Consider the following 72,089-nt stretch of genomic DNA (forward strand, 5'->3'; position numbering starts at 1 on the left):
GATTATCATTATGGATTTGGATATGTCTCACTTGGGATGGCTTAGCCGGTCAGGCCAAGACCAGACTCCGTGTAAAATCACGGTGGCATTATGGGTTATGGCACTTAGCACTAAAGAATATTAACCTAAAGGAATGGAAAGACTTAACTGGAACCATGTGAACCTTATTTGGTGTTTTCCTTCTAATCCTGTGAAGTACTTATCGATGTTATAACTGCCTTCTATTTGTTCATTGTTCATCCTATTAAGAATTGTGTTTGCCTTACATACTAGTACTATTCAACAGTATTAACGTCCCTTTTGCCGGGGGCGCTACATCTTTGAATGGATGTAGGTGGTTCTGTTGCTGATAGTGCCGATCGCAGATAGTGGTGCTCTCTTTCTCTCTTCACAACTGTCTTGGTGAGCCCCCATTTCTCCCAGGGGTTTTGTAGTTCTTCTTTTGTATAAATTTCCATATTTTGAGGTATAGCTAGGGCCTTGTTGCCGACATTGTTATATGTGGGTCATGTATGGGTGCCGGGGTGGTCATAGGATCACATTGTATTTTGAAACTTTTCTCCACTAGACTGTCAACTGTATGTACTTTTGAAAACTTAACTATGGCATGTTGTATTTAAGTAATAATCTAACTAGCAATGTTTATGCATTTATATAACAACTCTCTCTCCCATGTTTAATAATTAGTGATGCATTACTTCTTCGGATAGAATGAGTCGGGTAAGGAAGGCTAGATAGGCTTGCTCGACCGGGTTCGCTGGGTTGCGTGCCTGTCGCGCTCCTCGAGGATTGGGGTGTGACAATCATGGTCCCGATAGTGGGGATTCCTGGTCGTGCCAATGACAGCCAAAAAATATTTAAACATCAAATGTTGTTATAGGTGTATAACAGTCATTCACTATAAAAGCCAAAAAATATCGGAACAAACGAGGTTGTTATAGAGAGGGTTGACTGTAATGCACATAAGTTACAGTAATAGACAAGGCAGGATGTACCTAAGTAACAATAACAGACAAATTCGGTGGCACATAAGCAACAACAACAAATAAGGAAAACTATACACGGGTAACGTTAATAATCAAGGTATAACACATATATGTGTATATGAGGAAAAGATAAACACAATACAATACTTGTCTCTCATCCTCACCTGTATAGAAACACCCCTCATTCCATGAACTCGCATCTTCACCTGCACAGAAACACTCGTTGTATCAATATCATATCATATTGCACGGAAACTTCTGTAGTGCCAATATCACTTTTCCACACAACACAAAAATATTCGTCGTGCAATAATACTCATCCTTATAGCATGGGAATATGCGTCATGCAATATCACTCATATTCTCACCAAGCATATGTATATCAGTACCACGCAAGGTAGGTGTACAAATACAATCAAGAGGAATAAGTAAGCATAATACAACTTGTAATAGACGACCGTAACTATCGCACAAATAGGCAAGCCAACATTTCAAGAGCCGCTTTATCCAAATATCACTACATAGTCTACACATAATCTTTAACATGATTAAGAACACTCAAGGAGCACGAAAATGACAGGTATAGATATGTGTTCGTAATATAATACATGACTACGATCAAATCAAGTATATCAAGAGTCTCAATATTAGTCCATCATGCTCATTTAAGATGTCATACGTTTAAACATGCTTTCTAGCATGAATAATTATACTCATTTAGTTTTAGAAGCAAATGAAATATAAGTTAAGAAGATCACAAGGTTCAACAAGGTACAAACAAGCATATAATCTACCCCTAGCATGGATTACCCTGGCACAAGCATATACGCTCGTTATCTTGAATATGTATCATCCCCACATGTAGCAAACAATATCATTTATTAGGAAAAATTCCCTCAAACCAAAGCTAGGTAAGACACTTACCTTATTACAAAATAAGTTCAACAACCCAATACCGCTTTCCTCAGAATACTCCTTAAAACGATTAAAACCTAGTTAAATATCATCTAAGGAAGTCAAATAATGTTAAAGAAAACATCTCCAATCAATAAAGGTTCAATCTTTAAGGAAATTATAAAATTCAGCACGTGCCCACATGGTCTAAATCCGAAATTAAGATCAAATTCCGATTACCCATTCTTCTCCGAGTTCAAATATATACTTAGTTTTAACACTCAACCTCAAATTGAGGTCTAAATTTCCAAAATTAGCTCTATTAAGTTCAAACCCAAAAAAATAATTTTTCCAATTTAAAATCCTACATTTAGGGGTTAAAATCTATAAGGACTCATAATATATAATCAAAATAAAGTTAAAAGTACTAACCTTAGAAGTTGGAAAGAATATCCTCACAAAAATCGCCTCCTTACGAAGTCTAGGTCTCAAAAAATGAAAAAGAACAAACTAATTTCAAAACCCTTCTTAACCCAGTTGCAAATGTCGCAAATGCGAGCAAAATCATCGCAAATGCGACCTAGTGATCGCAAATGCAAACTCTCAGTCGCAAATACGACTCTACCTTTGCAATTGCGATGCGAACCCCCCATCCTCGCAAATGCAAGGTTTTATTCGAAAATGTGAACCTCATGTTTGCAAATTGGTCACCGCAAATGTGGTAACATTAGCACCAATAATGGATAATTCTTCTGAAATTATCTGAAACTATCCTGAAACTCATCGGAGCCCTCCCGGAGCCCCATCCAGTTATCCTATCAAGTCTATATACCTAACACGAACTTTGTCGACGGCTCATAACACTAAAATAATATCAAAAAAAGGAATCAAGTATCAAACCAAGAATTTTAAAAGTTTTAAAGTTCAAATTTCTAACTTCCGACTAGAAGCGCCGAAATAACCTCGGGTCACCTGAGACCCAAACCAAACATATGTACAGGTCCAAAATAATCATAGAAAGCTAACAGGTCCATCAAATCACCAATTCGGGATTGTTTACTCAAAAGTCAAATATTGGTCAACTCCAACAACTTAAAGCTTCCAATGAGAATTCTTCTTCCAAAAATCTCAGAAATCAAATCCAACCACACATGCAAGTTATAAAACATCAAATGAACTTACTTGAAGTCTCATATTGCAAAACACAATGCTAGAACTTAAAATGAACAATCGGGTTGTTACATGAATATAGCACCTTATTCATATCATCTATGGTGTCGAATCTACAAAACTAAAAACCTATTATTATGATAATAGAATTTACATATAGCTGAGAAATTCCATTGAGAGGCGATAAACCTCTCTATAGAACCAATTGAAGGGGTGTTTCCTACTATATAAAGAATAATTACTTTTCTCCATTTTTCGTTCCATGCCTCTACATTCTCATTAATCGGTATAATCATTTTGACTCACTCCTAAATGATAGGAGCCCCAAAGTTCAAACTCATACCCCTTGAAGTCATCCTATTTTTCCCAAACTAATTTTGCCTATGCATTACTATCAGTATTAGTGTTTTGAGTATTTACCTTTTGATTATCTTCTATCACATCACTCCATGGTTCATGCTTCTCCTTCTCAACCTAGTTTGCATTCTCTAATGTACTTAAAATTGCAGCTGAAGCTAAATTCTACAATCATGTGTTCCCCTTTGTCGTACTCCCATGTTGCTTCTGCTTGTTCCATTTCGGAGTTAGATTACTACTATTTGTCCTAGCCGGAATCCCTAATGGTGATTCGCAGCAATTGGAGAAAAATTGTTGTCAATTAGAGCTAATTCACTTGTCCCTGCATTTTCTATCTCCACCACTTTCTGATATTCCTTTGAAATTACCTCTGGAGTTGAGTTATGCCCACTTCCCCTAGCTGAAGCCCCCGACGGTGATTTAGAAACTATAGGAACTAAATTACATTCTTCGTCACCCATATCTCTGTTACCAGTACCTACTAGAGTTCTTCGTCAGTCTTCCTCTACCCACAGCGGCCACAGTGAAGGATAGCAAGTTCACCTATCTTACCTCGAGAGCAAATAGGAAAACATGTTTAACAAAAGAAACTAATTTACTTATTAAAAAATATGACTGGGCTCCTCAATACTATAATGAATGCTCTCAAATATGGCATGTATGTAGTAACAAGGGGAAGTAATCATTTTTCTCATTGTTCTCCACTATGACCAATTCCTTAGCTCTTGGCAGGAATATAGCATTCTCTTGAAAATCTAGATTATATGTTTTGAATTCTCGATTGAAACCCTCCTTTATGAAAAAAGTTATATTTGTTTATAGTGATGGTGTTCGAAATAACTTGGGCGTACCTTGATTAATTTCACCAGGTACCAGTACCGGGTGACAATAGTTGTGTTTACAAAGGTAAGGTCTTTTTTCCGATGAACTTGTGACCAATCAAAGAAATTTTGTGTGTGTTTTCATCCACGTGCTTTCCTTTATACCTTACACAAGAATATAATGAGGATCCAATAGAAACTAAAATGGAAGTGCCAATAGAGCATTATTAAATCACTATCTCCCAATGGCTTAATATGTTTGTGTTTCAAGAAACAGAGCAAGATAGATGTACCAAATACTTAAGAATTTAAATCTTCTTCTTCCTTAAGTATACTAATGTTTCATTTTCCCCTAATATAGGTTTGAGTTACATTTGAAATAATATAATTAAATTGTAATTTCTCTAAGGGTGTAACCACGTCCAAAAATGGTAGTGGAACATGTTCATCCTTAACTAGAGATTTGGGATTTTAGCCTTGAGAATATAACCTCCTTGGCTAAAGAATATAACCACCTTGGCTAAAGAGCACTTTATCTCGTAAAGTAAAATTTCTTAATGCAAATTTGGATTACTGGTGCCCAAAATCAAGAGGGAAACCAAAAAAAAAAAAAGGAAATTAAAACGGAAGTATGCACAATTTAATCAAACTAATGGGAGCTTTCTGTAAATTCTCAAAACAATCCTAAATTTCTTATCTTCTCCATTTCCGCAGAAGCAAACATGGCTTCTTCTTCCGCAGCTCTGTGTTTTCTTCTACCAAATCCCATTAAACTTTCACTATCATTTCCAAAGATTTTTTCTTGGTCTTCAAAACCTACATTCCCAGCAATTGCAAGCTTTTATTCAGCAATTCCTCGTTTAGGTTACAGCAACTTCAAGAAACTCAATGCCCTTCACTGCAGCAATCTTCCAACTGCTTCCACAAATAACACTCAGTACGAGGTAACTTTGGTGTTCATTAAGTACATGTATACTCTAGTCACCCATTTGAGAAATTCATCAGCAGACTATGTTGCTGTACTTGGTCCAAAGAACATGTCCAACTTTCCATTGATTTATCAAATACGGATGTAAATATTTTAACTAGTACAGAAACACATCCTAAGTCTAATTGTTAATGTGTATCTTTATCAGGAAAGAATAAGGGCTGGCAGAAGAATATCAACATCACACACCACACAACAAGAAATGAACAGAAAATGAAGTTTAGGTGCAAACCCTAGAAAATGCATTATCACATTCATATGTGAAAGTTATGTTGATACTTTTACTGAGTTGATTGGCTTTATAATTTACATGCTAAGCTGTAAAATACAGGATTTATCCAACAGTATACGAGTAACTATGATTATGTTATTCGCATTTGGTAGTAAACTCGTAGAGGCTGTTTGGTTGGTGAAATAAGCATATTTATTTTGCCGCATACATTTTAGGACTACAAACAAACAAACAAACACAACGCACTAAAATTCCACCAGTGGGGTCTGGGGAGGGTAGAGTGTATGCAGACCTTACCCCTACCCAGAGGGGCAGAGAGGTTGTTTCCGGGAGACCTTCGGCTCAGAGACAATCGATCTGTGACAACAAAACCTGAAAAATAATACCAACAACGTGAGAGACAGCAAATAAATGGAAAAGCAGTAACACAAATAATATGCAAAAATATGAAACACAACATAAATCACTAGCAGTGCTAGACAAGACACTATCATACTCATCGGTACAAAGAGGGAAACCGGGACAAAGAGGAAAACTGCTCGACTACCTTTTAACCTACAACCCTAATGCTCGAACTCTATACCTTCCTATCAAGAGTCATGTCCTCGGAAACCTGGAGTTGCGCCATGTCCTGTCTGATCACTTTGCCCCAATACTTCTTAGGCTGCCCTCTACCTCTTCTCGTACCTGCCAAAGCCAACCGCTCACACCGCCTAACCGGGGCATCTAGGCTTCTCCTCTGCATGTGTCCAAATCATCTAAGCCGCGCTTCCCGCATCTTGTCATCCACCGGAGCCACGCCCACCCTCTCCCGCATATCTTCATTCCTAATCTTATCCAACCTAGTGCGCCGACACATCCATCTCAACATCCTCATTTCTGCTACTTTCATCTTGTGGATATGTGAATTCTTGACTGGCCAACACTCAGCCCTATACAACCGATCTGACTACCGCTCTATAGAACTTACCTTTGAGTTTCGGTGGCACATTCTTATCACACAGGACTCCAGACGCTAACCTCCATTTCATTCACCCCACTCCATACGGTGCGTAATTACTACATTGTTTGGTTACTTGTTTTCTTCTCCGCATAAGACTCTATGTATTGTTTTATGCAGGGTAGAATGTGGACTAAGAATAAGGGTATTGGTAATACATGTATTAAAATAAAGGAGGACAGAAATTCCCTTTCACTTTTCAGATTTGTTTTTCATTTTCTTTGAAAATATCCAATAAGAAATGATCTCCATATTATAGTCCACATATTACTTATCCTTGTATTCGGACCAAACGACCCCTTAAGTTAGTATCAGCTCCCTCTGAACTTCAGAATAAATTAGCTTCTCTTTACCAACCCAATTGTGAAACTTATTGCAGTTTTCTGATGGCTCTTCTGAGGTGGAATTGAGATTAGAACTTGGCCAGGGAGATGTAACTCCTAAGGAGATATATGTAGATGCAAATGAAAGTTCTTTAGCAATTAGAGTAGAGCAATCTGGAATTATTCGAACTCTCATGGAAACCAGCACTCTGTATGAGAAGATAAAGCCTGCAGAGACAATATGGTAAAACACAAACAAAATCTTACTACACATGTTATATCCTTGCGCAAACATTTGCTGAAATAAATTGTTTCGTGCCAGGTACATAGACGATGATCAATTAGTAATTAGCTTGAAGAAGCAAAACTCTGAGTTGAAATGGCCTGACATTGTGGAGTCTTGGGAGTCCCTAAGTGCTGGAATTACACAACTCCTTAGAGGAACTTCAATATACTTAGTTGGGAAATCGACTGAAATCAACCAGCGGATTGCTCGAGAACTGGCTGTTGGACTAGGGTATGCATGTTCCTCACTTTAATGAGTAAAAGCTAATGCTACATACTGCGAGGGAGCCAGGGGGTGCAGGCGCTGGCATCTACTGCCTGTATAGTGGTTTTCTTTAATTGTCAATTTTTTGACTTAACAAAAGAGTTGGATTAGTTGCATTTCCTTCTTCCACATTCACGATCATCCTTTTAAGCTAAATTATATCATTTCCACATTCAACATCATCTTCTAAAAACTTTGTTCAACTCTTATGGTGGTTAGGTACACCCTTCTTAGTACTACGGAGCTGCTAGAAGCATATGCCAAGCAACCAATTGATTCATGTGAGTTACATCCGTTTTTTTCTCTTCGCAAAAGGAGATAACTATCAATAAGTAATAAGTTTCAAGGAAAAACAATAGGAAAAAAAAAAAGTGTTTACAAGGAAGATCAGAACTATCCTGATTGCACAGGGATAAACCAAATAACTAGGGAAGAGAGATAAAGCAAACATGTAAATCTAGGGAAACATTTAATTTGCTTTGTATCATGAAGATGCCATACACACAACACTCGTTTCTCATGCATTCAAAGGCATAATATCCCCTTGCCTCCCTTCAGCCAAAGATCCTTTTTCCTCTTTATTCAATTGTTTCCTAACCCATTCCAGGGGTAAATGAGGAGGGGTCTGATGCTGTAGCAGAAGCAAACCTATTGTTGACAAAACAATAGGACCAAACCTATTGTTGTATGTGAAAGTAGACAAAACAAAAGAAAGAAAAATCAAAAAGAGATGAAAATATGATGTAAGCGCTTACATCGACATTCTTGTGAGGTAAGCGCTTACCTCGGCATTCTTATGATGTAAGCGCTTACCTCGGCAGGGCATTCAAATGCCTATAAATAGGGGTCTACATTTTCATTTGTAGATCATCCCAAAACTTCTTCTTTCTCTCTTCAATTAATAAAGAGTTATTCTTTGTGTGACCGTGGAGTAGGCAAAAATTGTCGAACCACGTAAATCTTGTCTTGTCTTGTCTTGTGCAATTTATTGTTTCTCTCCTAAATATCCTTTTCCTTTTATTATCTTGACACGTCTCCTCAACAACTGGTATTAGAGCTGCAGACAGTGTAATTCTGGTAGAAAAGTACAGTATTGGTGCAGGTACTATTGATCATCGTTACTATTCACAAGCACTATTCACATAAATTGTTTTTGTGAAAAATGGCATCGGAAGAAGGGAAGGTTAAGATTTAAAAGTTCAATGGCAAAGATTTTGGATTCTGGAAAATGCAAATAGAGAATTATTTGTACCAGAAAAATTTACACTTACCTCTGACCGAGGTGAAACCGGAGACTATGGCCAAAGCAGATTGGGATCTATTAGATCGCCAAGCTCTTGGTGTAATTCGTTTGACGCTAACACGAAATGTGGCGTTTAACATCATTAACAAGAAGACCACTGCAGGCCTGATGAAGGCGTTATCAAATATGTACGAGAAGTCATCTGCTTCAAATAAAGTCTATTTGATGCGTCGATTGTTCAACTTAAAGATGACAAAAGGTGGATTAGTCACGGAGCATATCAATGAGTTTAATATAATATTAACTCAGTTGAGTTCTGTTAATATAACAATTGATGACGAAATCAGGGCGTTGATTCTACTATCATCTCTATCGGAGAGTTGGTCTGCAACAGTAACTGCAGTTAGCAGTTCATCAGGAAGTACCAAACTCAAATTGAGTGATATTAGAGACTTGGTTCTAAGCAAAGATATTCGCCGAAGAGAATCAAGTGATTCCCCAGGATCTGCTTTTAATACCGAAAGCAGGGGAGAATCAACCAAAGAGGACAGAGTTACGGTCGTGGCAGATCAAAGTCAAGGAGAAGAGGACAATCCAAAAATCGCAAGGACATTACTTATTGGAATTGCGATAAAAAGGGTCACTACAGTAGTCAATGTAGAGAACCAAAGAAGAAGAAGGAAGAAAATTCAGCAAATGTAATTGCTGAACAAGTCGGTGATGCACTAATTTGTTATGCAGACAGTCCAGTCGAATCTTGGATTTTGGACTCAGGTGCATCCTTTCACTCTACATCATGCAAAGAATTATTGCATAATTATATTGCTGGAAAATTTGGGAAAGTTTATCTAGCAGACGGCGAACCTCTCGACATTGCCGGAAAAGGTGAAGTTCATATAAAGACTTCACAAGGCACGCTATGGAAATTGCAAAATGTACGACATGTTCCTGGCCTCAAGAAAAATCTAATATCTATGGGTCAGATTGACGATGAAGGATATACAACAGCATTCGACAACGGATCGTGGAAGATAACCAAAGGGAATTTGGTTGTGGCACGAGGCTTCAAAAGGGGAACACTGTATGCAACTGCAATAGAAAGAGATACTATAGCAACAGTTGATCATGGTCGTGATACAACATTGTGGCACCGGAGGCTCGGGCATATGAGTGAGAAGGGAATGAAGCTTTTGGCATCCAAAAAGAAGTTGTCAAACCTAAAACATGTTGAATTAGGTTTGTGCGAAGATTGCATTTACGGGAAACAAAAGAGAGTTAGTTTCTCAAAGGTGGGAAGGACACCAAAGAAAGAGAAGCTGGAACTAGTGCATACAGATGTGTGGGGACCAGCTCCTGTAACTTCTCTAGGAGGCTCACGCTATTATGTCACCTTCATTGATGATTCCATAAGAAAGGTATGGGTTTATTTTCTGAAAAATAAATCTGATGTGTTTGTTACCTTTAAAAGATGGAAAGCTGAAGTTGAAAATCAGACAAGTCTAAAGTTAAAATGTTTGAAGTCTGACAATGGAGGAGAGTATGATAGCCAAGAGTTCAAAGCATTTTGCTCGGAGAATGGGATCAGAATGATCAAGACAGTTCCTGGAACACCGGAACAAAATGGTGTTGCTGAGAGGATGAACAGAACCCTGAATGAACGAGCCAGAAGTATGAGAATACATTCTGGATTGCCAAAGTATTTTTGGGTTGAGGCTGTTAACACGGCAGCTTACCTCATAAATAGGGGACCCTCTGTACCGCTGAATTTTGAAATTCCTAAGGAGGTATGGACAAGAAAGGAGGTAACTCTCTCACATCTGAAAATTTTTGGTTGTGTTGCTTATGTGCATGTAAACTCTAATGATAGAGATAAGCTTGATCCTAAAGCAAAGAAATGTTTCTTTATTGGCTATGGTGATGATAATTTTGGTTATCGGTTTTGGGATGATCAGAATAGAAAGATCCTAAGACACAGGAATGTCACATTTAATGAAAATGTGATGTACAAGGACAAGCTTGAAGTAGAACCAACCAACACCAGCAAACAGACAATGTCTGAAACAGTTGAGTTAGAAGAAATCTCAGAAAATGAAGTGGCTAGAGGGATTACAACTGATTCTGAAATTGAAGATGAAGAACCAGAAGCCGAATTTGAAGAAGAACTAGAAGCCGAACCTGAATCAGAACCAGAACCGGAACCAGAGATAGAATCAAATGCAGAACCAAATCTGGAATCAGGACCTGAATCAAATTCGGATTCTGTTACTCATGAACCTACATTGAGGAGATCTAAAAGAGTCACGAATGCTCCAGATAGGTTAACTCTCTCTCTTCACTATTTACTTCTTACTGATGCTGGAGAACCAGAGCATTTTGTTGAAGCAATGCAGGTGATAGACTCTGATAAGTGGAAGCTAGCCATGAAAGAAGAGATGAATTCTCTTCAAAAGAATAAAACATGGATACTTACGGAGTTACCAAAAGGAAAGAAGGCATTGCAGAACAAGTGGGTGTACAGAGTCAAGGAAGAGCATGATGGTAAGAAGAGATACAAAGCACGATTAGTAGTAAAAGGCTTTCAGCAGAAGGAAGGAATTGACTACACCGAGATCTTCTCTCCTGTAGTCAAATTAACTACTATCAGGTTGGTGTTAAGTATCGTAGCTGCAGAAAATTTGCATTTGGAGCAGCTAGATGTTAAAACTGCTTTCTTGCAAGTGACCTTAAAGAAGACATCTATATGAAGCAACCTGAAGGTTTTCAAGTTTCTGGTAAAGAAAACCTTGTGTGTAAGTTGAAGAAGAGTTTGTATGGTTTGAAACAAGCTCCCCGACAATGGTACAAGAAATTTGATGGATTCATGCATAAAAATGGTTTCACACGATGTGAGATGGACCATTGCTGTTATATCAAAAATCTTGATGAATCCTATATCATTTTATTGTTGTACGTTGATGATATGCTAATTGCAGGATCTAGCATAAATGAGATCAACTTGGTTAAGCAACAACTGGCGGAGGAGTTTGAAATGAAAGACTTAGGACCAGCTAAGCAAATGCTTGGGATGAGGATTAGCAGAAACAGGTCGGAAGGAACCTTAAAGTTGTCTCAAGAAAAGTACATACAAAAGGTACTAAGCAGGTTCAGTCTTCATGATGCAAAGACCAGAAGCACTCCACTTGGAAGCCATCTAAATCTATCAAAGGACCAATCACCTAAGACAGATGAAGAAAGGAAGTACATGTCCAAAGTTTCGTATGCTTCAGCAGTAGGAAGTTTGATGTATGCTATGGTTTGCACTAGACCTTACATAGCCCATGCAGTTGGAGTTGTCAGTAGATACATGTCAGATCCAGGAAAGGAGCATTGGGAAGGTGTAAAATGGATATTGTGATATCTCAAAGGCACCTCAGGTATGGCACTTTGTTTTAAAAAGAGCAATATTATCTTACAAGGTTTTGCTGATGCAAATTTAGGCGGCGATCTGGATAGTCGAAAAAGTACCACGGGCTACGTGTTCACCTTGGGTGGTACTGCTGTTAGTTGGATGTCCAGACTTCAGAAAAGTGTTGCTCTATCACCACTGAAGCAGAGTACATGGCAATCTCAGAAGCTGGAAAAGAGATGATTTGGCTCAAGAATTTTCTTAAAGAGCTAGGTAAAGAGCAGGACAATTGTGAGCTTTTCAGCGATAGCCAGAGTGCAATTCATCTTGCCAAGAATCCAGTGTTTCATGCAAGATCGAAGCATATCCAGTTGAGGTATCATCATATCCGAGAGTTGATAAATGAAGGAACTCTTTCCCTACAGAAGATACCAGGATCAAAGAACCCGTCAGACATGTTGACTAAAGTTGTCGGTGTTGACAAACTGAGGCTGTGCACTGCCTCAGTTAGCCTTCAAGACTGATAGCGTGAAGGCGCCACCAGAGAATAGCAAATCTTTCTTTATTTTCTTTCTTGATGTAACATAGGTTTGAGGGGGAGATTGATAGGACCAAACCTATTGTTGTATGTGAAAGTAGACAAAACAAAAGAAAGAAAAATCAAAAAGAGATGAAAATATGATGTAAGCGCTTACATCGACATTCTTGTGATGTAAGCGCTTACCTCGGCATTCTTATGATGTAAGCGCTTACCTCGGCATTCTTATGATGTAAGCGCTTACATCGGCATTCTTATGATGTAAGCGCTTACCTCGGCAGGGCATTCAAATGCCTATAAATAGGGGTCTACATTTTCATTTGTAGATCATCCCAAAACTTCTTCTTTCTCTCTTCAATTAATAAAGAGTTATTCTTTGTGTGACCGTGGAGTAAGCAAAAATTGCCGAACCACGTAAATCTTGTCTTGTCTTGTCTTGTGCAATTTATTGTTTCTCTCCTAAATATCCTTTTCCTTTTATTATCTGGACACGTCTCCTCTTATGGTGGTTAGGTACACCCTTCTTAGTACTACGGAGCTGCTAGAAGCATATGCCAAGCAACCAATTGATTCATGTGAGTTACATCCGTTTTTTTCTCTTCGCAAAAGGAGATAACTATCAATAAGTAATAAGTTTCAAGGAAAAACAATAGGAAAAAAAAAAGTGTTTACAAGGAAGATCAGAACTATCCTGATTGCAGAGGGATAAACCAAATAACTAGGGAAGAGAGATAAAGCAAACATGCAAATCTAGGGAAACATTTAATTTGCTTTGTATCATGAAGATGCCATACACACAACACTCGTTTCTCATGCATTCAAAGGCATAATATCCCCTTGCCTCCCTTCAGCCAAAGATCATTTTTCCTCTTTATTCAATTGTTTCCTAACCCATTCCAGGGGTAAATGAGGAGGGGTCTGATGCTGTAGCAGAAGCAGAAAGTGTTATACTAGAGAGCCTCAGTAGGTATTCACTTTGTCTTGTATGCCTTACTCGTTTCCCTTGGTATTGATAAGTAGAAATATATTATATTTGATTCTTGTTTTAGCCATGCCCGTGCTGTTATTGCAACCTTGGGAGGGAAGAGAGGTGCCGCTGGAAGAGCAAACCAATGGAGGCATCTTTTTGCTGGATTCACAATCTGGCTTTCCCTATCTGAAGCCACAGGTTAGGAAACTTAACTCTCTCTCTCTCCCCTTCATTTGGATGTATTGTATGTTTTACAAGCCACTCTATTGTTATATATTGCTATTTTCTGTCTATCCATGAGTTTCCATTCCCTTTATTTAGATAGTCTAGGAGTGACACAATACATATTTTTTAAAACGACATTTATTTTCTGGGGTTGTGGGGGGGGGGGGAGCAGGAATTGAGAACTTATTTGTACATCGTAAAATGTGGCTTTTCTACGATTGCTGAAAGTTGTTACTTGGTTTCATAGTATGTTGGCGTATTTGACACGCAAAACTATATCATTTTGTTGGTCACAAATCATATTGAATCATGGACTTGTTTGTTTAAGCTGTGTCCCCTAACAAGCTATGTGGAAAGTAACTCTTTCTTTGACTGCAATATGAATTATAAGTGTCTACTTCTCTCTCTTTAAATGATATATGGAGTGAATGCTGCTTCGAATCTAATCCAGTGAAATGATGAACTAAGATTAAAGTTTATCTCGCTATGAGTTTTCTTAGTTGACAAGCCAAGATCGGTATGCACATGTTCAACTTACTTTAGAGACATAAGTCGTCATGAGTGTTCCCTGTAGACTACAAATGAAGGGAGAAAAATAACAAAAACTAGTCTACCTCTAGAAATCTTTTCTTAAAACAGAATTAAGTTGCATATTTTTTTATCTGACTCCCTTTCGAGTCTTGCGATTGCTAAAAACATCTGTCTACTGTAGAAACTATACAACTCCTGAGCGAGATACGAACTTGACAAGAAAATAGAAACTGAGATATAAATAAGTTTCTCCTATGTGCACCTGCCAACCCCTTGGCAACCAAGTGCAGATAATTGATCACTTGTGTACAAATTACCAAGTGCACCTCTAAATTATAATGGGAAATGTGTTCTGTTTCTTAAGCTGGTCTTTCATCTAAGATAAGTCTTGTTATGTATTTTAAGCTGATATCAACTGCAGATGAAGAATCTGCAAAAGAGGAAGCAAAAAGGAACATGCAAGATAGTGGTCGAGGTTACTCTAATGCTGAAGTGGTAGTAAAGCTCGGAGGTTGGGACCCTAACTATTCAAAGTCAGTAGCTCAGGCTGTGCTTAGTGCACTCAAGCGCTTAATTTTGGCAGATAAAGACCTTCCAGGTACACTGCATTTCATAACCATGCTTCCTACACCTAGTTGTTATGAACTTTGAATTTATTGTGGATAGGCTTATTCTCTTTCAAAAAGGCAGAAAAAGAAGAAAGAAAAAACTACTAACATAGATGGTAAAGGAGCTTGCGCAAGTGTAATGAGTTAAACATGCGCTTAGCGTTATTGTCAGTATGTTGAGTAACCTTTTTTGATATTTCCTTCCGTGACACTGTTCATAAGCTTGTATATATATATATACAGCTAATATGAGAATCATACGCTAATGTTCTAGCATTACAAAGAAAGAGCCCCTTTGCCTTGACATGAATTGGAAGTTTGTACAAGCTTGTCATGTGATTTGTCAATTTGTTTTCTTCTATTCTGAAGGAAAAAAGAGTTTATACATCAGGTTGGGCTGCAGAGGTGATTGGCCAGACATCAAACCACCGGGTTGGGACCCGTCAAGCAGCCCTGATGTATCTTCTCCCTCCTCATAGCAGAGTATTAGTGTATGCATTTAATTGTGACTATCTCCCTCACCTTTTCCCCTTGTATTTTTTTGTATCAATATATGATGTAGTAGGAAACTTTGTCCTTGAGGGGCATCAACTTGGTTGTTGTTACATTCTTTATATGAACTGTAAGAAAGGTTTTGGCTTCGTTCGGACAAGACCGATTCATTGTTCAGAAATTTTGCCCTGAAAAAAAATTGTGGTTCAGACGAAGGTCATTCATTTGAAACATATTCGTTCAACCTACGTGATCCCCACTATTAGTATTCATTCATTTTGAAAATTGGCCCGAAAATACGCGTCACATCAATGTATGTTCAAGAGTTTTTTAAAGAGGGGAGTGAAGTACAAGAACGTTATACTGCAAGTAAAACAAGAGTCCTAGGCAACTCAGGTCGCACATCGCAAATCACGAAGGACCAATTGCACCTTAAGCTTAAAAGTGATTATAATACAATGCCTTTATGTATGTAACTTTTGTTCTCTTCAAGGCTAGGGAACAACAACAACAACAACGACGACCCAGTATAATCCCACAAGTGGGGTCTGGGGAGGGTAATATGTACGCAGACCTTACCCTACCTCGAAGGGTAGAGAGGCTGTTTCCAGGAGACCCTCGGCTCAAAAAAAGCAATAGGAGATGATATATTAGTACCATAAAAATGCGTAATAAAAATAACAACAATATATAAGAGATATGAAATATGAAATACAGGATACGAAATACGAAATACGAAATACGAAAATAAATGGCTGGTATAGTACAACTAGAAGGTAAAGCCCTGCATCAATAGACGACCAATGACATTCCTAGTCTAACTCCTAACTGGATAGTCTCCCTCTATTGTGCTGTAGAAATATTCACACTCTCCCCTAACCTACAACCTTAATGCTCGACCTCCATAATTCCCTATCAAGGGCCATGTCCTCAGTAATCCTAAGTCGCGCCATGTCCTGTCTGATCACCTCTCCCCAATACTTCTTAGGTCTTCCTCTACCTCTCCGCGTGCCCACTACAGCCAGTCGCTCACACCTCCTCACCGGTGCATCAGTGCTCCTCCTCTGAATGTGCCCGAACCATCTGAGTCTTACTTCCCGCATCTTGTCCTCCATGGGGGCCACACCCACCTTCTCTCGAATATCTTCATTCCTAATCTTATCCATCCTTGTATGCCCGCACATCCACCTCAACATCCTCATCTCTGCTACTTTCATCTTCTGGATGTGTGAGTTCTTTACCGGCCAACATTCAGTTCCATATAACATGGCAGGCCTAACCACTGCTCTATAAAACTTTCCTCCATCAAATTTTCCATCCATTACTAACTGCCTTCTTCTCTTAAATGTACTTTATCTTTCTTGCTTTCCTTCTTTCTTTCTTTCTTTTTTTTTTTTTTTTTGAAAAATCCGCACAAGCTTTATTAAAGAACAAAAACTGACTTGACAACACTAGACCAGCGAAAATGGCCCTCCCTTATCCGGATTTTCTAACATGCCATCTTGAAATGTGGCATGAGATCAGTTTCTTCCACTTGTTCCGGTTTAGACCAAGTCCAGTGATTTTTCTTGGTTAGACTCCTCATCAGGAAGGGATTTCTGGAAATATCAAGTATAATATCATCGTCGAGTTATCAATAAAGAACAATGAAAAGTGCAAAAAGGATTAAATAAAAAAAGAAAACATAAGCTATTTCCGGAAGTAGGGAACTAGTGATAGCCGTCGAAGGAAAAGACTCATTATTCCGTTGCAAGTACTGAAATATCTTTTCCAGAAGATGAATCCAACAGCAAGACGTTGAACCTTAAAAAGAAATGTACACGTGGAAATTTAGTACTTCTAATTGTGGCCTAAGTCGGAACTCAAAAGCAAATCGTCACTTTCGCTGTTGAGTGCTTGGACAAAGAACAGCCAAAGCGAGTGGCTATGTTGGAAACAACAGTGTCTTCAGCTAATCTGATACATATATAGCATCCGAGAAAGCTAGCCATCATAAATTAAAACTTAAGAAAAAGATAAAATGCATGTGAGAGAAGGCGGTATTTAGAAATGGAAGACGGAGGGATGTTTTTGGTTTAGCTTTGGAAAACTTAAAGGATGTTTCATGCTTAGTGAAAGATTATGAGGATGTAATGTAAGTTTAGTGATACAAGGATAGATATTGGTCAAATGCCAAACATCAATTATTGCCATCACAGATAGGAGAGAATGAAAGTCGCATATAGAAGAAGAAAAGGCGCAAGTTCTGACACCACTGCTTATAGTCACAAAAGAGTCGAAGAAATTCAACGAAATTCAACCTACATTAACTACCAACAAAAGAAAAGAAAAAAACTAGAGCGAAGAAGTAACTACGCTGCATGATTGTTGAAGGTAGAGCTGTTGACCACCAAGCAGCAAACCACCCTTCTGGTACCAGCCTCAAAAATTAAGCTCCCCGCTTGGCACACTTGAAGAGCACACTGATGCGGGAGACGGCTGCAACACAAGGATAGGTTTTTCAGACCTAAAAACACCATTTCTGTACAATTTCATTCAGTAGCCTGCAGCTACGAACTGCATATCCATATATTTACCAACAGTATCTTACACAAATCCCACCACATGAAAGAAGCCAAAAGAGACAACAGAGAAGACAGCAAAAAAGATAAAACTAAAAAATATAAATTAATACAACATTTTCATCAAGAATATATTAATAATAACATGCCGAGAACAAAATAAACCCAGGCCTCATCACCTCACCATCAGTAAAAAGATGAAAATTGCAGCAAATCTAAGTGATTGAAGGTTCCATGTGCGACTGATCTTCCTTCAGAAGATGCTTTTAATGAAGAGGTTCGTGGATTCGGGACCTCACACATTTCACCCATACCTCTGAGAAATTCAAATTTAAGATTTGGTTGTAAAATGTAAAACACATTTTCTCTCTCCTCGAGTATAATAAAAATATGCAGCCCTCCCCTAGGTCAATAAATGGTATACTTTGAGCCAAAATTGTACCCACCCCCTCAATTAATTTTTATGAATCCTGCTAAGATCTAACCTTGTTTTCGTGGTACACTAAAAACAGATCTACTCTATTCTTGAGTCAAAAACTGATATAATGAATGCATGGAAAAGATGGAATGAAGCGTTTTAGAGACCTTAACATGCAAGCATTCCCTACAAAATCCAGGATAGAGAAACAAATGTGCCAACCTTGAATTTTTTTCATTTGTCGGTGTAACTAAAGATATGCCTTACCCTTTTAGTGGGCCTTAAGCAGCGGATATCCAGATTAGTCAAGCCTAGAGAGGGTACCGAACACTTGGTGGGAAACAAAATATAAAACAGAAAAATACTTACTTTACATATTGACTTGTATCACCTATTTTAAACAAATCTCATTAGAAAGGCAGCAGAAGACTACTAATTTTGTTTGGGGGCGCAACGCCCTCCACCTACTCTTAAACTTCTAATTTCGTTTGGTTTACACGCACATACATACATAATACATACATACACACACACATATACTCACTAGATTTGTTATTGTTGTTATGTTTTTTGTATTTTGTGTGTGTGTGGGGGGGGGGGGGTTGGTGCCACCAAAGGACTATACATTAAATTTACAAATACAAGACTACAAGAGGGGCAGTCATGTAAACTACATATAAATTCCCATATTCTCCCAGCATATGACTAAAAAAATGCATGGCCACTGCCGTCCTTTGGAATTTTCTATTACAACTTTTTGAATCAAATTTCATATCTATTATTGTCAAAGAAAAGAAACGGGAAAGACACCCCTAAGCCTAATTTATTTGAGTACTCCCATATGGCCCAGTAAGAGGAGGTGGAACCATATGGCACCTTAAAGAAAGAAACTCATTTATGAGTTTCAGGTTTCGAGAAAAAAAATCACTTTGATTTCTATGGTGCCAAGCAATAAAGTAACAGTTGGTGGAGGAAAGCAATATAATGTGGATACCTTCTTGAAAGACACAACAGGAAAGAAGTATTTTTATTTAAATGAAGGTGCAGGACAATTCTTTAGGGAGAGGAAGAGCACCACAAATTATTTCTTCCAGTAAGATATCTGGAAAAAGATGTCCAAGATAACCTCAAGTGGCTGAAACTACAAGATGTATAAATTCTACATGACCTTGCTTGTTAAGGGGAGATTAGAGTCCATCATCATTCAAAAGAAATGTTTCTTCTTCTATTACTACTGACACCAGTTGACATGCATGTCCTGCCGGATAATTCAAACAGCTTATGAGGGACAATGTAATCAAATTAAGAACGTCTATTTAACCTAGCCTAAGATTCTAACTTATTAAAGGTTTTGAAATGACCAGATTCTTACTATGGATTTAAGATAATTTCATTCATTATCGTAGAGTGGAAAAGTACTAATAACAATAAAGGATTTTTCGTAGTCCGCTTGCTGCATCCCTGCCGATCAAAAAAACACAAAGGAATTTCATAATGCCTTCAACGTAAATGCGCTCGGTACTTGAGAGCATTCCCATTAGAAGTATCACATCACTATCAAAGATTCACTTCTTAGAAGAAAAAAAAGTAAAAAATAATGGACACCAATATAATAAATTTTGCCACAACAGGGGTATTTTAAAAGTTAGTACCACGACCAACATAAACAATCAGATCAGCCGTAAAGAGACAACAGCGAAGTCTCGATAGACTTTGAACTAGAGGATAGAATCTTGCACCAAAAAGGAAATACAACATAAGCAAATACACAAGCCACCTAAACTAAGAGCAACCATTGTTCCCACTTCTATTAAAACTCAAAATCAATCTACCAATTCAAGACGTGTGTTTGTCAACAAACACCCAGCCTAAGGTACCAAATTACCAACTTATATATGGATAGAAGCACATTCTTAGCATACCTTACATTGGAGATTGGTCACGGTAGACTTCAGTAACTGATCACCCACTATCAATCTCAACTTTTTAATGAAATCATTCCGAGTAATTTTCTTGCTCTAAGCAAAAAACAAAACGAGAGAAATTCAGGGAGCAGGAAGAAAGTTTTAAATGAAAATTGTTAGACACAACTGTCAGCAAAACATACCCTGAACAAGTCATAGTGTGCATGAACCAATTTCATATCTTCAGGAGCGACTTTAGCTGAAATAGCTCCAAATAACATAGAGAAAGGCATCCAGGGAGATTTGGGAGATTTATTTGTACTTATACCAACATCATGGGATTGCTGTAGGTTGTTTACAAACTGATATTGCTGACACTTCTGCTAACCGGATAAAATCGGAAATGTTAAACAAGGACATAAACTTATTCACAAGGTTAGGCTAAAACACAAGGAAATTCACATGCTTTCCAAATGTTGCACGTGAACAATAAAATTCTTTAAAGAACGAACAAAATCGAGCAAAAAAGAGAACTTCACCACAAAAAAAATTCCAACACTAGAATAATGGGCAGAGGCTAAGATTAGAAAATATCTTTGGATTCAGTCATTCATTAAGAGTTAAGCAGTTCAAATATAAAACACGGCAACATTGCCTTGCCACCTAATAGTTTCTATACGTAGATGTGCTCTCTAAAGCAATTGCATCAGCAATTTTATTAACATGTGTCCACGTCAATGTATGTCACAAGCCAAAAGAAAGAGATTTATCACCCAGTTCGCTTCCTATTTTTTCAAGATATCTTCATACCAGATGCTCCTTTAGCTAAAACTTGAGAACACTCCTTCACTGGAAACTACAAATCGTTTATTAATCCAGACCTAGGAAACAACTTAAAGAGGGAACAGGAAACTAGATCATTCTCTTTCTTCCTATAGTAAGATAACCGTAAGCGAGGAGATCAAGTGCAACCATGCTTGATATTCAACCATTTCAGTTCTCTTAATGATCAAAATTTTAGAATCCATATATTCTCTGAGAAGCTAACTTTAGTCCATTCAAGTTGGCAAGGTTTGACTGTCTAATTCATATTCATAATATATACGCAACAATCTGCGCTGCAGGAAAACTTGTCAAACCTCATATTGCAACTTCTTGTGCGAACCCGAGGCAGAGAAATGCAATCTCAAGTTAAAGCTCAATTTCTGAAGAGGAGAGCACATAAGGAATCCACTGGACGCTATCAACTTGTACCAACAGAAGCACTTTGTGTTGCTCCACATTGGTGTAGTAAGGGAAATAGGACTCGTAGTAGCTACTTTTCCCTCCAAATAATCTCTTTTCACCTTATATTATTAGCAAAGACTAATAGGAAAGATAATTTATCAGTTCTCTTTCTCTGTTTTTCTGCTATAGGGATGGGGTGAAGTGCGGTGGGGTGGGGTGAGGGGTAAGTCAAATGAAGGATTACCATTTCTGAAGGCAATTTATTCAAGTCCAACTGCTCCTCAGATCCCTGAGAAGTAACTCCAGAGACATCAAGCCTACTTTCTTCCCTTATTGGAGCTCCTGCGGAAATAAAATGCAAACTCAGAACCACTTCTGAAAATAGATTAGCTAAACAAACTCTACCAAATTAATTTGAACCTGAAAATTACTCAATCCGAACATCAACCATCAGTCAGTAGAAATAATGTCTTTGACAAGCACAATTACTGATTGGCGCATTAAAACCAACACAAGATTGTGTTATGACTACTATTTCTTTCATTTTTTCTAGGATGAATAAATCAAAAAGTATGTTGTAAAAGAAGTGTAACCTCTTCTCTTTTTACTTTAAATACCCTTAAGCGAATAGTTATGATTGCAACTTTGTGTCTTTTTGAATTATGATAAGCTGACTACTTGCGGACCCTCACCATAATGATATCAAAGTTCTACGTATTAAAGTAGTGCATCATGACACTTAAAAGATATCAAGTTTAAAGTCCTGAAGAGCCCATAAAATATCATTGACATGTATTTCAAAGCAATAAAAACTTTTTAACACCAGAATATCACGTTGTAATCATCTAATGATACAAAACAAATTAATCTTTTTTTTAAGCAATCTCCCATTAAATGTTGCATTCAGCAATTTAACATCAGAACGATGACATTCAACGCCTAAATGGTTTAGAATCTAGATCCTTCACCGGGAGACACTAGAAACTGAACAATCATATAACAAAGTTAAGAAACGTATGTCATTATCATAGTGGCTGTCTTCCTACAACCTTAAAGGTGAGAAACAACACCTGATAATCGTTAAGAAAGTTAAAAGAGTTATTTACAAATAATAAATGACGGAGTTCCACCTGATGATAATCTTTACAAGGATCCAACACCCAACTTGTGTTGAATCTTTTCTCAATGAGCAAATATCTCAAAATTCCATCTTTATCTTCTATTTTATGATAGAAAAATTAGAGACCCATAACACAATGGCCAAAGCAGTGCTATAATCCAATTTTATTATGTTATGTACTCAAGCATAGTAATTGCTATAAAGCAAGTCTTTTGAAAGAGAAATAGGTCCCAAACTAGAATTAATAGATACTTCCGAGAGATTTCACAGCTAAAACATCAACCAAAATTCTTTATTACATTGGAGGTTGAAGTACCACACAACTCAAAATAACAAAGGAAATGGGTTTCTCTTTAAGGAAAGGTGTATAATCAATACATTTTTAAATTCTATACCAATCATATTATTGTGACGTTAAAATATATGGAAAAGGAGATAAATAGACACCTTGTGCTCCTGAAGACATCTTGAAGCTCACAACATACTCCGGATATATGTGTGTATTCATATTCATATTCCAAACAGTATAATACGTAGGATTCTCCAAATCATCAACACCACTATCATATTTCCCATCGCTCGGATGAGATTGCTTAGAACCGAAATGCAAAAGTTCTTCATTGCCCAAAATGACACGACAAAGAACCATGTAACGAACGCCATTTTCGTCAACATCACAACTAGCGGCACTGATAGAGACAAAGAAAAAAAAAAGCAATTGATGCTTAAGTTATATTGTCCTGAAAGATAAAAATTGCTGAAGTTAGATTGTCCTGAAAGATATCAGTGAATAAAGGACCATTTTTCTTTCTTCTTCTGAGTTGGGGGATTTGGTGTTTTTTTTTTTGTGGGATTTCGGCGGGGGGTTTTGGTGGGTTGGGGGGGGGGTGTTCTGTTATTAGATATCCAGCGATGATACTATACACCAAATAAGTTTTTGAAAACAGCATTGTTATCTTTAAGTTGCAAGGCTCTTCTTTTCCGTTTTTATTTCCTCAAAGTACAGCAGTCATACAAGCACAGTAAAACAATTTGGAACTATATAATCACAAAGTTTAATGACCTCCATTAAGCTACAGCATGATTTTAAAACCACTCTAAGATCATGATATTGTAACTCCAAACAATAATGAAATCATCAATAAAAATGACATTGTACTACAAAGTATTATCCAACCTTTTAGAGGCACGATCCTGTGCAATGAGGTGCACTCCTACTCCAAGATTAGTCTTCAGTCTAGATGCCCCATGCATAAGGCCATAGTTCATAATTGTACATACTACCTCTTTGGAAGCAGCAAGCCAAGCATACCGAACATTGGAATTTCCACGATAATTTTGGGTTATCTCGACCAGCTTCTCAAACAATTCCAAGCGATTTCTCAAATATTTACTTGAACATTGACTAACTTTGACTATATCCACTTTATGGATGCCATTTATTCCCTTAACAAACATATTTTTAACAGATTCTGCATCCACCAAATTTAGTGCATCTTCTAATTTAGGAGACAGAATTTCCTGATTCTGTTGATTGTCTACAACTATTTCCATTTTTGCATCAGAAATTTTATCATCAGCAAATTCTTGATTATCTTTAAGAGGATCGACTTTAGTCCTTTTATAACTGACATTTGACTCCTCCACACATTCTTCCAAATTGCAATTATTTGGTCCATGAAAGTCTATTTCAAGATGCAACTTAATTTTAGTTGCCCTATCCGGCTCAGGAGTACTGAAATATTCAGTTCTTTGTGACTGGATGTCAAAGTTGTCATGCATTTTACAACAGACGAGACATAACTCAGGGAAGAAACAGCCACCTGCTTCGTCTATCCAGGCGATAGGTTTCTCTAAACCAGTTATCAGATCTACCTGAATCATATACAGAATATCAAGGATTACATGAAAGCCACCACAGTTCACCTCAATCACAGCCTTCTTTGCACGGAAGTCTTCTTTAACTAAACAAACAATATCTAGAGGGAAATCATTCCATTCACCATTTTGATGAAACAAAACACGTTGTGGTAGTCCACTTTTCATGAAATTTGAGTAGTTCTTAAGTATCGATGTCTTAAGATGTGATCCGCAATTAGACTCACAGTCTACAGTCCTTTTTCTCTTCCCAAGCTTGTTATAGAAAGAGTTACAGTTTGGTTGAAATAATAGCTCCTCAAGCTTCTCACTGCGGGCTTCAACTATACTTGCCACACACTGAGATGCCACTTCGCTTTTTGAGTCGTCTGCAGCAGTCCTACAGCCATTATCTAACACTTTAACCCAGCTTGACTCCATTTATCTACAGGCAACTACTATTTACAAATTTTTTACAGAAAGACTATATCCTAGACTAGTATCGCGCAAGTCTGTCATAACAAATTTTGGAGAAGCCACCTTAAGGAGAACGAAATGCAAAACCTGGCAGGAAAAACAAAAGCAATTAGGGAGTCATTCCATTAAAAATAGAAAAGAGACATCTCTTCATATGAACTGCACGACACTCACCATAATGGAACATAATGTAGTTCATAAACTACGTAGATCAAGTAATCTGACACCAACTGAATAACAGAAAATCCGAACTCTAGCAATAGATTCACTCCTTTTTGCAGAAATAGAAGTAATTTCCACTGTAATGCTAATGCACATAACTCAAGTACCTTATTTATTTACTTCCCGCAAGTGAAATACCAGTAAATTATTAATTCTAATAATGCATTTGGAATATAGCTAACTTTGAGAAACCTACCATATTCTGCAATAAGTGGCCATCTCGGCAGAGGCTTGTTGTCTCCATAATGCTGGTATGTCAAGTCAACGAATTTTCCTTTGCACCTAAACTTAGAAGCTACTCTAATTCACCTCCGCTGAAAACATAACTTCGTCAATATTAAAGATTAAAAAAATACAAAAATAAATGCTGAACTAAAATTTCCAGATATTATAAAGCAATAAATAAAGTAAACAGAAATAACAAAAAGGTGTATCAATATCTTTCAAACAAAAATCCAAGATAAGCATTAGCATTACTCTCAAATGTCTCATTACCACTTAAAAACTTCAGCTAATATTAGGCAGTAAACGAACAACTGGAAAATAACTACATTACCTTTTCATGGTTTTTCCTTTTTGGTTTCACCAGGCCTTATCTTGAATTGGCCTAAAATTAAGCATGCACATAGACACGAGAAATGGACCGCAACACTACACGTATAATATAAGTAACATGCTATTAAGACAACCATAACAACAACAAGGGTGTATCCCATCGGTTGGTGACACCACGATTAAGACTGTGAATGACCAAGGTTCTAATCCAAAGCCTCGACCGGACAGTTAACAGCTATTGTACTAGGTACCTATGGGATGGCCGAGCTGCGCCAACGCCTCCCCTTATTTTACATACATGTGTGTATTTACATATATATGTTTTTGCCAACCTAGTCCATGTTTTTAGTAGGTTAGCAAAGCTCTCATTTTTAAGTTCTCTAAGTAACAGTGCCAGCACATTAAAATATGGACATTTTTGCCTTTCACCCGTCCTAAATTTAGTCGAACGCTCTCTAGAAAAAGTTGTCAGCTCTTTTCATGTCACATAAAGAAGTTCCCTCATGTAACCACTTGGCTTAAATGTATAAATATAACGCTCTAGTAATAAAATGGCAAAGGTAAGTTAAAGGGCAAATTTGAGAACTTAAAAAAATGGGAACATGCCAACCTATTAAATCCATATTATACAACGGCAAATTATATCATATATGTACCAATTAAAAGTCCAGCAAAAATTCAATGAAATCATCATAAAATGCTGCACAAAATACAGCAAAAATTCAAGTCAATTCATCATAAATAATGTAGCAAGCAAAAAGTTCAAAAAATCTCATAAATTAGCAAACAAATATCGTAAAAATATTTACCACAAATTAATTTAAGAAAAGAAAAAAAAACAAGATCCAAACCGATCTACCCGGAACAAAGCAAATCGAAACATATCAGATACAGATCTAAGCAGTGAAAGAAAAAAGAAAAAAAAGAAAAAAAGAAAAATAGTCTAACCAAGTTTAACAGATTCTACCTCTCATTGATTAAACGTAGTCGTCTTTGTCGTCGTCCCGGAAGAAGTTAACGCTCCACAGATTACGGCGAAGGAAACAAAGCAGAACACAGCAGGAATTTCAACTCTTTGAATACCTAGATTTGTAGTTTGCTTGGGCGAAAAGAAAGAGAAAATAAATAAAAATATTTTGACCAAAAATGGAACGAAAGAGCGAAAGGTCGGCGACCTTACCTTGTAGCTTCGAAGATTGAAGGTACTTAGGTAAGTTGTGTTTTTCGGGTAACAACAGGTAAACGATATCGTTTAGTTCCTGAAAATATGCGGACGATGTCGTTATTATGCTTCGTCGCTTTGCGCACTGACCTTTTGTCAGAGTTTGTCGTTTATGTAGGTGAAAGGATTTTCTTTTTTCTTAAGCATCTTGTGTCCAAAATTTACATTAGTGAGTTATAGCCTCTTTGTCCAAGCTTCTCGAGAGGCCAAAAGTGCTTCTTTTTTTTAAAAAAGTATTTTTTTTCTTAATTTGAGATGTTTGATCAAGCTTTTTGGGGGAGGGAAGTGCTTTTTCGGAAGAAGCAGAAGCAGTTTCTGAGAAGTTCTCAGAACAAAGTAGCTTCTTCCCAAATGCAGAAGCAGTTTTGATTTTTCTTCTTACCTAAATACTCTTAACAAAATATAGTATATATAACCATTAAACCTAATACTTAGGATATTAATGTATAAGTATTTCTTCTTATTTTTAAGATAGTTTTCTAATATATAGTGATTTTATGGGTGAATGCTTTTATAATCGTGTTTTTATACTCTTCCTTACCCAAGCAACAATCACAAAGCAATTCGGGCAAGGGAATCAAAAAAATTACATTAGAATCCCGGCAAAGGAACAATAGTATAACAATAATATCCCGGGAAGGGAGCCAATATCATGAGCAATAACATCCCGGTAAGGGAGACAATATCATAAACCTCTTCTCTTTTCCTCAATTACTTCACAATTCAATTCTCAACTTGAGCCAATGCTTTACAACGTTCAATTACCAAGAATACTTCTATAAGCTTTATTCAACATTAGAAATTATCATATTAAGCATGGACAATACAAAACGGAGTCACATCAATCATAGTATAAGACTCACGGGCATGCTTGACACCGACGTATAGATACTCGTCACCACACCTATACGTCGTACCCAACAATTAACACATAGAAAATAAGACCAAGACTCTTATTCCCTGAAGCTAAGGTTAGACCAAACACTTACCTCAATGCCACGAACACAATCAAGTCTCAACTACCGCTTTACCCCTCGATTCTGCTTCTAATTCGCTTGTATCTAGTTACAATTTACTTAATAACATTAATAAATGCTAAATAAACCCAATTAATTGGTCGTAGATGTCGCAATTACGACAGGAGTTTCGCAATTGTGAAGCTCACAAATGCGAACCAGGCCTCGCATTTGCGAACCTGTGCATTGTTTGTTAACCTCGCAATTGCGAACAAATCGTCGCAATTGCGATAACTACCCTCCCCTGATGACTTCGCATTTGCGAAGGAAGGTTCGCAATTATGAACATGGCAGGCCTGGGCTTTCTTCGCAAATACGATCAAGCCCTCGCAATTGCCAAACCTATTAGGCTCGCAATTGTGAAGTCTGACCTCATAATTGCAACATCAGAGCCTGCAATACAACTGAACCTGCAATAGCCATTTTTCTAAGTCCAAATTCACTCTGTGGCCTATCCAAAACTCACCTGAGCCCTCGGGGCTCCAACCCAAATATGCACGCAAGTCAAAAAATATCATACAGACTTGCTGGTGCGATCAAATCATCAAAATAACATCAACAACTATGAATTAAACCTCAAATTCATGAAATCACTCAAGAACATCAAAATTTCCATTTTATCAAATAAAGGAGTTCGATTTATACTAAACGAACTCCGATTCATACTAAACGAACTTTGATTCTTACCAAGTTTCACAGATTCAACTTAACTATTATATAAGACCGGTACCAGGACCCGGAACCAAAATACGGTCTCGATACCATCGATTTCAAATATCTTTATATTTCCAAAAACTCTTATAATTTTAGTTAAACAATTTCTTTCAAGAATTCTTTTCTCGGGCTTGGGACCTCGGAATTCGAATCCGGACATATGCCCAAGTCCCAAATTTTACTACGGACCCTACGAGACTGTCAGATCACGGGTACAGGTCCATTTATCAAGAATGTTGACCAAAGTTAACTTTAATCAATTTTAAAGGCCAATTTCTTTATTTTTCTTAGATTTCACATAAAAGCTTTCCATAAATGCGCTCGGACTGCGCATGCAAATTGAGGTAAGACAAAAGGAGGTTTTTTAAGGCCTCGGAACACAAAATTTACTTCCAAAATGGGTCATCACATTCTCCACCTCTAAAACAACCGTTCGTCCTCGAACGGACATAAGAAAGGTACTTGAGTCGGAGAAAAGATGGGGATATCGGCTCCGCACATCGGACTCGGACTCCCAGGTAGCTGCCTCAGTAGGCTGACCTCTCCATTGAACACGAACAGAAGGGAATCTCTTCGATCTCAACTGACAAACCTACCGGTCTAGAATAGCTACCGGCTCCTCCTCATATGACAAGTCCTTGTCCAACGGGACAGTGCTAAAGTCTAACACGTGGGATGGATTGCAGTGATACTTCTGAAGCATGGACACATGAAACACTGGATGTACGGCTGATAAACTCGACGGCAATGCAAGTCTGTAAGCCACCTCTCCCACTCGATCAAGAATCTCAAAAGGACCAATGAATCTAGGGCTTAGCTTGCCCTTCTTTCCAAATCTCATCACGCCCTTCATAGGCAACACCCGCTCGCCGATCATGAATGCCACATCACGAACCTTACGGTCGGCATAACTCTTCTGCCTGACAGAGCGGTACGAAGCCTATCCTGAATAGTCTTAACCTTCTCCAAGGCATCCTGCACTAGATCCGTACCCAACAACCGAGCTTCTCCCAGCTCAAACCACCCAACCGGCGATCGATACCGCCTACCATATAAAGCCTCATAAGGATCCATCTGGATGCTCGATTGGTAGCTGTTGTTGTAAGCAAGTTTCGCTAAAGGCTAAAACTTATCCCACGAGCCTCCAAAGTCAATAACACAAGCTCGGAGCATATCCTCCAAAATATGAATAGTATGATCGGACTGCCCGTCCGTCTGAGGATGAAATGATGTGCTTAACTCGACCCGTGTGCCAACTCACGCTGAACCACCCTCAAGAAATGTGAGGTAAATTGCGTACCTCGGTCAGAAATGATAGACACGGGCACACAATGAAGATGAACAATCTCCAGGATATAAATCTTTACCAACCTCTCAAAAGAGTAGGAAACTGCCACAAGAATTAAATGTGCTGACTTGGTGATAACTGTGATTTTTACATGTTTTATACCCATTCTTACCTAAGCTTTGTGCATAAACTGCTATAAATTTATCCCAAAATGCTTACAAGTTGCGCTTGATTGCAGGTTTGAACGACAAGATGACAAATACCAAAGATCGGCTCAAAAAGGAGTGAAATCTGCCAAGTGTCAAAAGACAACTGAAAGGGGGAACAAAATGAACTATGCGATCCGCACTGTTTTGTCACGCGGCCACACAGGAGAGTTCAGAGGCTGGGCATTTTCAAGGTCAACCTGCGCGGTTCGCACTGTTTTGCCACGCGGCCGCGCAGGAAAGTTCAGAGGCCATGCCATTTTTAAAGTCAAGATGCGCGGTTCGCGCCCCTTTTCACGCGGTCCGCGCCCCTTTTTACGCTGTCCGCGCCTAAGAGTGTCAGAGACCCAATCATTCAAGGCAAAAACCCACGCGGCCGCACACCTAATCAGTGCGGTCCGCGTGGATGAAGTTCACGCGGCCGCGCATCACATTTGTGCGGTCCGCGTCCCCAGTGCCAGAAGCAAGATATGAAGACCCAAAACCATACGCGGCCGTGCGTCATTTGTGCGCGGTCCGCGCCAGACCCTCAGGGGTATTTTTCTCCGATTTTTCCTGTGTAGTATAAATAGAACATTTCACTTTTTAGGATGAGTTTTTGGGAGTTTTGGTTTCGTATCAAATAGCAACTGAACTCGAGATTTCATGGTTTTAGCCTATTTTGGGCAATTTCTTCTAGTATTAACATGGAATTGAGTAGATTAACATTGTATTTAATTATTATGTCAATTTCATCTACTATTTCTTCAATTTCTATTTCTATTATGGCTAGCTAAACCCATTAGCTAGGGTTGTGGCTCAACTCTAGTGTGGGTAATTAATGGATGTGATTGTTTAGTGCATGAATGATGTTGGATATTTGTTATTTGGATTAATCTTATGTTTTCATTAAGATTTGATGGTTGCAAACACTAAGTCTAGCTTAGTGAGTCTTGACTCTTCTTGAGAAAGAGAGTCTATGACCCCAAGATTAATTCCAACAAGGAATTGGGATGGACCCATGAGAATGGTAGTCCCAATTAACGGGTTAAACCTCGAGAGAGTAATTACCCAACTTGAACCATAAGTTGCTTGGGCAAATTGGCCTACCCAATTGGTCTCGAGAGAGTCAATTGGGCAAAATCACTCTCTCTACCGAGAGGTGTGAGAGTGGGTGCAAAAGTGCAACGGTTATAGCATAAGTCCCATATTCATCATTCTTGCATTAGGAATCTCTACTCGTTAGTTGACCACCTAGATGCATGCCACGCCCCTAGTGCCTTTCTCTATATTACATACAAATTAGAATCAATATCTTAGCCTAACTTAGCTTTAAATTTGTAGTTGATATATTGTAATTGATAATCAAAAGAAAACCAAAAATGTAGAAGATCAATTAAGAGCTAAAACATAGTCCTAGACCATACAAAGACTCAACTCCAAATTGAAGCTCCCTGTGGAAAATTGACCCTGATACCGCTATTGCGTAAAAGTATTAGCGCCCACTCTTCCTTAGGTTGAGTCTGATGCAATCACTTTTTGGCGCCGTTGCCGGGGAGTTTTACGGTGTTGACTATTTGTGTAGCTAGTATTGTGTTTTGCTTCTCTTTCCTTCTTATTTACTGACTTTGTTTGTGTCGATCAATCAGGTACAATGGCTCTTAATGCAAATGACCCTCTCGACAATGTGATAGCGGGGGAGGAGGTAGAGGATCTAGAACAAGATGAGGTCTTACCTCAACTCCCATGGAGAGGCCGACGTGTCAATATAAATGCAAATGAGAACAACAACATTCCAGACCCTCCTCCGGCACCGCCGAGAGTGGTTCCCAGAGTTCTACCAAATCAAGGGTACGCCAGTGCTATTGTTCCTCCCCGAATCCGGGCGGGGAACTTTCAAATCACAAATGTTATGCTGACCTTGCTCGAGCAAAGAGGTTATTTCACGGGTGCCTCCAATCAAAATGCCTACAAGCACTTGAAGGGGTTCGTGGATACATGTTGGGTAGCAAGCAGACAAACGTGTCCGAGGATGCGTTGAGATTGAGGCTTTTCCCGTTTTCTCTTCGGGGTAAAGCATTGGATTGGTTAGAAAGGCTCCCCAATCATTCTATTATAACATGGGATGAATTGGTGGACAAATTTATTGCCAAGTTCTTCTCTCCAAGTCATATGGCAGCTCTTCGGGATGAAATTCTAGCTTTCAAGCAAGAGCCAACGGAACCTTTGGATGAGATATGGGAAACATATAGAACAATGGTGAAAGAGTGCCCTAATAACGACATGACCGAAGCTATGATTCAACAAACCTTTTATCGGGGCATCAACACCACAAATCAATGCATTGTGAACCAATTGGCCGGAGGAAACTTTATGAAACTTTCTTACCAAGAGGCATGTGATGTACTTGATGAAATGGCCGACACCTCTTCGGCATGGCAAAGCCGAGCAAACGTGCCCCAAGGTGACCCCACGGTCATCCATTTGCACAAGGAATTGCACGATCATGGCCAAGCTATAGCCGAGCTTACAACAACTATGAATCAATTGGCAAAGGCGCAATTGCAACAAGTCCAAAACCCGTGCCAAGTCAACGCAATGGAAGGTGTTTCTATGTTGAAACCTCAAGGTAATTGTGAACAATATGACAACAACAATGATGGTAGTGGATATTCGAATGAAGGTTTTGATGACCAAAGTGAGGAAGTCCAATATGTCAACAACTATCAAGGGAATAGAGGTAATCAAGGGAATCAACAATGGAGACCCCAAGGTAATTGGGGCAATCAACAAGGTGGCAATTGGAATTACAACAACAATCAAGGAGGCAATTGGGGGAACAATAATTCGGGCAATCAAGGTAATTGGAATGAGAACAACAATTGGAACAACAACAATGGTGGTCAAGGTGGTTGGAACAACAATGGTGGACAAGGTAATAGGGGGCAAGGCTTTCAAAGGCCCCTAATGTATCAACAACCCAATAACCCGCCTCCCTTTCCTTCTCAAGGTCCGAGTTCGTCCGGAAGCGAGATGCTGAGAATTGAAAGCATGTTCGAGCAAATGATGAAAAAGAACCAAAATTCCGAGGCCCAATTAGCTTCGCATAACATATCTATCCGGAACTTGGAAGTGCAATTAGGCCAAATCTTTCAGTCTTTAAATACTCGCCCAAAGGGTGCTCTACCAAGTGATACGGTAGTAAACCCCAAGGGTGGGCACAATAATCATGTGATGGTAGTGACAACGCAAAGTGGAAGAGGTGGTGATGTGCATGCCTCAAGAGGAAACCAAGTTGCAGTAGATGAAGATGAGTTACGAAATGATGAGATCCCGTTGGTAGTTGAGGATGTTGTTGAACAAAGTGCAAGTGATGATGTGAGAATTGAAATTGATGAGGGTGAGGAGGAGACTCAAGAGGCCGTGAACCCGTCTAGGGAACACGTCATTGATATGCCCGAACCGGTGGTGCCAAAAGCCAAGGCACCCTTGCCTAGACCTCCTCCGCCCTATCCTCAATAGCTGGCCAAGCAAAAGGGTGACAACCAATTTAAGAAATTCATTGAAATGATGAAGAGTTTGACTATCAACGTGCCTTTGGTGGAGGCACTCGAGCAAATGTCGGGATACGCAAAGTTCATGAAAGATTTAGTTACAAAAAGAGATCAATGGAGTGTGAGACAATCAAGATGACCCATCAAGTGAGCGCAATTGTGCATTCTATGGCTCCGAAACTTGAGGATCCCGGTGCATTCACTATCCCATGTACCATTGGAAGTGCCGACTTTGCAAAAGCCCTTTGTGACTTGGGGGCAAGTATCAATTTAATGCCATATTCGGTCTTCAAGACCTTGGGAATCGGACAACCTCGTCCAACTTCTATGAGGCTTCAAATGGCGGACCGGTCAATGAAGCGGCCTTTGGGAATTATTGATGATGTCCTTGTTCGTGTTGATAAGTTCATATTGCCGGCCAATTTCATGATCTTGGATTGCGAAGTGGATTTTGAGGTACCTATCATTCTTGGAAGGCCCTTCCTAGCTACGGGGAAGGCCTTGGTTGATGTGGAAGCGGGAGAATTGACCTTCCGTGTTGGTGATGAAAAGGTGGTGTTCCACGTATGCAAATCAATGAGGCAACCAAATAGCACCGAGGTGTTCTCGTTTGTTGACATTGTCACGGCGGTGATAGTGGATGACACAAGTGCAATGGCAAATGTTGAGAACCCACTTGAGGTCGTGCTATTGAACATGGATGTTGATGATGATGCTAGAAGGATGGAGTGTGTGAACGCATTACATGGCATGGGCTTGTATTCTTATGAACCGAGAAAGTTATCTCTTGATCTTGAAAATCGCAAAACTCCACCCACCAAGCCATCTATTGAGGAGCCACCGGTGTTGGAGTTGAAACCACTTCCTCCTCACCTCAGGTATGAATTTCTTGGTCCTAATTTCACTTTGCCGGTTATTCTTTCTTCTTGCTTGACTAACGTGCAGGTTGACGCCACTTTGGCGGTTCTTCAAAAGCGCAAACGGGCGATTGGATGGACCTTGGCGGATATTCGGGGTATTAGCCCTGCGTTTTGCATGCACAAGATAATATTGGAGGAGGATGCTAGGCCGTCTCTTGAACATCAAAGGAGACTCAATGAGGCCATGCAAGAGGTGGTCAAAAAGGAAGTCATCAAGTGGCTTGACGCCGGTGTGGTGTATCCAATTTCTGACAGTTTGTGGACTTCTCCGGTACAATGTGTGCCAAAGAAGGGAGGAATGACGGTGGTGACCAATGACAACAATGAACTTATTCCGACTCGTACTGTGATGGGTTGGAGGGTATGCATGGACTACCGGAAGTTGAACAAGGTGACTAGAAAGGATCATTTCCCATTGCCGTTTTTGGACCAAATGTTTGATCGTCTTTCGGGCCGGGCTTTCTATTGTTTTCTGGATGGGTATTTAGGCTATAACCAAATTCTCATTGCCCCGGAAGACCAAGAAAAGACAACCTTCATATGTCCTTATGGCACATTCGCCTTCTCTCGAATGCCATTTGGATTATGTAATGCACCGACGACCTTCCAACGATGTATGATGGCAATCTTCACCGACATGGTGGAGGACATATTGGAGGTCTTCATGGATGATTTTAGTGTGGTTGGGGACTCATTTGGTGATTGCTTGTAAAACTTGGATCGTGTGTTGGCCCGATGCGAAGACACAAACTTGGTTCTCAGTTGGGAGAAAGGCCATTTTATGGTATAAGAAGGAATTGTGTTGGGTCACAAAATTTCAAAAAGAGGGATTGAGGTAGATAAGGCGAAAATTGAGGTTATCTCAAGGCTCCCTCCCCTACTTCTGTCAAAGGGGTGAGGAGTTTTCTTGGACACGCGGGTTTTTACCGAAGATTCATCAAAGACTTTTCTAAGGTAGTTAACCCGTTGTGTAAATTGCTAGAGAAATATGCCAAATATGTGTTCGATGAGAGATGTATGGAGGCTTTCGAGCTTCTAAAGCACAAGTTGACGTCTACCCCCATCATTACCGCACCAAATTGGAGCTTGCCCTTTGAGCTCATGTGCGATGCTAGTGATGTTGCGGTGGGGGCGGTCTTGGGCCAAAGAATCAACAAAATATTCCATCCGGTGTACTATGCAAGTAAGACAATGAATGAAGCTCAAAGAAACTACACGGTCACCGAGAAGGAATTGTTTGCCATTGTTTTTGCCATGGAGAAGTTTCGCCCATACATTATGGGGGCCAAAGTGATTATTCATACCGATCACGCCGCCCTTAGGTACTTGATGACGAAGAAAAACTCGAAAGCGAGGTTAATGAGATGGGTGCTTCTTTGGAGATTGTTGATAGAAAGGGTAGTGAAAATCAAATGGCAGACCACTTGTCTCGATTGGAGGAGGAAGGGAGGCCTTTGGATGGCCTTGAGATAAATGATGCTTTTCCGGATGAACAACTCCTCTCGGTTTCAATGCTAGACATGCCATGGTTTGCCAACATTGCAAATTATCTTGTTACCGGTGTGATTTCGTATGAGCTCTCTTCTAACCAAAGGAAGAAGCTCAAGCGGGATTGTTTGGACTACTATTGGGATGGCCGTATCTTTTCAAAATTTGCACCGATGGTGTAATTCGCCGGTGTGTTCCCGAAGAAGAGCAATTGAGTATTGTGGAAGCTTGTCACTCTTCGCCCTATGGTGGCTATCATGGTGGGGCGAGGACGGCGTCTAAAGTGTTGAGTTGTGGTTTCTATTGGCCTTCTTTGTTCAAGGATGCCGGTGACTTTGTGAAAAGATGTGATGAATGCCAACGTGCCGGAGGGATTTCAAAGAAAGATGAGATGCCCCTTAACACGATTCTAGAGGTTGACATTTTTGATGTTTGGGGGATAGACTTTATGGGACCATTCGTAAGTTCTTGTGGCAACACCTACATCTTGGTAGCAGTTGATTATGTGTCGAAATGAGTTGAGGCTATAGCTTTGCCAAATAATGAAGCTCGAAGTGTGGTGGAGTTCTTGAAAAAGAGTATCTTCACGAGGTTTGGCACTCCACATGCTATCATCAGTGATGGGGGTTCTCATTTTTGCAACCGGGCTTTTGACTATTTGCTAGCCAAGTATGGGGTAAATCACAAGGTGACCAATCCTTATCATCCTCAAGCAAGTGGTCAAGTTGAGGTGTCCAACCGTGAGATCAAGAGTATTTTGTCCAAGACTGTCAATGCAAATAGGACCGACTGGTCAAAGAAATTGGATGATGCTCTTTGGGCTTATCGTACAACTTTCAAGACTCCGATTGGTATGTCGCCGTATTGGTTGGTGTTTGGGAAGGCTTGTCATCTTCCGGTAGAATTGGAACATAAGGCTATGTGGGCCCTGAAAAAGTTGAACTTAGAATGGGATGTCGCGGCAAATCTCCGAGTTGAGCAATTGAATGAACTTGATGAATTTAGGTTTCATGCTTACTCCAGCTCGTCCTTGTATAAGGACAAGATGAAGTACCTTCACGACAAGTATGCCCGAGGGAAGGAATTCAAAGTTGGTGACATGGTTCTTCTTTTCAACTCCCGGTTGAGGTTATTTCCGGGCAACCTGAAGTCTAAGTGGACCGGCCCATTTGAAGTGGTTGGTGTAACTCCCTTTGGTGCCATTGATCTCAAAAATAAGAATGGTGAAGTTTTCCGGGTCAATGGGCATCGTGTCAAGCATTATTTAGGAAAGATTGATGACAGCCACGTGGTGGCACTCATTCATTTGAAATGACTGTGATGGTAACACGCGTCGTGCCGCGACGTTAAATCAGGTGCTTCTTGGGAGGCAACCCATGTCTTTTTCTTTTTCTTTGTTTTTCTGTTGTAGAGTAGGATTTTTGAGCTGATAATTTGTGAAGTGTTGCAGGGATAATGTTGAACCAGTGCAGGGCAAAATGTGCAAAAAAATGGTCAGTCTCTGAATATGGCCTACGCGGCCGCGCAGCAAAATAGTGCGGTCCGCGTAGGTGTGAGCAGCTGAAAGGCTAAGACCCAGAAGACCAAGCGCGGCCGCGTGACATTTCTATGCGGTCCACGCTGGAGGACCAAGAATTGCATGCTCTCTGACAAAGTCCCACGCGGCCGCGCACCAAAACAGTGCGGTCCGCGCTGGGATGGCTGAAAGTACCAAGTCTCTGACAAAGTCCCACGCGGTCGCGCACCAAAACAGTGCGGTCCGCGTGGATTGAACAACTAAAGTGAAAGATGCAAAATCTAGCACGGTCCGCGTCCATTTCTGTGCGGCCGCGTTGGTAGGTGGGTACTGGGTCCCAGGGCTTTTCTATAAATAGAGGCCTTGGGCCTCATTTTAACCTTTTCGTCAATTTTACACCTGAGCTCTAATTTTCACTGTTCATCAACATTAATTGGGCACATAGTTGAAATCTCATTAATCCCTGGTAACAACTCTCATTCATTTCAATCATAGTCTAATTTTTGTTTTGTTTAATTGCTTTCTACTAGTGTAACTTCTTACTTTCGTCTTTTTCTTCTTAGTTTAACTGTTAGATTAGATTTTTGTGTGTTTTTGTTTAAATCATGGGCATGGAATCTTGTTAAATAACTAAGTAGGGACACTTAGGACCCAAAAAGGTGAACAAAAATTGGATTTAATTGAACAAACACCCGGCTCAGTTAAATTAGCCCTACGCGGCCGCGCAACATTTGTGCGCGGTTCGCGTGACTCTGGATAAGAGATGATGAACCTCTCTGCGCGGACCGCGTATCATTTCTGTGCGGTCCACGTGAGCCCAGTGCGGCCACGGTCCAAAACAGTGCGGACCGCGTATGAAGAGTTCAGAGAGGTCAACATTTTGGCATTTCACCTGCGCGGACCGCGTACCATTTCTGTGCGGTACACGCTGAACCAACGCGGTCGCGTACCATTTCTGTGCGGACCGCGTCGGTTTGTTCAGAGAGGTATGTGTTGGTGTCAGTATACTGCGCGGACCGCGTGCCTTTGGTGCGGTCCGCGCCCCCTCTGCCTGTGTAACTGTGTCTGCACTCTTTTCCCTCAACTGAACTGTCCACTTCACCATATATGCTTCTACTAACAATGTTAGACATTTATTCCTTGCAGACAATGGCTAAAAAACGAGCGGACAAAGAAATACAACCCGGGAGAGGGGGTTCCTCCCTAGGAGGGAAAAGCAGGCGGATTGTGAAACTCACTCCTCAAACCAGGGAATTGATAAAGAAAACCCATAAGATAATCCGGGAAGCTGATAGAGCTGCATCTCATTCCACGGGGAGTGAGTATGCACCTTCACGGAGCATTACCTCGGAGTCTGCCCCCACCCACATGTCCACTTCATTTCAGCTCCGTGATTCCCCTTCCCCGGATCATGATAATGTAGCCTCCTCCAAGAAGCCGGTTAATGTCATCTCAGACTCGTCTGATGAGTCCGTAGCAAGAGAAGAAGAGCAATACTCCACATCTCCCACAGCTTCATTATCAGGGGAGAGTGGAGGATATGTTGAGGGAGGTGAGCCACAGGTCGGGGGGATTGAGCGTACTAGAAAATCGGAGGCATGGGCAGACAGGTTTGTTAGTGAGGTTGCTTTCCACAGATTCCGAGAGTGGTGGCCCAGAAGGAAACTTATTCCGGAGAGGAAGTTCATAGATGCCGATCTTGTCCCTCTCAACCCTCATGTGCAAGCACAATTCCGCACTAGGAAGGGTTGGGGCTTCTTCAAAGAACGTGTTGAAATGGCGAATGAGCATATGGTGAAGGAGTTCTACAGCAATGTTCACCATATAGTTCGAGACTCCAAAGTAACTAAAGTGAGGACAAGATAGTTGTGTTTGATGGCAAATCATTGAATGAATTCCTGGGGTTCGGAGAAGAGGATGAATCACAATATTTAGAAAAGCTAGCAATGAAAGAGGAGGTTCGTCCTTGGTTGGCTGAGCACTTGGCAGCCCCGGGTACAGTCCCAGTCTGGTTGAAAGTACAAGAAAAGATTTTTAGGAATACCCTAAACTTTGAAGCCAAAGGGTGGTTGACTTTCGTGTGTAGTCGACTTGACCCGTCTACACATGATCACTCCATTCCCCTCCCTCGTGCTGTCTTGGTAGCATCTATCATGGCGGGTTTCCCTCTGAATATGGGCAATATTATGTCGAGAGTGATTTCTACAGTTGGTAATGAGACCCAAACAAACTACCCCTTCCCAAACACACTCTCTTTGTAATTCAGAGAATTGAAAGTGAAGAAAAAGAAATATGATGTCAAGGTACCTCCGGTGTCCCCGTACTCATGGTATAGTCAGCTGGGTCCAGACAACCCGAATAGGGGCAAGAAGAATGTGGCATCCACTTCCACCGCACCTGGCCAGTCTGAGGAGCCAGCGGTTATTGAGCAGCCCAGTGAGCCTTCCACTATTCCTGCTACTGATGAGGCATTGCCCCCAGGTCCGTCGTCAGCAGCTGGTCCTTCTATTGCAGCTGACCCGGTAGTCCCTTCATCAAAGATAGCCGGTTCACCGCAAACCAGCTCACCCACTCCCTTGCCAGTTTGAACAACTGGATGTCAGCTACGACATCCAAGTTGTCCACATTGACCACTGCTGTACAGGCACAAGGAGCGCCAGTTACTGTTGAGATTCCTTCCTCCATTGAGGAGGCACTGAAGAAGATCCTGGCCAACCAGGAAAAGATGATGGCGACGCAGGATGCCTTGACTTAGGCGGTTGGGGCACATGGCAAAGCATTGGAGAAATTGGCTCGGGAGCACAAGAAGCTGAGGAAGCAGAAGGCTTCCAAGGAGTCAGTGACACAATTGAGAGTGGATGTGGACAAGCTCATGGCGGATCAGTTGCCACTTGACCTACTATTTGGGGACCCGGCTATAGAGCCAGCAACTGCACAGGTATAGGAGGAGGAGCAGAGGCCGAGGAAGAAGGGGAAACTCCCTAGCACTAAGGGAGTTGTGATTGAGGTAGCACCAGTTCAGGAGAGTCCCTCCACTGCCCCACCAGTTGATGAGCCAGTTCTTGAGCAGACACCTGTCCCAGCAACACAACAGCTGGCCAGGGACCAGTCTGAGGTCCTCGCCAGTACAGAGGACTTAGGAACCATTGACCAACACCGGGTGACGGATGAGGCTTGAGGGGCCTTTCTATATCCTTTCTTTCATTTTTGTGCTTATTTTGATAGTTAGCATTGGGGACAATGCTAGCTTTTATTCGTGGGGGTGTGGCCCTACTATTTGGATTGACTGTTGGATTACTGTATATATTCTTTTAATTTTTGCACATTCGTAGTTGTAGATGGCTTGTATATAACTATTCATTCTAGATGCTCTCAAATTCTATGTATATATTCATTCTCCCTGGTTGTATATTCTACTCCCCTTTTGTACATATTCATTCGGTTTTCATTTTGGTTTTCTATTTTTCGTTAAAATTTTTCGTTTTAGTTGCAAAGTTAGGCTCATAGCCTTTTTGTTTTGTTTTGGTGTTTGCAATAAGCCCTTGGTTTTCTTAATGCCACGGTTCTTTCCAAGGGTAGATGTTGTGCGAACCGGGTGGCTCTTCCCAATGATAGATGGCGTGACAACCTTCTTAAGGGTTTGGGCCTAGCACATTTGCCTTTGGTCCTATGGTCAAAGACATTATGTTGTGTTTAGGATGGTGAAAGTTGTGGCCTTGAGACTCTTGTGTTGACCAAACAATCATCGTGTGGTCATTTTGGACCATTGTGCGCTTGAATCATATCTAAGGTCGTTGTGGGCCCCCGACTCCGTCTTTGGCAATCCTTGTGTGTGTGTAGTGAGAATTCGAATCGTGAGCCCGAGTACCGAGCTGATGGTCTAGAACTTGCCCTGAATGTCTGTTGAGGCGAAATCATAGGTGGAACTTGACTTGAGACGTGATTATAGGCTCTCCTTGATCCAAAACGCAAAATTTGAACAATTTCCATAACCTACCAATGAAATAATCCCTAGTTCAACCCTTTGGAGCCTTAAACCTTTTTCGTTCATGAACCAAGCTACAAGCCTATACCCGTTCTTAACGAGACCCTCTCTTGGCACCCAAATCTTCCCTTGAGTAAATGACAAATGTCTAAGTTTGGGAGGGAGAGACAAGAAAGGCATCAATGTGGTAGAAAGGCGCAAAAGCAAAAGAAAAGCAAGGCGATGAAAAAGAGAAAAAGACAAAAAAGAAAGACAAAAATGAATAAGAACCAAAAAGGGAATCCAAGGACAACAAAAAAAGAAGTGAAAAAGGTGTGGAAAAGTGGTAAAAAGGAGAAAGGGTTTGAATTGCAAAAGAAAGAGTGATAATGTGTCTCTCTAACCCCTTGAAAGAAGTGAATTACTCAATTGAGTCAAGAAAGTGTGCCAAAATAAATTCAAAGAAGTGTTTAGGGGAAGATTGAACCCATTTGAACAAAAACACGTCCTACCTTTACCCAAAGCCTTCACAATGACTCCTCAAAAGCCCTATATGATCTTGAGTTGAGGGAAGCCTACATTAGTGGATACTTACATAAGGGGCAAGCATATGGTACTTAGAGCCGGACTTAGAGCCTTTTCTTTATGAGAGATGAGAGAAAAGTCCATTCACCTCGATTTGTGTGCAAATACTCTAAAAATGTGAGGTTCACTTAGGGAAAGTCGAGGATGTATGAGTTTGGATCCCACAATGACTAAAGAAATTGAGAAAGGTTCCTTGATGAAATGTGTCAACTCTTGATGCTCTTGTGTCACACTTGACCCACAAGCTTTCAAAGTTTAAATGTGTTAATGATGCATTCGCATTGAGGGCAATTGTTAGTCCCAATTGATGCTTGTTGAGGTTACTTTAGGATAAGCAGGAATTATGTGGGTGTTGTCCATTAAGGGGTAGGTCTCATTTTATTTGCTTGAGGACAAGCAAAGGGTTAAGTTTGGGGGAGTTGATAACTGTGATTTTTACATATTTTATACCCATTCTTACCTAAGCTTTGTGCATTAACTGCTATAAATTTGTCCCAAAATGCTTACAAGTTGCGCTTGATTGCATGTTTGAATGACAAGATGACAAATACCAAAGATCGGCTCAAAAAGGAGTGAAATCTACCAAGTGTCAAAAGACAACTGAAAGGGGGAACAAAATGACCTGTGCGGTCCGCACTGTTTTGCCATGCGGCCGCGCAGGAAAGTTCAGAGGCCATGCCATTTTAAGTCAAGATGCGTGGTCCGCGCCCCTTTTCACGCGGTCCGCGCCTAAGAATGTTAGAGACCCAATCATTCAAGGCAAAAGCCCTCGCGGGCGCACACCTAATCAGTGCGGTTCGCGTGGATGAAGTTCACGCGGCCGCGCGTCATATTTGTGCGGTCCGCGTCCCCAGTGCCAGAAGAAAGATATGAAGACCCAAAACCCTACGCGACCGCGCGTCAGACCCTCAGGGGTATTTTTGTCCGATTTTTCCCATGTAGTATAAATAGAACATTTTACTTTTTAGGATGAGTTTTTGGGAGCTTTGGTTTCGTATCAGATAGCAGCTGAACTCGAGATTTCATGGTTTTAGCCTATTTTGGGCAATTTCTTCTAGTATTAACGTGGAATTGAGTAGATTAACATTGTATTTAATTATTATGTCAATTTCATCTACTATTTCTTCAATTTCTGTTTCTATTATGGCTAGCTAAACCCATTAGCTAGGATTGTGGCTCAACCCTAGTGTGGGTAATTAATGAGTGTGATTGTTTAGTGCATGAATGATGTTGGGTATTTGTTATTTGGATTAATCTTATGTTTTCATTAAGATTTGGTGGTTGCAAACACTAAGTCTAGCTTAGTGAGTCTTGACTCTTCTTGAGAAAGAGAGTCTATGACCCCAAGATTAATTCCAACAAGGAATTGGGATGGACCCATGAGAATGGTAGTCCCAATTAACGGGTTAAACCTCGAGAGAGTAATTACCCAACTTGAACCATAAGTTGCTTGGGCAAATTGGCCTACCCAATTGGTCTCGAGAGAGTCAATTGGGCAAAATCACTCTCTCTACCGAGAGGTGTAAGAGTGGGTGAAAAAGTACAAAGGTTATAGCATAAGTTCCATATTCATCATTCTTGCATTAGGAATCTCTACCCATTAGTTGACCACCTAGATGCATGCCACGACCCTAGTGCCTTTCTCTATATTGCATACAACTTAGAATCAATATCTTAGCCTAACTTAGCTTTAAATTTGCAGTTGCTATATTGTAGTTGATAATCAAAAGAAAACCAAAAATGTTAGAAGATCAATTAGGAGCTAAAACATAGTCCTAGACCATACAAACACTCAACTCCAAATTGAAGCTCCCTGTGGAAAATTGACCCCGATACCGCTATTGGGTAAAAGTATTAGCGCCCACTCTTCCTTAGGTTGAGTCCGCTGCGATCACTTGGTCAGCCTATCAACAATAACCCACACTGTATCGAACTTCATCTAAGTTCGTGGGAGTCCAACAATGAAGTCCATAGTGATATGCTCCCACTTCCACTCAGGAATCTCAATCTTCTAGAACAAACCACCAGGTCTCTAATGCTCGTACTTTACCTGTTGACAATTCAAACACCGAGCCACATATGCAACAATATCCTTCTTCATCCTCCTCCACCAGTAATACTGTCGCAAGTCCTGATACATCTTAGCAGCACCCTAATGAATAGAGTACCGAGAACTATGGGCCTCCTCTAAAATCAACTCTCGAAGTCCATCCATATTAGGCACACAAACTCGACCCTACATCCTCAAAACTCCATCATCTCCTAATGTAACCTGCTTGGCATCACCGTGTCGCACTGTGTCCCTAAGGACACACAAATGAGGATCATCATACTGCCGATTTCGGATACGCTCAAATAATAAAGAATGGGCGACTGTGCAAGCTAACACACGGCTGGGCTTAGAAACATCCAACATCATGAACCGATTGGCTAAAGCCTGAACATCCAAAGCAAGTGGTCTCTCACCGACCGGAATATACGCAAGATTGCCCATGCTAACTGACTTTCTACTCTAAGCATCGGCCACCACATTGGCCTTCCCCAAATGATATAGGATGGTGATATCATAGTCTTTCAATAGCTCCAACCTCCTTCTCTACCTCAAATTTAGCTCCTTCTGCTTGAACAAGTACTGTAGACTCTTGTGATTCGTGAACACCTCACATGATACGCCATATAAATTGTGCCTCCAAATCTTCAGCGCGTGAACAATGGCTACTAACTCCAAATCATGAACTGGATAATTCTTTTCATGAATCTTCAACTATCACGAAGCATAAGCAATGACCTTGCTATCCTGCATCAACATCGCACCAAGTCCAATACAAGATGCGTCCTAATAAACTATATATGGCCCTGAACTTGTAGGCAATACCAACACCGGAATTGTAGTCAAAGCTGTCTTGAGCTTCTGAAAGCTCGCCTCACACTCGTCCAACCACCTGAACTGGGCACCCTTTTGGGTAAGCCTGGTCAGCTGGGCTGCAATAGATGAAAACCCCTCCACAAACCGACGGTAATAGCCTACCAAACCCAAGAAACTTCGGATCTTTGTAGCTGACGCGGGTCTAGGCCAGTTCTTGACTGCCTCTATCTTCTTCAAATCCACTTGGATACCCTCTGCTGATACAATGTGACCCATGAATGCAATTGAACTCAACCAAAACTCACACTTCAAAAACTTAGCATACAACTGACTATCTCTCAAAGTCTGAAGAACAACTCTCAGATGCTGCTCATGCTCCTCCCGACTGCGGGAATAGATCAAAATATCATCAATGAAGACTATCATGAATGAATCCAAGTAAGGCTTGAACACTCGGTTCATCAAATCCATGAAAGCTGCTGGGGCATTTGTCAACCCGAATGACATCACCAAGAACTCATAATGCCCGTGTCGAGTGTGGAAAGCTGTCTTAGGGACATCAGATGCCCTAATCCTCAACTGATAGTAGCTATATCTCAAGTCATCTTCGAAAATACCTTGGCACCCTGAAGCTGATCAAACAAATCATCAATCCTCGGCAATGGATACTTGTTCTTGATTGTGACCTTGTTCAACTGCCGATAATCTATTCACATCCTCATCCTCATCCGTCCTTCTTCTTAACAAACAATACCGGTGCACCCCAAGGTGAGACACTAGGTCTAATAAAGCCTTTATCAAGCAAGTCTTGCAACTGCTCCTTCAATTCTTTCAACTCAGGCGGGGCCATACAATATGGTGGGATTTAAATGGGCTGAGTACCCGGAGCCAAATCAATGCAGAAGTCAATATCCTTGTTGGGTGGCATACCTGGTAGGTCTGAAGGAAATACCTCTAGAAACTCACGAACCACGGGCACAGAATCCATAGATGGGACCTCGGCACTAGAATCACGAACATACGCCAAATAGGCCAAACATCCCTTCTCAACCATACACCGAGCCTTTATATATGAGATAACCCTACGGGTAGAATGACTAGGAGTCCCTCTCCACTCTAAAAGAGGTAAACTCGGCAAGGCTAAGGTCACAGTCTTGGCATGACAGTCCAAGATAGTGTGGTAAGGTGATAACCAGTCCATCCCCAATATGATACCAAAATCAACCATGTCCAAAAGTAACAAATCTTCTCGAGTCTCAAGACCCACAATCACAATTATACATGAACGATGGACACGATCTACCATAATAGAATCACCCACCAGTATAGACACATATACAGGAGCACTCAAGGAATCACTAGGCATGACCAGATACGGTGCAAAATAAGTTGACACATAGGAGTATATAGATCCTGGATCAAATAGAACTGAAGCATCTCTACTATAAACTAGAACAATACCTATGATAACTACATCGGAGGTCTTAGCCTCAGGCCTGGCTGGAAGAGCATAACATCGGGGTTGGGCCCTACTACTTTGAACTACATCTTTGGGACGGCCTCCTGCTGGCTGGCCTCCACCTCTAGCGACCTGACCTCTACCTCTAATACCTCTACCTCCACCTCTAGCATCTCTACCTCTACCTCTAGCTGGTTGAGCGGGCGGTGGAACACTCGGTGCCTGAACCATGGCACGGGAACCCTAATGCTGAGAGCTACTCGGTACTTGAGGGCAAAATCTAGAAATATGACTTGTGTCGCCACAAGTATAACAAGCCCTCGCCCGCTGAGACTGCTGACCCTGACGGCCTGAATACCCACCCTAAAAACTCTGGAGTGGTGGTGTACTGATAGGGGCTGGTGTTGCACTGTAGGGCAACTGATCAGAATACTACATATGAGAACCATGGCCACCTGGCGCACCGTGAGAAGCCTGAAGTGCTGAATGAAACGGCCTGGAAGGATGGCCCCTACCAAAAGAATCTCTACCTCCAGATGAGGCACCACTAAACCTGCCCGAATGACGAGGCCTCTTGTCAGACCCTTGACCACTCCCCTGTGATAGAACCATCTCAACTCTCCTGGCCATATTGGCCGCATACTGAAAAGAAATCTTGCTCCCCGTCTCCTTTGCCATCTGCAATCAAATAGGCTAACGAGTCCCTCAATGAACCTCCTCACTCTCTCTCTCTCTCTTAGTGGGAAGTATAAGAAGAGCATGACGGGCCAAGTCAATAAATCTGGTCTTGTACTGAGTGACAGTCATAGAACCCTGCTAGAGATGCTCAAACTATCTCCGATAGTTCTCCCTCTAAGTGATAGGAAGAAACTTCTCCAAAAATAGATGAGAAAACTGATTCCAAGTCAAAGCCGGTGACCTAGCTAGTCTAACCAAACAATAATCTCTCCACCAAGTCTTGGCGGATCCAAACAGACGAAAAGCAGCAAAGTCGACCCCATTGCTCTCCACTATCCCCATGTTCCGTAGAACCTCATGACAACTATCCAAATAATCCTAGGGATCCTCAGAAGATGTACCACCAAAAGTAGTAGTGAAAAGCTTGGTGAACCTGTCCAACCTCCACAAGGCATCAACAGACATGACTGGCCCCTCACCGATCTGTGTCACAACACCCGGCTGAACTACCCCAACTGGCTGAGCTGCTGGAGTCTGAAATTGGGGAGCCATCTGCTCCGGAGTGCGAGTAGCAGGAGTTTGGGCTCCTTCTACAGCCTGAGAGACGGCTGGTGCTATAGGAAGCCAGCCTGCCTGGGCGACACTCTCCATAAGGCCCACTAGACGGACCAGAGCATCCTAAAGTACCGGGGTGGCGATAAACCCCTCTGGGACTTGAGCTGGTCCTGCTGGAACTGTCTGGGCTGGAACCTCATCGTCAAACTCAACCCGAGGCTCCGCCGCTAGTGCTACTGCTCGAGTTTTGGGCTGAGCCCTGCCTCTGCCTCTGTCCCTAGCACGGCCTCGGTCTCTGCCCCTCGTAGGAGCTGCTACTGGGGGCTTGGGCTGCTGGTCAACTGATGAAGCGGTACGTGTTCTCACCATCTGCGAAAGAACAGAGTAGAAGTTTAATTAGCATTGAGAAATCAAGTCGCACGACAGGAAAGAATAGATGTGAAGTTTTTCCTAACTCTGTAGCCTCTAGGGGATAAATACAGACATCTCTGTACCGATCCCTCAGACTCTACTAAGCTTGTCTGTGAATTGTGAGACCTAAGCAACCTAGAGCTCTAATACCAACTTGTCACGACCCGGATTTCCCACCCTCGGGAGTCGTGATGGTGCTTACTCATGAAAGCTAGGCAAGCCGAGTATTATAGATTCATAAACCTTTTTCCTTAACCTCTTAACATTTATGAATTAACATGTGATCAACAACAAAATAATCTTTAATAAACAAAAATGCAGAAGACGAAAACTTATTGTTTAACCAAATACTAGTACAGATTCCAATATACAACTCTACCTAGAATTTGGTGTCACAATGTCACGGACTATCTACGAATACTACAAATAGTGGTCTAAAAGAAAATAATACAAATCTGTCTCTATAATACATAAAAACAGAATGGAGAGATAGAAGGGGACTGTATACGGTAAAATCAGAGGGTTCGATTTTCCATTGTTACGATGCCTTGCAGGTACGCCTCAAAGGCTCGAGACCACGGTTGAGTTTCATCCCTCGGGGGCCATCAACGCTCGACCTTGGGGCAATATTAAACCGATAGTTACGAAAAGAAAATGGGGAGTTCCCAAGGCGTGATGCTAGAGTCGGCAAAGTCTGTCAGGCTAGTCTAAGCCCGTATCATGACATTAACTAGTTGTCCCATCTCTATATCTTTGTAATAAATACACTTGTACTATGTTGGGATTCCCTTTCTTATATAAAGGGGATCCTTGTCATTTTGTTGATACTGTTGCTCAATAAAAAAGATTTAAGAACATTCTCTCTACTCTCTAACATATTTTCTTGATTTCATTACTTCATTTATTGCTCGTATTTATTGTGTTCTACTTAAAGTTCGTCATTTATTGCTTATTATTGGCCATAAAGAGCCGTCATTGATTTATTGATAACTGTAAGTCTCCATCGACCACCCTCGATAGCTCCTAGCCGGAATTCGGACTCGACCCCGAGGCCCTCGAATAAGCAAGCTCGAGGCCCCATTTGATAGCGATTCAGTTTGGTTAACATCTCGTTTCTAAGTTCTTTTCTTGATTATAAATCTTTCACATAGCATCAACTGCCTAACAACTAGCATAAAAATAGATCACGTATTTTTAGAACCACTAAATCAAATTTAATTGTTATTACCATTTTTGCGGTAAACAGTTTGGCGCCCACCATAGGGCTAAAAATAATAGTGATTATTTTCTTACTGGTTTAACTACATAACGCAAGTTATCTTTCACACTTTTTCTTGTCCAAGATCTTTGATTTCACATCAAAGTGTCTGACTCACTGAGCAAGAATCTTGAGAACCACGGAGAAAATGGTATGGATGTTCCAGGTGTTGGTGTACCGCCACGAAACCCTGAGAACGCACCTGAACCGATTCCCATGGATGCAGTCTCACGCGATGCTCAACACGTCGATGTAAGCTCCCACACTAATAGGAGCATGCATCAAGGAGACCAACAAGAAGCTCAGGAAACCCCGGCTAGGAAAGAACGGGAGGTTAGCCTTCACGTTATTTTTGAAATGTTGCAGGCACAACAGCTAGCGATTTCTCAGCTGCAAAGTCACCAGAAAACTCCCAGCACGGTAGCCGGGGACGGCTCCCCTAGTCGATCAGGTACCGGAGAGATCAAGCAACAACAGTTCGGTAGCCGACCCCGCCATTATAAATATGCTCCAGGACCTTACAAAGAGGATCGAATCGGGCGAGAAAAAGATAGAAGCCAATGACAAAAAGGTCGAAACCTACAACTCCAGGGTCGACCAAATTCCGGGCGCACCCCCGATCTTGAAAGGTGTGGATTCGAAGAAGTTCATACAAAGGTCGTTCCCAGAGCAAGCGGCTCCAAAACCCATTCCAAAGAAGTTCAGAATGCCAAACCTTCCGAAATACAATGGAACCTCAGACCCCAATGAGCACGTTACTGCTTACACTTGTGTAGTGAAGGGCAACGACCTAAAGGACAACGAGATCGAATCCGTCTTACTAAAGAAGTTTGGGGAAACACTCTCGAAAGGGGCCATGATGTGGTATCACAACCTAGCTCCTAACTCTATAGACTTATTTGCCATGCTGGCAGACTCTTTCATAAAGGCACATGTGTAACGGCCCAGCCGGCCTTTTCATAAGTTACCGCTCTGTTTCCCCTATTTATACTTCTTATTGCCTTGTTCAGCTGTATTTTGTGTTACCGGGTTGGTTTGTTTGGGTTTGGAAAGGTTTTGGTAAGGTTTGAGACACTTAGTCTTTTTTGAGGAAGCTTAAGTTGGAAAAATCAACTGGATGTTGACTAAGTGTTAGAGGGATTGTATGTGAGTTCCGATGGTTCAGATAGCTTCGGGAGGTGATTTGGGACTTAGGAGCATGATCGAAATGTGTTTTGGAGGTCCGGAGTATATTTAGGCTTGAATTGGCGAAATTGGAATTTTGGCGTTTTCCGATTGATAGGTGAGATTTTGATATAGGGGTCGAAATGGAATTCTGGGAGTTGCAGTAGTTCCGTTGTGTCATTTGGGATGTGTGCGCAAAATTTCAGGTCATTCGGACGTGGTTTGGTAGACTTTTTGATCAAAAGTGTAACTTAGAAGATTTTGGAATTCTTAGGCTTGAATCCGATGCGAATTTGGTTTTTTGATGTTGTTTTGAGCGTTCCGAAGATTAGAACAAGATTGAATGATGTTATGGGATATGTTGGCATATTTGGTTGGGGTCACGGGGGCCTCGGGTGAATTTTGGGTGGTCAATCAGACCATTTCAAGTTGTTGGAGATTGCAGAAAACTACTGTTGAGTGTTGTAGAAAATTGGCCTTTGCGTTCGCGAGTGGGCCCTCGCGTTCGCGAAGGTTTAGCAGGTGAGGCTAGAGTTTTGGCCTTCATGTTCACGAGGGAGGTCCCGCGTTCGCGAAGGGCTGGGCCATTGAGCATCGCGTTCGCGAGAAGGAAAGCCGCGTTCGCGAAGGTTGAGCTGTGGAGTCATCGCATTCGCGAGGTGGTGGTCGCGTTCGCGGAAGAGGGAAATGTGGTCAACGTTAGTTTGTGATTTGCGAACTCGAGGCTTTGACCGCATTCGCGAAGAAGGATTTGAATGTCTGGGCAGAATGTTTAAATAGCCACTGTCCGCCATTTTGGGGTTAACTTCCACCATTTTTGAGCGATTTTGGATCTTTTTGAAGAGGATTGAAGAGGGATTCAAGGGGGAGCACTTGGAGGTAAGATTTATGGACTTAATACTCGATTCTAATGTAAATTCTACCTAATTAATCATGGAATTTAAGCCTAATATTGAAGAACTAGAGCTTGTAATTGGAGACCTAGAATTTGGGATTTGAGGGGTCGTTTGTTGTTGGATTTTGATGCTCTTGATATGAATGAACTCGGGGAGTGATAAAGAGTCTATTTATGTGATTTTATTCGGAATCCGGTATGTGGGCCCGGGGGTCGGGTTTGGCCAATTTCAGGATTTGTGTTGTAATTTGATTTCTTTCGAATGGGCTTTGTTCCCTTAGCATATTTTGATGGTTTTGCACTGATTTTAGTTAGATTTGGAGCATCCGGAGGCCGATTCAACCTGAGGGTATAAAATCCCGGATTGCACATCGTTGTGCTATATTGAGGTGATGCACCCGCTAGATGACGACCGTAGGGTCGTGCACCGTTGGGGATTGTGACTTAGTCCATCCCGAATGACTGTTTTACCGTGTATTTGACTGAAAACTATTTGCTATCATCATGTTTTGGGCTGAATGCCATATTTGGACCTCGTGCCAATTATTTGGACCCTTTGGGGATTTTTACTGATATTTTCTCACTGTTTTGACTTTATACTTGTACTCAGTCATGCTTTATTCTACTGTTTTTTCATAACTCAGCCATGTTTACTCTGTTTTAACACATTAATTATATTTTAAATGATAATTTGAGTTGAGCATCATGTTTTACTATTGCCCGAGTGGCGTATGAGATTCTGACTAAGTAAGGTCGAGGGCCTGTATTGTGAGGATACACTGATTTATGATTATGAGACCGAGGGCCTGAGATTTGTACGCCACGAGGTGGCTTGTTGATATGAGGCTGAGAGCCTACTAATTGCTACGAGATGGCTTAATATTGCACTTTGGCCATAAGGGACCCTTCCTGGAGTCTGTGCACCCCCATGAGCGTGGGTACCCATTGTGATATGAGATATAGCCCGAGGGGCTGGTGTTGTTCCATGATATTGCTCAGGGGCAGATTCTATTGATATTGTGCCCGAGGGGCAAATTTTTATGTGTTTATCTGTTCTAGCTGCTTTTCATTTAATTGATTAATTGTTAAAAATGGTATTTTAGAGAAGTTTCTTCTGAACTAAGTATTTTACATGTTTTCACTATTTCATTGCTTTTATTGGTTTTATACTGCTTCTTTATAGAATGTTGATGTGTTTTTACATGATTTCTATCGCTCAGTCTTCATTTATTATTATTACTCACTGAGTTGGAGTACTCACTTTACTCCCTGCACCCCATGTGCAGATTCAGGTGCTACAGGTCCTGCTTGCGAGGGTTGAGAGCTTCCAGCAGATTTCTGAGATTCACTAGGTAGCTGCTCGGCGTTTGCAGCCCAGTGCTTCTTCCCCTATCTTATTTACTCTATTTTAGTTATGTAATAGACTATGTAGACTTTTCCTATCTTTATTCGGATAGTAGATGCTCATGACTGGTGACACCCCGATGTCGGGCTATGTCTATTCTGCAACTGTAGTATTCACCTTATTTTGGGATTATTATTATATTAAAGACTTAATTTGTAGTATTTTAATTGCTTAAAATGATTTGGGAGTATGTCGGCTGGCCTTGTCTTCACGAGAGGCGTCATCACGTCCGGATCCGGGTTTAGGGTTGTGACAACATGCCCGTGCCATCAAAGTAGTAACAAGGAAATCCAACGTCTTCAAGATCAAGCAGAGGGAGAATGAGATGCTGCGAGAGTTTGTATCTCGCTTTTAGATGGAACGAATGGAACTACCGCCAGTCTTCGACGACTGGGCAGAACAGTCCTTCACTCAAGGTCTGAATGAACGAAGCTCGGTGGCTTCGAAGCAGCTAAAACAGAATCTGGTCGAATATCCCGCCGTGACCTGTTCGGACGTTCACAACTGATATCAATCGAAAATCAGGGTCAAGGATGACCAACTAGGAGCCCCTTCGGCTCGGTATATCCAAGTAGGCTTCTAGCGAAGGAGCCAAATCCAAACAAGGAAAGGTACCAGCCATACACCGACGACAGGAGAAACACCCCGAGGCGTAACATACCCCGCAATGATCGAAGGATGGACCGAGGCTAGAACCCTCGAGGATTCGTCAACAAAGCCGGATTCGATAGGAACACGGGGCCAACGGAGGCACCTCACTTTTCGGAATACAACTTCAATGTCGATGTATCAGACATTGTGTTCGCCATTAGTAAAATTAGAGACGCCATGTGGCTCAGGCCTATGCAATCAGATCCTTTGCAAAGAAATCATAACTTAGTATGTGAATTTCACAACACGCACGGCCATAGGACCGAGGATTTCCACCAGCTCTGAGAGGAAGTAGCCAGACTACTCAGTAAAGGTCACCTCCGAGAGTTCCTCAGCGATCGAGCCAAAAATCAGTTATGAGAAAGAGAGGCAGCCAAGAAGAACGAAACGAATGAGCCACAACATGTTATCCACATGATCTTGGGAGGCATCGATGCCCCACAGGAACCCATGATGAGAAGAACAAAAATATCACCAGAGAAAAGCGAACTCGGGATTACATACCCAAGGATGCCCTCACTTTCAGCGACGAGGACATCGAGACCTTGTCTCAGCCTCACAACAATGCACTGGTAATCTATTTTCTTGTAAATACATTTCAAATTAAATGTGTACTTGTGGATCGAGGTAGCTCGGCCAACATTATCAGGTCAAGGGTGATAGAGCAACTCGGGCTGCTTGACCAAATCGTACCTGCCTCTCGAGTCCTTAATGGATTCAACATGGCGAGCGAAACAATAAAATGGGAAATTACCCTCCCAGTCAACGTGGCCGACACAACACGAAATGCCAAATTCCACATCATCGAGGGAGATATGAGGTATAACGCCTTGCTCGGAAAGCCATGGATACACTGCATGAGAGCAGTACCTTCCACCCTCTATTAAATGATGAAATTCCCAACAAAAGATGGGATTAAGATCGTCTACGGGGAACAACATGCGGCGAGAGAAATGTTCGCGGTGCACGATATGGCCCCGACACCGGCACCTCGACGTTCGAAAGAGCTAAAGGATAAGCCAACAGTAAAATAGCGATAACAAGCTACACTCTCGGCTATTCCCGACCAAACAAAGTAAGGGATCGTACCGCGTCCTCATCACAAGCAACTGAAACATATCAGAGCTCGAAACATCGCCGACACATTCTACACTAAGGTATGACCATCCCCTTTCTTTTTCAATTACATTCTACACTGACATGAGTGCAGGTATCCGATCGAAACAGTCAAAACACTCTCCAACTCGAAGGCCTTAGGTTTCAAAAGCATGCATTGCACTCTTTTCCTTCGATCGAGTTTTTATCCCAAAAAGGATTTTACCGGCAAGGTTTTTAACGAGGCAACACCCATATGCTACCTGAGGAAGACTCAACAAGTATTCAAGGCTTTTGCAATCAACCTCGAATACTGGGGGGCATCCCCCCGGAAGATCACCGACTTAGAGAAGCCAAGATACATCAAATGGGGTCTCGATAGGAAAATAATGTACCAGGCCAGACAGTCGAACAAACCATGTCCGCATAGAACAACCGAGCCTGCAATAGCAAAAACATGTGTACTTGTACCAAGTAATCAAAGAATACTTCCCAAAAGCACTTTGCATTTTAAGAAAGCTCGATATTTTTGCAAAAAACGGCCCCAGAGCCAAAAAAAGTCCCGAATACTCGGGGACTGGCGTCAACAACTTAAAACAATACGACCCTCGGGTCGGAGCTCCTAACTCGTAAGCCCTCAACGAGGCAACATCAAGATCACAAAGTGGCTCCAGAGCCAAAAACGTCCCGAACACTCGGGGACTGGCATCGAAAACTCAAAGCTACATGACCTCCGGGTCAGAAACATCAAAATCGCAAGCCCTCAATGAGGTAATACCATGTTCACAAGTAATGGCTTCCGAGCCAAGAAACCCTTGATGACTCGGGGACTATCGTCAATTGCCATCTCCATCGACTTATCAAAACCTGAGGCCATAAGACCACATGCGGGCAACCTCGGTCTCGTAACACCTATATAAGGCAACAATAATATCTGTAAGACCTCAAGCAAGGAATGAACCATACTTGTACCAAGTATCCAAAACTGTAAGACCTTAAAGGTATGTAAAACTTGTAAGACCTTACTAAAGGCATAAACCCGATCTCAAAGTTTCGGCTAATATATCGAACTTGTAAGATCCCTAAAAAGGCATACCCTCGATATATACGCTGAAACTACTTCACTCGGGACTTAAAGGCTCCGGCCAAACACAAATGACTCCGGTCACAAGGCTGTACCAGCCAAACTAACGCGACTCGGGGACGCCCGACCATTGCTATAAATCATAGGCCTTCAATTACTTCGAATATACTTCGGGTTAAACAGTCTAACCTCAACGTAGGCAAAAGAGCTTCGACCACGTCACCTAAACAATGGCTTCGAGATACTAAGCCTCTGAGCCAAACCTCTCGAGGTGCTTGATCATCGCCATGTAATGACTCACAATCAAGGTTTTTTATTAAACCGTCGAAGAGTCAGGCAAACATTATTTCAAAAAGACCTTAAGGAGGGAAAATTAAAGCCTATATAAGAGGTCGCATCGACCCAAGACGTAAGAGCCATTGTCGCCAGCCCACGTAAAAGGTCGCATCGGCCCAAGGTGTAAGAGCCACTATCACCAGCCCATACAAAAGGTCACACCGACCCAACGCGTAAGAGCCTAAGGGCTAGCTTGCAATTAAAAAAACTTGAGGGTTAAATGAGCTCGAGTCGAAACCCGATTCGGAGATTGAACCCAAAACAGTTAACTGAATATGCCTAAGAGCAAAAGCGTAAGAGCTCAAATGCTGGCTTACATTAAAAGGTCGCATCGACCAAAAGCGTAAGAGCCACTGTCGCCAGCCTAAAATTCAACAACTTGAGGGTCAAATGAGCTTGAGTCGATACCCGACTCGGAGACTGAGCCCAAAACAATTGACCAAAACATGCCTAAGAGCAAAAGCGTAAGAGCTCAAATGCCGGCTTATTCTAAAGGCTCGCATCGGCCAAGTGCGTAAGAGCTTACGGGCCAGCCCAATGAGCCTCAAGGCCATACTGTGAATCTAAGGATTCCTTCTAACTCAAAGACCAGTTCGTCTGGATAAATTTGAGACAGAAAGAGATACAGAAGAAATAAAACCGCAAGGTTTTCTTTTGTACACATACAGAAAAACATAAGCTCCATTTACAAACGTGCTTTGAAAATGCTATATACAGAATCAGAAAGCAAAATCTACATCCCCCCGGGGGCTATGGCCCGTCGGCCTCATCTTCGCTATCCTCGGCGTCAAACAAAAGTATCCGAGCACCATGCTCGTCTGCCCTCGTCTGCGTTAACTTTTCCGAGAGGTCAAATCCCCTAGCACGGATCTCCTAGAGGGTTTTTCTCCGAGACTTACACCGAGCATATTCTTTGCTCCTATCTTCATGGTCAAGGATCTTTCTCAGCTTAGCTTGTGCGTTAGCAGCGTCCTTCAAATATACCACCACCTTCTGGTCAGCCTTAGTTCGGCTCATTACGGCTTCATCTCGGGCATCCACAACCTCAGCCTTGACCTTCAAAAGCTAGTACTCGAGCTTCATAATCATATATGTTCGAAACGAGGTATTATCATGAGCTAAGCAAAGTTGGACCTCAAAGGCAGAAGCTTTAGCCAGAGCACCCTCCCCCGCTGATGCTTGAACCTCCGCCTGAGCTTTTAGCTCATCATACTCAAGCTTAGCTCGGCCAACCTCGTCCCAAAGGCGCTCCAAGTTTTCCGTCTTTTTCTGCAACTGAAATAAACGAAACATTAGCCTCAAGAGATAGAAGGAGGAATGCACACTCACTCGAAACAAATACTACCTGCTCCTTCAAATAGCTCTCATAATTCAAGCTCCGACTCGCCTCATACCGTAAGCGTGCTAACTCGACTTCCCTTTCATCACAAAGGTGCCTAAGGGATTTCTCCTCATCCAAAGCTTTCCGCAGCCTGGCCTCACGGCGAAGCAGCTCGAACTTAAGCTTATCAAAAGCTTGCATAAGAAAACTCAATAAGGAAGGCAAGGCGCGAAACTCGAAAGGCCTGTTCCAAAATTCACCGCAGAGTGAAGCTACTAGGCTTCCTCGAAGGTCGAGCACACATCTGCTAGCCTAGCTCCCTCAGCTCCGAAAAAGACGACCTTGGTCGGGGCATGGTCGCTCGATGCATATGATCCCGGATTTCGAGTATCCCTCGAATTACCTCTGACGGAAAAAGAAGACGACATCGGAGGAGAAACCGCCTTTCCAAAACCAAAAATCATGGGCACAGCAGGATCAATCAATACTCCCACTCCGGGCCCTCGGTCCAGGTTCGCCTTGCTTTGAGCACCGTCGCCCTGCAAAGGTATCTCTTGCTTATTGTTATCATTCTTTAGCCCAGAAGCTAGCGATCCTTCTCCGTTAGCCTCACCTCAGAAAGCTCCCCAATGCCTACAATAACAGGGTTAGTACACAAAAAGAGAAAGTTCTTTTCCAACTAAAAGAAGGGAAGGGAACATATGGCACAACACATACCGTGGTGTTTTGCCTCCCACCTATCCTTAGATAAAGCTCACCACTTATGCTCATTGTAAGTCGAGTGGGTCGCCAACTTCCGAACCCAATTCGGCAGATCGGGAACCTCGCCTGGCATCCACCAAATCGCTGCAGAGAAAGAAAAGAAAGCGCATTCACGAAGCCAACCTTCGCCATAAACAAAACTAAGAAGGCACGAGTGTACCACTTACGTGTAAAATTCCATTCCTCAGGAAATGACATAAACTCCACATGGATAATATCAACGGTCCGTAGTCGGACGAATCGACTCATCCACTCCCGATCTCCGCCTTCTTCATCATCAACGACGAAAGGCGTGGTCGACCGGCATCGTAAGGTTAGCAGACCTCGATGATGAAAAGGCCAAAACAACCTGATAAGATGATTGAGCGTGAATTCAAGCCCTACCTTCTCCGCAAAGAACCTCATCATCAACACTATCCTCCAAAATGATGGGTGAATCTTGATCGCAGCGGACTCAACCTAAGGAAGAGTGGGCGCTAATACTTTTACCCAATAGCGGTATCGGGGTCAATTTTCCACAGGGAGCTTCAATTTGGAGTTGAGTGTTTGTATGGTCTAGGACTATGTTTTAGCTCCTAATTGATCTTCTAACATTTTTGGTTTTCTTTTGATTATCAACTACAATTTATCAACTACAAGTTTAAAGCTAAGTTAGGCTAAGATATAGATTCTAAGTTGTATGCAATATAGAGAAAGGCACTAGGGTCGTGGCATGTACGTAGGTGGTCAACTAACGGGTAGAGATTCCTAATGCAAGAATGATGAATATGAGACTTATGCTATAACTGTTGCACTTTTGTACCCACTCTCACACCTCTCGGTAGAGAGAGTGATTTTGCCCAATTGCCTCTCTCGAGACCAATTGGGTAGGCCAATTTTCCCAAGCAACTTATGGTTCAAGTTGGGTAATTACTCTCTCGAGGTTTAACCCATTAATTGGGACTACCATTCTCATGGGTCCATCCCAATTCCTTGTTGGAATTAATCTTGGGGTCATAGACTCTCTTTCTCAAGAAGAGTCAAAACTCACTAAGCTAGACTTAGTGTTTGCAACCACCAAATCTTAATGAAAACATAAGATTAATCCAAATAACAAATACCCAACATCATTCATGCACTAAACAATCACACCCATTAATTACCCACACTAGGGTTGAGCCACAACCCTAGTTAATGGGTTTAGCTAGCCATAATAGAAACAGAAATTGAAGAAATAGTAGATGAAATTGACATAATAATTAACTACAATGTTAATCTACTCAAATCCACGTTAATACTAGAAGAAATTGCCCAAAAATGGACTAAAACTATGAAGTCTCGAGTTCAGCTGCTATCTGATAAAAACCAAAACTGAAAAATGCACCTAAAAAGTAAAATGTTCTATTTATACTACACAGGAAAAACCGGACAAAAATACCCCTGAGGGTCTGGCGCGGACCGCGCACAAATGACGCGCGACCGCGTAGGGGTTTGGGTCTTCATATCTTGCTTCTGACACTTGGGGACGCGAACCGCGCAAATGCGATGCGCGGCCGCGTAGGACGTTTCCATACGGACCGCACTGATTAGGTATGCGGCCGCGTGGGCTTTTGCCTTGAATGACCGAGTCTCTGACACTCTTGGGCGCGGACCGCGTGCAAAGGAGCACGGACCGCGCATCTTGACTTGAAAATTGCATGGTCTCTGAACTATCCTGCGCGGTCGTGTGGCAAAGCAGTGTGGACCGCGCAGGTTGACCTGGAAATTGCCCAGCCTCTGAACTCTCCTGTGCGGCCGCGTGACAAATCAGTGCGGACCGCACAGGTCATTTTGTTCCCCCTTTCAGTTGTCCTTTGACACTTGGTAGATTTCACTCCTTTTTGAGCCGATCTTTGGTATTTGTCATCTTGTCATTCAAACCTGCAATCAAGCGCAACTTGTAAGCATTTTGGGACAAATTTATAGCAGTTAATGCACAAAGCTTAGGTAAGAATGGGTATAAAATATGTAAAAATCACAGTTATCAACTCCCCCAAACTTAACCCTTTGCTTGTCCTCAAGCAAATAAAATGAGACCTACCCCTCAATGGACAACACCCACATAATTCCTGCTTATCCTAAAGTAACCTCAACAAGCATCAATTGGGACTAACAATTGCCCTCAATGCGAATGCATCATTAACACATTTAAACTTTGAAAGCTTGTGGGTCAAGTGTGACACAAGAGCATCAAGAGTTGACACATTTCATCAAGGAACCTTTCTCAATTTCTTTGGTCATTGTGGGATCCAAACTCATACATCCTCGACTTTCCCTAAGTGAACCTCACATTTTTAGAGTATTTGCACACAAATCGAGGTGAATGGACTTTTCTCTCATCTCTCATAAAGAAAAGGCTCTAAGTCCGGCTCTAAGTACCATATGCTTGCCCCTTATGTAAGTATCCACTAATGTAGGCTTCCCTCAACTCAAGATCATATAGGGCTTTTGAGGAGTCATTGTGAAGGCTTTGGGTAAAGGTAGGACGTGTTTTTGTTCAAATGGGTTCAATCTTCCCCTAAACACTTCTTTGAATTTATTTTGGCACACTTTCTTGACTCAATTGAGTAATTCACTTCTTTCAAGGGGTTAGAGAGACACATTATCACTCTTTCTTTTGCAATTCAAACCCTTTCTCCCTTTTACCACTTTTCCACACCTTTTTCACTTTTTTTTTGTTTTCCTTGGATTCCCTTTTTGGTTATTATTCATTTTTGTCTTTCTTTTTTGTCTTTTTCTCTTTTTCATCGCCTTGCTTTTCTTTTGCTTTTGCGCCTTTTTACCACATTGATGCCTTTCTTGTCTCTCCCTCCCAAACTTAGACATTTCCCATTTACTCAAGGGAAGATTTGGGTGCCAAGAGAGGGTTTCGTTAGGAACGGGTATAGGCTTGTAGCTTGGTTCATGAACGAAAAAGGTTTAAAGCTCCAAAGGGTTGAACTAGGGATTATTTCATTGGTAGGTTATGGAAATTGTTCAAATTTTGCGTTTTGGATCAAGGAGAGCCTATAATCACGTCTCAAGTCAAGTTCCACCTATGATTTCGCCTCAACAGACATTCAGGGCAAGTTCTAGACCATCAGCTCGGTACTTGGGCTCACGATTCGAATTCTCACTACACACACTCAAGGATTGCCAAAGACGGAGTCGGGGGCCCACAACGACCTTAGATATGATTCAAGCGCACAATGGTCCAAAATAACCACACGATGATTTTTTGGTCAACACAAGAGTCTCAAGGCCACAACTTTCACCATCCTAAACACAACATAATGTCTTTGACCATAGGACCAAAGGCAAATGTGCTAGGCCCAAGTGAAGCTTTGCCTGAGGTACCCTTAACTACAAAAACTTGAAAATCAAAAAGAAAAATCACAAACGGACTCAAACCCTTAAGAAGGTTGTCACGCCATCTATCATTGGGAAGAGCCACCCGGTTCGCATAACATCTACCCTTGGAAAGAACCGTGGAATTAAGAAAACCAAGGGCTTATTGCAAATGCCAAAACAAAACAAAAAGGCTACGAGCCTAACTTTGCAACTAAAACGAAAATTTTTAATGAAAAATAGAAAATCAAAATGAAAACCGAATGAATATGTACAAAAGGGGAGTAGAATATACATCTAGGGAGAATGAATATATACATAGAATTTGAGAGCATCTAGAATGAATAGTTATATACAAGCCATCTACAACTACGAATGTGCAAAAAGTAAAAGAATATATACAGTAATCCAACAGTCAATCCAAATAGTAGGGCCACACCCCCACGAATAAAAGCTAGCATTGTCCCCAATGCTAACTATCAAAATAAGCACAAAAATGAAAGAAAGGATATAGAAAGGCCCCTCAAGCCTCATCCGTCACCCTGTGCTGGTTAATGGCTCCTAAGTCCTCTATACTGGCGGGGACCTCAGACTGTTCCCCAGCCTGCTGCTGCTATGCTGCTGGGACAGGTGCCTGTTCAAGAACTGGCTCATCAACTGGTGGGGCAGTGGAGGGACTCTCCTGAACTGGTGCTACCTCAATCACAACTCCATTAGTGCTAGGGAGTTTCCTCTTCTTCCACGTCCTCTGCTCCTCCTCCTGTACCTATGCAGCTGCTGGCTCTATAGCCGGGTCCCCAAATAGTAGGTCAAGTGGCAATTGATCCACCATGAGCTTGTCCACATCCACTCTCAACTATGTCACTGACTCCTTGGAAGCCTTCTGCTTCCTCAGCTTCTTGCGCTCCCGAGCCAATTTCTCTAATGTTTTGCCATGTACCCCAACCGCCTTAGTCAAGACATCCTGCGTCGCCATCATCTTTTCCTGGTTGTCCAGGATCTTCTTCAGTGCCTCCTCAATGGAGGAAGGAATCTCAACAGTAACTGGTGCTCCCTGTGCCTGTACAGCAGTGGTCAATGTGGACAACTTGGATGTCGCAGCTGACATCCAGTTGTTCAAACTGGCAAGGGAGTGGGTGAGCTGGTTTGCGGTGAACTGGTGAGTCTTTGATGAAGGGACTACCGGGTCAGCTGCAATAGAAGGACTAGCTGCTGACGACGGACCTGGAGGCAGTGCCTCATCAGTAGCAGGAATGGTGGAAGGCTCACTAGGCTGCTCAATGACCGCTGGCTCCTCAGACTGGCCAGGTGCAGTGGAAGTGGATGCCACAGTCTTCTTGCCCCTCTTCGGGTTGTCTGGACCCAGCTGACTATACCATGAGTACGGGGCCACCGGAGGTACCTTGACATTATATTTCTTTTTCTTCACTTTCAATTCTCTGAAGTATAAAGAGAGTGTGTTTGGGAAGGGGTAGTTTATTTGGGTCTCATTACCAACTGTAGAAATCACTATCGACATAATATTACCCACATTTAGAGGGAAACCCGCCCTGATAGATGCTACCAAGACAGCACGAGGAAGGGGAATGGAGTGATCATGTGTAGACGGGTCAAGTCGACTACACACGAAAGTCAACCACCCTTTGGCTTCAAAGTTCAGGGTGTTCCTAAAAATCGTTTCTTGTGCTTTCAACCAAACTGGGACTGTACCCGGGGCTGCCAAGTGCTCGGCCAACCAAGGACGAACCTCCTCTTTCATTGCTAGCTTTTCTAAATATTGCGATTCATCCTCTTCTCTGAACCCCAGGAATTCATTCAACGATTTTCCATCAAACACAACTATCTTGTCCCTCACTTTAGTTACTTTGGAGTCCCGAACTATATGGTGAACATTGCTGTAGAACTCCTTCACCATATGCTCATTCACCATTTCAACACGTTCTTTGAAGAAGCCCCAACCCTCCCTAGTGCGGAATTGTACTTGCACACGAGGGTTGAGAGGGACAAGATCGACATCTATGAACTTCCTCTCCGGAATAAGTTTTATTCTAGGCCACCACTCTCGGAATCTGTGGAAAGCAACCTCACTAACAAACCTGTTTGCCCATGCCTCCGGTTTTCTAGTACGCTCAATCCCCCGACCTGTGGCTCACCTCCCTCAGCATATCCTCCACTCTCCCCTGATAATGAAGCTGTGGGAGATGTGGAGTATGGCTCTTCTTCTCTTGCTACGGACTCATCAGACGAGTCCGAGATGACATTAACCGGCTTCTTGTAGGAGGCTACATTATCATGATCCGGGGAAGGGGAATCACGGAGCTGAAATGAAGTGGACATGTGGGTGGGGGCAGACTCCGAGGTAATGCTCCGTGAAGGTGCATACTCACTCCCCATGGAATGAGATGCAGCTCTATCAGCTTCCCGAATTATCTTCCGAGTTTTCTTTATCAATTCCCTGATTTGAGGAGTGAGTTTCACAATCCGCCTGCTTTTCCCTCCTCAGGAGGAACCCCCTTTCCCGGGTTGTATTTCTTTGCCCACTCGTTTTTTAGCCATTGTCTGCAAGGAATACATGTCTAACATTGTTAGTAGAAGCATATAAGGTAAAGTGGACAGTTTAGTTGAGTGAAAAGAGTGCAGACACAGTTAAACAGGTAGAGGGGGCGCAGACCGCACCAAAAGGCACGCGGTCCGCGCAGTATACGGACACCAACACATACCTCTCTGAACAAACCGACGCGGTCCGCACAGAAATGGTACGCGGCTGCGTTGGTTCAGCACGGACCGCACAGAAATGGTACTCGGTCCGCGCAGGTGAAATGCCAAAATATTGACCTCTCTGAACTCTTCATACGCGGTCCGCACTGTTTTGGACCGCGGCTGCGCTGGGCTCACACGGACCGCACAGAAATGATACGCGGTCCGCGCAGAGAGGTTCATCATCTCTTATCCAGAGTCACGCGGACCGCGCACAAATGCTGCACGGCCGCGTAGGGCTAATTTAACTGAGCCAGGTGTTTGTTCAATTAAATCCAATTTTTGTTCACCTTTTTGGGTCCTAAGTGTCCCTACTCAGTTATTTAACAAGATTCCATGCCCATGATTTAAACAAAAACACACAAAAATCTAATCTAACAGTTAAACTAAGAAGAAAAAGACGAAAGTAAGAAGTTACACTAGTAGAAAGAAATTAAACAAAACAAAAATTAGACTATGATTGAAATGAATGAGAGTTGTTACCAGGGATTAATAAGATTTCAACTATGTGCCCAATTAATATTGATGAATAGTGAAAATTAGAGCTCAGGTGTAAAATTGGCGAAAAGGTTAAAATGAGGCCCAAGGCCTCTATTTATAGAAAAGCCCTGGGACCCAGTACCCACCTACCAACGCGGCCGCACAGAAATGGACGCGGACCGTGCTGGATTTTGCATCTTTCACTTTAGCTATTCAATCCACGCGGACCGCACTGTTTTGGTGTGCGGCCGCGTGGGACTTTGTCAGAGAGCATGCAATTCTTGGTCCTCCAGCGTGGACTGCACAGAAATGTCACGCGGCCGCGTTGGGTCTTCTGGGTCTTAGCCTTTTAGCTGCTCACACCTACGTGGACCGCAATGTTTTGCTGCGTGGCTGCGTAGGCCATATTCAGAGACTAACCATTTTTTTGCACATTTTGCTCTGCACTGGTTCAACATTATCCCTGCAACACTTCACAAATTATTAGCTCAAAAATCCTAATCTACAACAGAAAAACAAAGAAAAAGAAAAAGACATGGGTTGCCTCCCAAGAAGCGCCTGATTTAACGTCGCGACACGACGCGTGTTATCATCATAGTCATTTCAAATGAATGCGTGTCACCACGTGGCTGTCATCAATCTTTCCTAAATAGTGCTTGACACGATGCCCATTGACCCGGAAAACTTCACCATTCTTATTTTTGAGATCAATGGCACCAAAGGGAGTTACACCAACCACTTCAAATGGGCCGCTCCACTTAGACTTCAGCTTGCCCGGAAATAACCTCAACCGGGAGTTGAAAAGAAGAACCATGTCACCAACTTTGAATTCCTTCCCTCGGGCATACTTGTCGTGAAGGTACTTCATCTTGTCCTTATACAAGGACGAGCTGGAGTAAGCATGAAACCTAAATTCATTAAGTTCATTCAATTGCTCAACCCGGAGATTTGCCGCGACATCCCATTCTACGTTCAACTTTTTCAGGGCCCACATAGCCTTATGTTCCAATTCTACCGAAAGATGACAAGCCTTCCCAAACACCAACCGATACGGCGACATACCAATCGGAGTCTTGAAAGCTGTACGATAAGCCCAAAGAGCATCATCCAATTTCTTTGACCAGTCGGTCCTATTTGCATTGACAGTCTTGGACAAAATACTCTTGATCTCACGGTTGGACACCTCAACTTGACCACTCGCTTGAGGATGATAAGGAGGGGTCACCTTGTGATTTACCCCATACTTGGGTAGCAAAGAGTCAAAATGAGAACCCCCGTCACAAATGATAGCACGTGGAGTGCCAAACCTTGTGAAGATACTCTTTTTCAAGAACGCCACCACACTTCGAGCTTCATTATTTGGCAAAGCTATAGCCTCAACCCATTTCGACACATAATCAACCGCTACCAAGATGTAGGTGTTGCCACAAGAACTTACGAATGGTCCCATAAAGTCTATCCCCCAAACATAAAAAATGTCAACCTCTAGAATCGTGTTAAGGGGCATCTCATCTTTCTTTGAAATCCCTCCGGCACGTTGGCATTCATCACATCTTTTCACAAAGTCACCGGCATCCTTGAACAAAGAAGGCCAATAGAAACCACAACTCAACACTTTAGTCGCCGTCCTAGCCCCGCCATGATGGCCACCATAGGGCGAAGAGTGACAAGCTTTCACAATACTCAATTGCTCTTCTTCGGAAACACACTGGCGAATTACACCATCGGTGCAAATTTTGAAAAGATATGGCTCATCCCAATAGTAGTCCAAACAATCCCGCTTGAGCTTCTTCCTTTGGTTAGAAGAGATCTCATACGGAATCACACCGGTAACAAGATAATTGGCAATGTCGGCAAACCATGACATTCTAGCATTGAAACCGAGAGGAGTTGTTCATCCGGAAAAGCATCATTTATCTCAAGGCCGTCCAAAGGCCTCCCTTCCTTCTCCAATCGAGACAAGTGGTCTGCTACTTGATTTTCACTACCCTTTCTATCAACAATCTCCAAATCAAATTCTTGAAGAAGAAGCACCCATCTCATTAACCTCGCTTTCGAGTCTTTCTTCGTCATCAAGTACCTAAGGGCGGCGTGATCGGTATGAATAATCACTTTGGCCCCCATAAGGTATGGGCGAAACTTTTTCATGGCAAAAACAATGGCAAGCAATTCCTTCTCGGTGATAGTGTAGTTTCTTTGAGCTTCATTCATTGTCTTACTTGCGTAGTACACCAGATGGAACATTTTGTTGATTCTTTGGCCCAAGACCGCCCCCACCGCAACATCACTAGCATCGCACATGAGCTCAAAGGGCAAGCTCCAATTTGGTGCGGTAATGATGGGGGTAGTCGTCAACTTGTGCTTTAGAAGCTCGAAAGCCTCCATACATCTCTCATCGAACACATATTTGGCATCTTTCTCTAGCAATTTACACAACGGGTTAACTACCTTAGAAAAGTCTTTGATGAATCTTCGGTAAAAACCCGCGTGTCCAAGAAAACTCCTCACCCCTTTGACAGAAGTAGGGGGAGGGAGCCTTGAGATAACCTCAATTTTCGCCTTATCAACCTCAATCCCTCTTTTTGAAATTTTGTGACCCAACACAATTCCTTCTTCTACCATAAAATGACATTTCTCCCAATTGAGAACCAAGTTTGTGTCTTCGTATCGGGCCAACACACGATCCACATTTTGTAAGCAATCACTAAATGAGTCCCCAACCATACTAAAATCATCCATGAAGACCTCCAATATGTCCTCCACCATGTCGGTGAAGATTGCCATCATACATCGTTGGAAGGTCGCCGGTGCATTACATAATCCAAATGGCATTCGAGAGAAGGCGAATGTGCCATAAGGACATGTGAAGGTTGCCTTTTCTTGGTCTTCCGGGGCAATGAGAATTTGGTTATAGCCTGAATACCCATCCAGAAAACAATAGAAAGCCCGGCCAGCAAGACGATCAAGCATTTGGTCCGAGAACGGCAATGGGAAATGATCCTTTCTAGTCACCTTGTTCAACTTCCGATAGTCCATGCATACCCTCCAACTCGTCACAGTACGAGTCGGAATAAGTTCATTATTTTCATTGTTCACCACCGTCATTCCTCCATTCTTTGGCACACATTGTACCGGAGAAGTCCACGAACTGTCAGAAATTGGATACACCACACCGGCGTCAAGCCACTTGATGACTTCCTTTTTGACCAACTCTTGCATAGCCTCATTGAGTCTCCTTTGATGTTCAAGAGACGGCCTAACATCCTCCTCCAATATTATCTTGTGCATGCAAAATGCGGGGCTAATACCCCGAATATCCGCCAAGGTCCATCCAATCGCCCGCTTGCGCTTTTGAAGAACCGCCAAGGTGGCGTCAACCTGCACGTTAGTCAAGCAAGAAGAAAGAATAACCGACAAAGTGAAATTAGGACCAAGAAATACATACCTGAGGTGAGGAGGAAGTGGTTTCAACTCCAACACCAGTGGCTCCTCAATTGATGGCTTGGTGGGTGGAGTTTTGCGGTTTTCAAGATCAAGAGATAACTTTCTCGGTTCATAAGAATACGAGCCCATTCCATGTAATGCGTTCACACACTCCACCCTTCTAGCATCATCATCAACATCCATGTTCAATAGCACGGCCTCAAGTGGGTCCTCAACATTTGCCGTTGCGCTTGTGTCATCCACTATCACCACCATGACAATGTCAACAAACGAGCACACCTCGGTGCTATTTGGTTGCCTCATTGATTTGCATACGTGGGACACCACCTTTTCATCACCAACACGGAAGGTCAATTCTCCCGCTTCCACATCAACCAAGGCCTTCCCCGTAGCTAGGAAGGACCTTCCAAGAATGATAGGCACCTCGAAATCCACTTCGCAATCCAAGATCACGAAATCGGCCGGCAATATAAACTTATCAACACGAACAAGGACATCATCAATAATTCCCAAAGGTCGCTTCATTGACCGGTCCGCCATTTGAAGCCTCATAGAAGTTGGACGAGGTTGTCCGATTCCCAAGGTCTTGAAGACCGGATATGGCATTAAATTGATACTTGCCCCCAAGTCACAAAGGGCTTTTGCAAAGTCGGCACTTCCAATGGTACATGGGATAGTGAATGCACCGGGATCCTCAAGTTTCGGAGCCATAGAATGCACAATTGCGCTCACTTGATGGGTCATCTTGATTGTCTCACACTCCATTGATCTCTTTTTTGTAACTAAATCTTTCATGAACTTTGCGTATCCCGAGCATTTGCTCGAGTGCCTCCACCAAAGGCACGTTGATAGTCAAACTCTTCATCATTTCAATGAATTTCTTAAATTGGTTGTCACCCTTTTGCTTGGCCAACCGTTGAGGATAGGGCGGAGGAGGTCTAGGCAAGGGTGCCTTGGCTTTTGGCACCACCGATTCGGGCATATCAATGACGTGTTCCCTAGACGGGTTCACGGCCTCTTGAGTCTCCTCCTCACCCTCATCAATTTCAATTCTCACATCATCACTTGCACTTTGTTCAACAACATCCTCAACTACCAACGGGATCTCATCATTTCGTAACTCATCTTCATCTACCGCAACTTGGCTTCCTCTTGAGGCATGCACATCACCGCCTCTTCCACTTAGCATTGTCACTGCCATCACATGATTATTGTGCCCACCCTTGGGGTTTACTACCGTATCACTTGGTAGAGCACCCTTTGGGCGAGTATTTAAAGACTCAGAGATTTGGCCTAATTGCACTTTCAAGTTCCGGATAGATGTGTTATGCGAAGCTAATTGGGCCTCAGAATCTTGGTTCTTTTTCATCATTTGCTCGAACATGCTTTCAATTCTCCCCATCTCGCTTCCGGATGAACTCAGACCTTGAGAAGGAAAGGGAGGCGGGTTATTGGGTTGTTGATACATTGGGGGCCTTTGAAAGCCTTGCCCCCTATTACCTTGTCCACCATTGTTGTTCCAACCACCTTGACCACCATTGTTGTTGTTCCAATTGTTGTTCCCGTTCCAATTACCTTGATTCCCCGAATTATTGTTCCCCCAATTGCCTCCTTGATTGTTGTTGTAATTCCAATTGCCACCTTGTTGATTGCCCCAATTACCTTGGGGTCTCCATTGTTGATTCCCTTGATTACCTCTATTCCCTTGATAGTTGTTGACATATTGGACTTCCTCACTTTGGTCATCAAAACCTTCATTCGAATATCCACTACCATCATTGTTGTTGTCATATTGTTCACAATTACCTTGAGGTTGTTGTCCTCTTTGCCTCATTTTCAACATAGAAACACCTTCCATTGCATTGACTTGGCGCGGGTTTTGGACTTGTTGCAATTGCACCTTTGCCAATTGATTCATAGTTGTTGTAAGCTCAGCTATAGCTTGGCCATGATCGTGTAATTCCTTGTGCAAATGGATGACCGTGGGGTCACCTTGGGGCACATTTTCTCGGCTTTGCCATGCCGAAGAGGTGTCGGCCATTTCATCAAGTACATCACATGCCTCTTGGTAAGAAAGTTTCATAAAGTTCCCTCCGGCCAATTGGTTCACAATGCATTGATTTGTGGTGTTGATGCCCTGATAAAAGGTTTGTTGAATCATAGACATGTCGTTATTAGGGAACTCTTTCACCATTGTTATATATCTTTCCCATATCTCATGCAAAGGTTCCGTTGGCTCTTGCATGAAAGCTAGAATTTCATCTCAAAGAGCTGCCATATGACTTGGAGAGAAGAACTTGGCAATAAATTTGTCCGCCAATTCATCCCATGTTGTAATAGAATGATTGGGGAGCCTTTCTAACCAATCCAACGCTTTAACCTGAAGAGAAAACGGGAAAAGCCTCAATCTCAACGCATCCTCGAACACGTTTGTCTGCTTGCTACCCTAACATGTATCCACGAACCCCTTTAAGTGCTTGTAGGCATTTTGATCAATAACCTCTTTGCTCGAGCAAGGTCAACATAACATTTGTGATTTGAAAGTTCCCCGCCCGGATTCAGGGAGGAACAATAGCACTGGCGTATCCTTGATTTAGTAGAACTCTGGGAGCCACTCTCGGCGGTGCCGGAGGAGGGTCTGGAATGTTGTTGTTCTCATTTGCATTTATATTGATATGTCGGCCTCTCCGTGGAAGTTGAGGTAAGACCTCATCTTGTTCTAGATCCTCTACCTCCTCCCCCGCTATCACATTGCCGAGAGGGTCATTTGCATTAAGAGCCATTGTACCTGATTGATCGACACAAACAAAGTCAGTAAATAAGAAGGAAAGAGAAGCAAAACACAATACTAGCTACACAAATAGTCAACACCGTAAAGCTCCCCGGCAACGGCGCTAAAAAGTGATCGCAGTGGACTCAACCTAAGGAAGAGTGGGCGCTAATACTTTTACCCAATAGCGGTATCGGGGTCAATTTTCCACAGGGAGCTTCAATTTGGAGTTGAGTGTTTGTATGGTCTAGGACTATGTTTTAGCTCCTAATTGATCTTCTAACATTTTTGGTTTTCTTTTGATTATCAACTACAATTTATCAACTACAAGTTTAAAGCTAAGTTAGGCTAAGATATAGATTCTAAGTTGTATGCAATATAGAGAAAGGCACTAGGGTCGTGGCATGCATCTAGGTGGTCAACTAACGGGTAGAGATTCCTAATGCAAGAATGATGAATATGGGACTTATGCTACAACCGTTGCACTTTTGCACCCACTCTCACACCTCTCGGTAGAGAGAGTGATTTTGCCAAATTGACTCTCTCGAGACCAATTGGGTAGGCCAACTTGCCCAAGCAACTTATGGTTCAAGTTGGGTAATTACTCTCTCGAGGTTTAACCCGTTAATTGGGACTACCATTCTCATGGGTCCATCCCAATTCCTTGTTGGAATTAATCTTGGGGTCATAGACTCTCTTTCTCAAGAAGAGTCAAGACTCACTAAGCTAGACTTAGTGTTTGCAACCACCAAATCTTAATGAAAACATAAGATTAATCCAAATAACAAATACCCAACATCATTCATGCACTAAACAATCACACCCATTAATTACCCACACTAGGGTTGAGCCACAACCCTAGCTAATGGGTTTAGCTAGCCATAATAGAAATAGAAATTGAAGAAATAGTAGATGAAATTGACATAATAATTAACTACAATGTTAATCTACTCAAATCCACATTAATACTAGAAGAAATTGCCCAAAATGGACTAAAACTATGAAGTCTCGAGTTCAGCTGCTATCTGATAAAAAACCAAAAATGAAAAACTGATCCTAAAAAGTAAAATGTTCTATTTATACTACATAGGAAAAACCGGACAAAAATACCCCTGAGGGTCTGGCGCGGACCGCGCACAAATGACGCGCGTCTGCGTAGGGTTTTGGGTCTTCATATCTTGCTTCTGGCACTGGGGACGCAGACCGCACAAATATGACGCGCGACCACGTGAACTTCATCCACGCGG

The 72,089-nt window shown here is 41.9% G+C and overlaps 2 protein-coding genes across 4 annotated transcripts; one reads left to right on the forward strand and one right to left on the reverse strand.

Annotated features, from left to right (window-relative positions):
- Positions 1-4,912: 4,912 nt before the first annotated feature.
- Positions 4,913-15,528, forward strand: LOC104220614 (probable inactive shikimate kinase like 2, chloroplastic). The gene is made up of 8 exons (XM_070152871.1): positions 4,913-5,172; positions 6,828-7,015; positions 7,094-7,288; positions 7,541-7,602; positions 13,388-13,454; positions 13,537-13,655; positions 14,635-14,811; positions 15,191-15,528. Exons 1-8 carry the CDS (start codon positions 4,951-4,953, stop codon positions 15,298-15,300), a joined length of 1,140 nt encoding a protein of 379 aa, XP_070008972.1. The 5' UTR covers positions 4,913-4,950; the 3' UTR covers positions 15,301-15,528.
- A 1,946-nt stretch (positions 15,529-17,474) lies between these two features.
- Positions 17,475-26,904, reverse strand: LOC104220615 (inactive poly [ADP-ribose] polymerase RCD1-like). Of its 3 annotated transcripts, none has more exons than XM_009771513.2 (8): positions 26,622-26,896; positions 25,296-25,413; positions 23,721-24,964; positions 22,991-23,232; positions 21,668-21,765; positions 20,400-20,576; positions 20,220-20,310; positions 17,475-17,791 (listed from the first exon to the last, which is right to left on the reverse strand). In XM_009771513.2, the coding sequence occupies exons 3-8, from the start codon at positions 24,839-24,841 to the stop codon at positions 17,742-17,744; spliced, it is 1,779 nt and encodes a 592-aa protein (XP_009769815.1). In that variant the 5' UTR covers positions 24,842-24,964; positions 25,296-25,413; positions 26,622-26,896; the 3' UTR covers positions 17,475-17,741. The 3 variants fall into 3 exon arrangements, with proteins under 3 accessions (XP_009769815.1, XP_009769817.1, XP_009769814.1); XM_009771512.2 differs by having other exon boundaries at positions 17,536-17,791; positions 20,215-20,310; positions 26,622-26,893; XM_009771515.2 differs by lacking the exons at positions 20,220-20,310; positions 20,400-20,576 and having other exon boundaries at positions 26,622-26,904.
- Between the last annotated feature and the right edge of the window lie 45,185 nt (positions 26,905-72,089).

The sequence above is a fragment of the Nicotiana sylvestris genome, chromosome 8 (assembly GCF_000393655.2).
Source record: "Nicotiana sylvestris chromosome 8, ASM39365v2, whole genome shotgun sequence".
Lineage (NCBI taxonomy): Eukaryota > Viridiplantae > Streptophyta > Magnoliopsida > Solanales > Solanaceae > Nicotiana > Nicotiana sylvestris.

Bases quoted from the DNA above. Each gene is read 5' to 3' on its own strand.
- LOC104220615 (XM_009771512.2), bottom strand. From the start codon at position 24,841: ATGGAGTCAAGCTGGGTTAAAGTGTTAGATAATGGCTGTAGGACTGCT. The intron at 20,577-21,667 runs GTAATCCTTCAT...TCCGGTTAGCAG, and splicing joins ATAAATTGCCTTCAGAAATG to AAGTGTCAGCAATATCAGTT. The intron at 20,311-20,399 runs GTATGTTTTGCT...TTTTTTGCTTAG, and splicing joins CACACTATGACTTGTTCAGG to AGCAAGAAAATTACTCGGAA.
- LOC104220614 (XM_070152871.1), top strand. From the start codon at position 4,951: ATGGCTTCTTCTTCCGCAGCTCTGTGTTTTCTTCTACCAAATCCCATT. The intron at 7,289-7,540 runs GTATGCATGTTC...TATGGTGGTTAG, and splicing joins GAACTGGCTGTTGGACTAGG to GTACACCCTTCTTAGTACTA. The intron at 14,812-15,190 runs GTACACTGCATT...TCTATTCTGAAG, and splicing joins GGCAGATAAAGACCTTCCAG to GAAAAAAGAGTTTATACATC.